Below are 70595 nucleotides of genomic sequence, written 5' to 3'. Positions count from 1 at the left end.
GCGCCGTCGCCCGCCGCGGACGGTCCGGGATGGGCCCGAAACGGCGGCGGAAGGGGAAAACGCAAGTGGGTGCCGCGGCGCGGGACGAGGAGCCCTCCGTCGTCGTGGACGCAGACGACGCGGACGGGGGGGCGCGGAGCCACGTCGTCGCCGGAGAAGCGGCCGGTGGCGGCGGCGCCGATGGTGGGAGCCCAGCATCACGCGCCGCGTCGCCGCCGCCGCCGACCGCGGCGGGTGGCCAAGGCGGAGTAGGAGGAGGGCCCGTCTCGGGAGGAGGAGGAAGCGCGCCAGGCGGGGCGGCGACAGCGCAGAGGGAGGGCGCGCCACCAGCGGCAGCGACGTCGGTGCAGGGCGCGCCGCGCGCACCAGCGACGGCGGAGACTGTGCCGCAGGGCTCGCCACGAGGTCCAGGAGTGAGGACGGTGGGCCCGGTGCCTTCGACGGCGCAGAGCGCGCCGGGTGGGTCAGCGACGGGGCAGACGGCGACGGCGCAGAGCTCGCCACGCGCCGCGACGACCACCAAGGTGAACTTTTATTCCGCTGATTTTGGGAGCTTGATTTTGAGGCACTGAATGAGGGATATTGCATTGCAGCTGGACATAGAGGAGAAAGGTCCTGCTTTTGGAGATGCTCGGTGGCGTAACAAGGCAACTGGGGTTGACATTGACGACAGTAGTCGAGATGACGCTGATGGAGGTTTATCAAAAACTGTTTTGTCATGGACAATCCAGGATATATTATTGGATAATGAGGTACACATTTACCTATGTATTTTGAATGAGAGATCTTTTCTATCATTGGAATTTAGCTCATGTATTGTACCTTACTTTGCACATTTCCTGTTGAATAACACAAACGTGGCTAGCTCATCTTAATCTTTTTTGTTTGCTCCCTGTACATTTCTTAAATGGCAACAATTGATCAATTAACTTAATCCTTGTTATTTAGTTCCTCATGTAAACGTAAATGTTTGTGTTGCTTAAGCTTGAAATGTCTCTGTGAATTAGGTTCAGAAAGTACCAACCAAGTTTAAAGGGCTTCAGCATTATTTGGATGTACACTCAAATCTGCTAAGGGAAGAAGTTCGTATAACCATCAAGTCTAGCTTGTTGAAAGTTGAGACTACTCAATGCTTTCGTGATTTTGTTGTGTCGTTTGCTGGGCCACCTTCCATCTATTACATTGATATTGATCTTTATGGAATTGATAACTGTCAGCATGTTGTGAAAGATGGGGATCTGTTTTTTCTCAGTAGTCAACCATTAAGGGGTCAGTTATCAGGTTGTTTTGGTATTGCCACAGATGTTGGCTGTGATAATCAGTTTCAAAGAAGCTTCAAGATGTTAGTTTCAGAAAATCAGAAAAAAACTGATTTAGAATCAATCAGATATATTTGTTTTCTTACTAACATTGTGGATAATTTGAACATATCAAAGGCAATGGTCACAATGTCATCTGGCAGATGTGGTATTATCAATTCCATTATAAGACGCAATGAGAAGGTAAAAAGATAGTAAATTGTTCTCTTCCTGAAGTATCATTGTTGTTTGCTTTAACACTGATATATTTTTGAAATTTTTGTTTGCAGTGCAAAAAAACATGCGCATGTGCTGAGTTATGTGCATTTGGAATTGAAGATTCCAGTTATCTCGACAAATACAACGAAGAGCAGCAATGTGCAATGACATGCATTATGTCGAAAGCAGGTTGTCACCACAACCATTCAGTTGATCTTGTATGGGGGCCTCCAGGTACGGGAAAGACCCGATTAGCTGCTGGTTTAGCTATTTGTATGCTGAATTTGAGATTAAGAATATTAGTATGTGTTCCATTGAAAAGAGATATTCATATATTTCTTAAGAGTTTACAAGAAAATTACCCCTCCTTCAATATTGGGAAAGCTCTTGTTCTCAATAATTTACTTGACAAGGATATGTGCAATATAATCTCTGAAACCACTTTAGCAAATAGAGCATCAGAGCTTTATGTTGCCCTGTTTGTATGGAAAGCTTGGGTGAAGGAGATGGCTGCCCTTTTGGGATTGGATATGTACTGTCGCAAAAAATGCGTGCATCACGATGAAGATCTCACCTGCAACAAATGTGAGCCAATTGAATTCTCTTTGATGTCTTTTAAGAAGAAATTTGGAAATACTGCTGTGGAACTGAGGAAGTGTTCAACTTGCCTGATCAAGAGTCTTTCGGCAACATCATTATCTGATCTTGATGTTACGAATGTAAATAATCTGCTGATTGCCTTGTCACAGTTTGAAAATCTTATGCAAAAGAGTGAGATAAGTGATTATTCAGTGAAAAGAGCATTTGGGATAACAATTGCAGTTGATTATGATTTCGAGGATTGTTGCACTGCAAAGTCATTGGATCAAATAAGAAGAACTTGCCTTGCGTTGACAGAAACTGTGCTAAGCTCAATCGAATTACCTCAACTAGAGGGTTGGAGTGATCTTGAGGATTTTTGCATTAGACACTCCCATATCATAATCTCTACTCCTGGTTGTTTCGCTCGACTACAAAGTCTGAAGATGGACCAAGTTGATGTCTTGATAGTTGACAAGGCTGCGCAAATAAAGGAGAATGATTTGTTAGTTCCTCTGTCCATTCCACCAAGGCACGTTGTGCTGTTAGGAGACCATCAACATTTACAACCTATAGTGAAAACCGAGGTAAACCTTGTCTTCAAACAGTATCGTAGTTCAAATCAATATTATCTTTAATGAATAGATATCGTAGTTGCAACTAGACATTTATATTAAGTAATGCTCTCTTCTTGCATATTCACTTGTATGAGTTATGCAAAGCAATGTTATGTTTCCTCATCCAAATGACTATATATTTGATAAAGCAAGGACTGTTCGGCATTTTGTCTTTGCTGGCACATGTACTAGAGTAGTGGTGCTGGTATTTTGTTCTTACTTATTTACTTCGAGCATTTATACAACTCTGAATTTTTCAAGTGAAAATGGGTTGCTTTTCCACATTTGAATCCCTTCATGAATTGCCAGGGCTGCAAAGAGGCTGGCTGTACCAGAAGCCTTTTTCAACGGTTGCTGCACTTATCATTTACAAGGCATAAGCTCATCAAGCAATATATGATGCATCCTCTTATTCGTCAATTCCCAAGTGAACATTTCTACAAGGATAAGATCGTGGATGGCCAGAGTGTCGAGTCCATAAACCTTCAGTTCCCTGCTTACACATTCTTTGACGTTGTTGATATGGAGGATTTCAGCTGCATGGGAAAAAAGTCTATGGAGGCAGCAGTAGTTCTATTCTTGCTTCAGAAACTCTGTGAAGGTATATTGTATTTGTTCTGTTCAAACAATACTTTCTTTAATTGAAAAAAGAACATTTATGCTAGCTTCTATTAAAAAAGAATGCAAATGAACCAGATGTTTATATATATGTGTACAGATTTTATACAGCAGTTTGTTATTCTATTACAGGACTAACAAATGCCGCAGGAAGGCTCAATGTGGGGATTGTTTGTTTCTGTAGCAATCAAGTCAATGCAATTATAACTCAATTGGGTAGAAAATATCAGAACCATGACAGAGTCAATCTAGAAGTCAATTCACTAGAAAATATGCATGAAGATTGGTATGATGTGATCATTCTATCATCACTTTTTGATGATAAATCTGAGCTTCCTACGGATAACAGAATTAATGTGGCCCTTACTAAATCAAGGTATGCTCTGGAATCGTGGTCAGCACTTGATTCTGGATTTTTACTACCAGTAAAAGTATGTACTAATGAATGGTTTATTTCTCCAGACACTGTCTATGGATCATAGGTCAAGCTGACATTTTATTGCAAATTCCTGGGACTTGGAAAAGCCTAATTCACCATTCTATGCAACAAAATTGTGTTGTGGTATTGGACAGCAAAAGTCTAACTATGGATATGGAGCCACTGTCAGAAACAACAGATCAGGACGGTCTTGTTTCTACTCAGTCAACAACTCCAAACAAAGATTTGGTAAGTTTCCAAATCAAAGACATGATGCTATGTTCTCTTAATTATCCATGATGCTAGAGTCCTTTTATATCAGTAACTTCTAATTTTCTCAAATGAAATGGGAAATAGAAACAGCAAGTGTTCCTGCATTTTTCATGGAGAAAAGGGGGAGAAACGCGTCAATGCTGTACTTCAAATGTCATGAACAGTCGCTGAAAAATTTAATAGAACTTGGCTCTAGTTTGGGGTACATGCTAGCCATTTGGACAGGAATCATGCAGGAATGTTGGTCCTTTGGTATTCTGGAAAGGATCCAATCCAAACAACCGAGTTGTTTCTATGAAAATATAACATCTTGAATAATACATTAGTACTGTTGTATTAGGATCAACAGCCATGTATGTAGCACAATCTTGAAATTTTGAAGGTGAAGCACATCCATAGTTTAGAATCACTAGTAAATTAAGTGCCTTTCATCCCTTTCAGGCAATGCTTTTTTTGTTTTTGTCTTTCTCCCTGGCCAAAGCTGTGTCTTTGGAAGTGCGTTTGCAAAATTGGTCAGTTTTTGAGCTTATTGTGCTCAACTATCTAAGCTTCTAAACCAGTCCAGACAAAACAATCTAATTATATTTCTTAAGAAAAGATCGTAGGAACCCCTCAAGTTATAAAAAAAACCCCCTGTTTTATGGATAATTCTAGATATATGGCTGCTTTCAGTATATTTGTTATTATGTTTCCATTATATTTTGATAAAAAAAGATGGGTCTCAACTTTTGTAGCCAGCTCATGAATTTACATGGGTAGGAAGACCACATAACACTAAATACATTTTGGCACGTCTTCGAGACCAAAAAGGTGCTGCAGGTACTACAATGATGTATAATTTAATCTGTTAAATACGCTATTTCCATGTGCTAAATCAATCCCAGATAAATAAGTTCCAAATTTTCTTGTTTACATGTAGATACTTGCACATTCCAAGCAAGTTTGGGGGCTCTTGAATCATTAAATAAATTTCAGTATGCATGCCTGGATCCTCCACAGGATTTTCAGTGGAACCTATCTGTGGATAATTTAAAGAGTCAATATGAGCATCATGAATCTACAGAATTTGGATCAGAGGAAAAAAACAAGAGGGGCAAGCACAGATTGGAATCTGCATTGGATATATTAAAAGTTCATGGTGTTATCGGCAGTAATGAAGTCAACTCTGAGGTACTTTTAGTTACTTTAGCATCAATCTGACTCATTGTTCATCGATCTGGTCGTCTGGATGGGTTTAATTAATGGCTTGCAAAGCATATACCAATATTTCCATGCATGTATCATCTGGTAATGATAAGTCTCTACCCTCTGGAAAGTAGTCATCATATGCAGCGTGTGTGTTTGTTTGCACCATATCCAGGTTTTCTCTCTACTCTCTAGATGGACTTCATGCATTTTCTTGTTGACCTCTCGGTCTTTCGTCACTGGCTAATTGCAAGGCCTTCCTAGCTATTCCCTCCATACTCATAAAGGAAGTCGTTTATGACAATGTTTAAGTCAAACCTTGGGAATATAAATCATGAATAACTCTAAAATTGTTGAGTTTGGAAATATAAAAATTATATGAATAGATTTGTCTTGAAAAATACTTTCATAAAAGTATACATATATCACTTTTCAATAAATATTTTTATAGAAAAAAGAAGTCAAAGTTGTGTTTTGGAGACCGTGTCGCTGTCCTAAACGACTTCCTTTACGAGTACGGAGGGAGTATATATATAGACCTATCTGGATCTCCCTTTTTTTCTTTCGCACCAGCTACTATAAGTGCTAGATGACCTCAGTGTTACTGTAGTGCAAATACTGGTTGCATTTTAAATCCATTTCTTGGGAGTTGAGTTGTTCAAAGTGGTGCTATTTGTGATGGGCAGTGCTTTGAAAAATTAACAATAGGTCAGGCCGTGCAGCTGGGATACATGCTGGGGTGGCTTGTCTACCTATATGGTACATATTGGCTCCAGAGGGAATCTTTTGAGAAATTTTTGGGAAGGATTCTAAAAAAGGAATTTTTGAATTTTGAAATAGATTTAAACCGGGCCTTTGAAGTCTGATATTTTGATTTTGGGAGAGGAAAATATTGCATCTCATGAAGTGACTGCCTGTTCATATCAAAATTAAGTTTACAGCTACATGTATGAGGAGGCTCACCAAAAATCATTGATTATTTCTTCTTCTTACAGGAGGCCCTGTTCAGAATCTCGGCACACAACCGTGTGGATGCCGCTGAGCCAGAAAATCTAAGATCTATTGAGGATGGAAATGTCATGGTCGGCTGTTTCCGCTTGTCCTACAACTACTTCTATCTCAAGCCTGGAGAAGTCTACTGGTATGATAAGAGCAAGCCATATGTCCACTCCAGGTCCAACCTTCCAGCTGCTCATGCAGTGATGGTCATTGGACACGGCAAGAGAATGATGGACCGCGGCGAGGGCACAAGCAACAACGTCGTGCGCCGACATGTCGTCATCCAGAACAGCGAAGGCAAGAGGTTTGGATTTGATGGCACTAGGAGAGTTTTGAGACGTTCATTGACCCACCTATATCAGATGAAGATATGAGTGTGCCAGCCAGTTCGATCAGTCCTTTTTTTGGGGGTTTTTTGGGGTGGGGGTAGATTAATACTACATAATATATAATTGTGTTGATTCTTACCATTCCTAAATGATCTTTTTTTTTTTGTCATGAACAAGTCATTTCGTTTTTTTTTTGTGTCGATTCTCCACTCCTCATTTTTCTCACGATTTCCCCTTTCATTTCGTCTTTAAATATCTAGTCTAGATTTAATCTCAATTGCCAATTATGACCTACCGACCTTTTTATCCCAATTTTGTTAATTCGTTCCTATTTCGGGATAACTGAAAGAGGAGATCGAGTGGATCAAAAATTCTCAACCAATTTTAAGAGATAAAAAAAAATTCTGGGGAGAAGCGGAGAGAGGTACAATTATAATGAATAGTGGTCACATTGCTCGTTCCTAATAGCGGTTGTACCACCTTATCCCGGTGCAACGCACTAGAATTTTTCATCTAATTTAAACTTGATAATTTTTTACTAATATTTCCATCGTTTTAGGTTATAAGATGTTTTGACTATGGTTAAAGTCAAACTGCCTTAAGTTTAACTTAAGTTTATAGACAAATATAATAATATTTACATTACCAAATTAGTTTTATTAAATTAATAATAAAATATATTTTTATAATAAATTTATTTTGTGTTGAAAATATTATTTTTTTATAAACTTGGTCAAACTTGAAGCTTAGGGCTGGTTTGGTTTGAGGCCTAAATTAGACTTATCAATATTTGACAATTTCAATAGTGTTTAGTGTCTATTTGGTTTGAAGCCAAATTTTGGCATGCCTAAGAAAATATGCCATTTCAATAGTGAACTTAGGTTATTTTGGCTTCAATCCAAACACAACTTTGCCTTACCAAAATTAGTTATGCTAAAATTTGGCATTGGAAAAATTTGGTAAAGCCTATTTAGGCCACAAACCAAACCAACCCTTAATATGAAACTTAAGTTCTTTTTTTTCTCAAAAAATCCTTCTGGAAAAAAAAAAGAAAGAAGAATTTTGCACATGAAGCTAAGTTAGCTGTGGAGACGTGAAAGGCAACAAGACGGCTCCAAGTCCAACGAGCCAAACCCTAAAAAACTAAAATTCCCCAAACTCTGTCGCCGTCGCCATGGACCGCGATGCGGGCGGCGGCGGCGACCCTGCTACCGGAGGACCAGCTGAATTCCCTGGCGAGGCCAAGATAACCCTGCGACCTGATTTCCTCCTCTTACAAGCGGCCCCCTTACAAGCAGCTGCCAGAAAATCTAAGTGAGCTCCTCCCTCCCTTTGTCCTTCCCCCTTTCTTCGTTCCCTTCCCACACAAGCTCACACACACGCGCGCGGGGGGTGGGGGGCAATTTCTGTGTAATATTAGCGGCTCTTGATCGACCACAGCATACTTCTGCTGTGCCCTTCTGCCTGCCACAGGGGAGGGGAAAAGCTGTAGTTTTTTAGGGCAATATTTTGCTCTGCACAACTATCTAGTGGAACAAATTTCCTGTATGTTGCTTTCGTATCTAGTGGCGAATTGTGATCCCTGAGAGTTTTTCTGACTCCACTTGGCTAGCAAGGTGTTGTAATACGTGGCCATAAAAAAATGAATTTCTTTTGTGTTTTTGCCTTCTTCACCTTATTATGTACTGATACTCTGATAGCACGCATTATGTTGCCACCGTGAAAAGTAATCCTTTACAGAGAACACAACCTCTCTTTCTCTATATGTGTGTGCATTAATAATTAAAATTTTACCTCAAAATCTTACAATCTTTGCAGAAGATATGCTATTCAGCAAAGTATTCTCTACAAAGAGCACAAAAGGCAATCTAGACATCAACTAAGAGGAGCACAGCCATCAACCTCCCAGTAAGCTGCACTTGTTATTGTTGTTTTTCCCTTTTTTTCGTTTTAGTTGTCTCAAAGCAAATCAAAGGTTAGAAATCCACCCGACACATGCACAAGAGGGAGAAATGAGCTAATATGTCAAACCTATTAGATGAATCCTGCTGTATGATGGTGGTTTTCAAGTTATTTTATTTCTGTAAAACAATCAATTTTTCGGGCTATTGATCTACTACAATATATACTTCTGCTATGCTCTCCTGCCACGGGAGGGGAAAAGTTAGTTTTTAGGGTAATTTCGCTCTACACTTATTTCTCACTGGACAAATTTTATCTGTTGCATTCATGCCTAATGGCGGTTTATGGGCGCTATGAGCTTTTGATTACATTTTAGGGGAGTTTTTAGTAGTCTAGTGAGTATCTTCCTGACCTGGCTGATGTGTGGCATAAAAAGATGTATTTCTGCTGCATTTTTGCCACATTCACCTTATTATGTTAATAGAAAGAATTATGTTGGCCCTGTGAAACTAATCCTTTCTTATTAGGAAAGGGATGTACAGAGAACACAAATTTCTCTTTCTTTCTCTATATGGGCGTGCATTTGTAAATTTACCTCAAAATCTTACACTTCACGCAGAAAACCTAGGCATGCAGAAGCTGGAAGTAAGACTCATGTTCGTCAAAGTGTTCTCTATTCAGAGCGTAAAAGGCAACCTAGACATGAACGAGGAGGAACACAACCACCAACCTTACTGTAAGTTCCACAATTATTGTTTTCCTTTTTTTGTTTTAGTTATCTCAATACATATCAAAGGTTAGAAATCTGAGTTATTTTAGTGAAAAAATAATCCATATGAGTATATAACTAATTTTTGTAGTTCCAAATAGATCTATCTTGGTGTAGCCCAAGTGTCCAGCCTATTAAATGTAGTCGAACATCTAAATAAGTAATCCAAATTGACTAACCAGACTGCTGGAGGAGTTGAGTCAAGGGTGATCATGGTGGTTAGATACCCTAAATTTCCAGAATGATGTTGCTTTTGCATTGCTATATCTCTACTAGTCAGTGTCTATGCTTTTACTTCTGCTTTTGTAATTGCCTAACATTGGGTCTTTTCGTCTCCACATTTACGCCACGGAAGACCACTTTTTTGCTGCTTATGCCACCACCTAACGTTTTGGGACTTAAACTTCATCTACATCTAGTAGTGTTGAACTTGCCCCTTGCTGCCAAAAGCCACCATTGTGAACCCAGTTATCCAGGGCCTACTCTTCACTATTTCCATGCTTCTGAGTTAGCTCCTGTTTTGCATCTGTGTTTATTTCCTAAAGGGAGCATTTGAAAGTTCCTAGATGGATTGGCTGCTTATGTGTCTTGTGAACACTCATTACCAATTGAGGGTTTGCTTGATGGTATGAAATGCGTTTGAGAGAGCAATATGCTGATTTTGTTCATTATATTTAAACTTTCAAGTGATTTTCTAGATGGCTTCTATCAATCATTCCACATATTCTTGCCAAATCACACACAAAAATCTCACCAAGTCTTTTTCTTCTAATCTTTAATAGAGTAATTTCTTTTTCCAAGAAGATTAGAATGCATGTTAACTGAAATTATGAGTTTAAATTGTTCTGAGAACTTTATCACCAATGTCAGCATCTCCTGGCTCCTGTCTTCTTTTTGCATGATTATTATATAATCATTTATTTTGTCCCATTGTTGGTTTGTCTGTTGTTTTCCTAAGACTCCAATGCTTGTTGTTCTGTTATTCTTATTAGATGATTGATTGACTGCATGACTATAATTGTTGTTCTGACTTAGGACTGCGAGTGAGCATGATTCTACAACTGTGGAGCCATCAAGACTTAAGGAAGCTTCACCATCACTGTAAGCATCTATTGAGAATGCTTCACTTGTGTTTGGTCGTTGTTGAGCTTGACTGTTTTTGTTTTCTGTAGACTTTTGTGGCTTTAATTCTATTACTCATTATTTAAGTAGGAATAATATTAAAACCAAAACCACTGTTGTCTACTGTAGTATGCCTACTGCACACCAAATTTTGTTTTGTTAACAAAAAAGTAACAAGATTTTGTCAGTGTTTGCTTTGATATAATTTGAACAAACTGTGTTTTGGTGACTATATATGGTGATTTTATTTAGGTCAGATGAACTACGTGAACTTGAGGAATACCGCAAGACGCATACCTTTAGCAGCTTTGAAGATGCGATTCATTATGTTCTTTCTGTTCATCCTCGTACTTTGTCTGGGCTTCCAGTAACTGAGGATGACCACCATGATGGTGAAGGTGAATTAATGCTGGCACAAAAACAAACTTTTGTTTTAGCTTTTTGAGTATGCAACACCACCTAACAGACATCTCTTTTAGCTTTTGAGCTTACAACACCAGCTCAATCAGTCCCAGTACAAGTACCAACTTCTGAAGCTTCCGTGGACGTAGTTCAGAACGGAAATAAATGGATGGGCGAGGAAGTTATGACGGCATTCGAGAAATATGTAGAGGAAAGGGATTATCTTAAGGTCTGGTCAGTTTTGTGTTTTTTTAATTAAGTTTGAATTTCATAATTGATAAAACTATTACTAACACTTGGTGTTTTAGGGCATTGAGTACAAATTGGATGAACTTTGTCATCAATGCCTCAATGTGAAAAACTACAATCATATCTTTCACCACTTCAACTTCAGTGTGAAGACTAAGACCCCAGGTTCTACTGATTGGACATCGGAGTTATATTTTGCTGAGGTTAAAACAATGTTCAGACAGAAAGTTTATTTCTGCTGGCCCTTGGAGCCGAATGAAAACGGTATGAAAATTTTCAGTTATGTTACATATTGATCACTGACAACTTGATGAAAGCTTTTGCACTGGTTTTATAAATATTCTGTTTTTTCTTGTAAGGTCATTGCAATGCATGCAAGAATCAAGGGATGGATGACCTGAAACATCCTGTGATAGGTGCATTTGATAGAGGTGACAACGATACAATGTTTCCCTATATGTACATCGGTGATGATACAGCATGTCCTTATTTCTGGTTGAGTGAGTCTGATGATGAGTTTCCAAATAGAGTTTTGGATGATTCAGATGACGATGATATAATTTAGTGATTATTAGTTTTGATGAAATTAATGGGTCATAAAACTTGTAACTTGTGACTCTATGTTATGGTTGTGAACAGGGTTAGATTCTAGTGCTCTTAAAGTATTATTTTATAATGCATTATGTAACACTGGATTGAATTTTTAGTATCTTTATGTTTCTCTCTGTTATTGATCGACACAAAGCTTCATGTTTATTGTGGTTGTGGGTTGTCATATTTATGTAATGTTTCTCGATCGGTTTGATCTGTATCAAAATTTACACGGTTACTTCCTATATGTTCGGAATTAATGTTAATTTGTTTACCTAGAATTTATTACTGTCGTGGCGAAGCAAATGATATAAGATTAATGCATCGATCTCCTGATCATCATGCGTGGCGTGCGGTGTGGTCAATGCAATAGGTTTTTAGAACAATTGATGAAAAACTTCATGATGTTATTTGTCGAAACTTTTGGGCTCCATCCAAGACAATGCATGCATTTCTTGTATGGAATAAGTTCACTTTAGGTCCCTCAATATGTAGTTTGAAATTCGTTACTAAACCAAAATACTAGGTATAGCCCATCTTCCAAGTCTTACAATACCATGTCATTTTTGGGTCTCTTGGCAGTATAGTGGTCGGTTTTGGCTGATGTGGTGAGTAGGACCTACTTGGGTCCCACATGTTAGTGCCCTGCTATGGGAACGCTGCAATGGTACTCAAGTGCCTTATCGTCCTCAGGATCCTACTCGCATGTGTCCCATTCATCCTACGCGATCAACTCATCGTTGGCCTTGTCCCGCACCCCGCCTCCAGCCTCAACCCTCTCGCACCTCATGCGTGTTGCGCCCGTGCCGGCACTCACCAAGTAAAGCCCCACCGGTGCCTGCTCGAGCATGCCACATGCTCACATGAGTGGTGCACGAACAACCGCCGCGACCAATACACCAGCAACACCTCCTACTTCCCGCCACCATATATCTTCCATCCTTTCACTAGAAGACTCAAGACCGAAGGCAAAAAAACCGCATTATTCTTCCCCTTCCACTCTCACCAATCCACACCCATCTCCACCAACTCAATCTCCGTCTCCGGAGGAAAACCCTAATCCGGCTGCCACTTGCCGAGCTCCAAAATGTGTTACACACATCGACAATCCTCCGAAATTTAAGGTAAAAATGGATTCTCTATGCAAAGTACTTCGTTTTCGCTCTCTTTCCCCAGCGATTCCACTATCGGAATGCCACCAACACTACCTTCCACCACTGCCAAACTGCACGGCGCGCCGCCGCCCTACACCTTCCTGTGCCTAGACGTTTCCACCTCGAGGTCTACAGTGGTCCCCTCAAGCTCCTAGGCCGCCGCGCCCCAACCTAAACACACCAGAGCGCCGTCTACTTCTGCTCGCTGCCACCTCGAGGTCCACCGTGGTCCCCTCTAGCTCTCAGGTTGTCGCACCCCACCTGAACTCGCTGGAATGCTGCCGCTTGCTTTTCCCCTCCGCCACGAGGCCTTGCACAGACAGAGGGAAGAGGTAGAGGAGGGAAAAGAGTTGACCATGGCATGTGGGGCACCACGTGGGTCCCACTCGCCACGTGGAGGGGGCGCTGATCCATGGCTTGTCGCGTGGCCACGCACGATCAACTGCCCCCCTCTAGTCCTTGGCCGCCACCGCTGCCGCCGCCCTCGGATGGCTGTGCGTGACTGCCGACGCCGTCGCTCACGCGTGGCTGCTGATGCCGCCACCGCCGGCACCGTCGCCTGTACCTGTCCACCGACACCGTCACTCGCGCCTAGCCACCGGTGGAGATGGTGGCAGGGTGGGATGAGTAATTGGGGATAGGGTGGGGTGGGGAAATTAAGGTTTGGATTTATATAATAGGCTAGATGGGCCTTTTGGGCTTACAACATACTAGGAGTCTAATATATATCGTCGGGGCTCTGCGGGTCACCTGCGGGTGACTGTCCTCCCCCGCCCCTGCCCCGGCCCATTGTCGGGGCCCTGACCCCGACTCCCCGCGGGTTAAGCACCCGGCGGGTCCCACGGCCCCACGGGGAAATTGCCACCCCTAGGAGAGGCCATCCTGAGCGGTGGCCGGTGACAGGGCGACCTGGTAGGGTAGAGCAGCGGCGGCGTGGTGGTCATCGGCAGGGACGCCGTTGGATCATCAACCTTGCCGAATACGGCGTTCTGATATGGCGAGTCGCTGACCTTGCCGGATACGGTAATGCTATCTTCAACCTTGGCAGACACCGTGGACGAGGTGGCGCCAGTGTGCTTCTCCGTCTTCCCGTCATCGGCCTTGGAGGAAGTGGCGATGTTGTCTTCAATCACAGTGGTGATGGTGGCAGCCTTGGCAAGAGCGTCACTGTTTGGACCATCCAAGGCGGCAGCTCGTCAAGATGGAGGATTCATTCCCCTGTACTTTGGCTTGCGTTGAAATCCACCTCTTCCTCAACCTCCTTTGTCGATCCAACAAGACGGAACTCCTGTGATCTCAGTTGATTGATGTAGAGATTATGGGTACCACATATCCACACGACATGGTTATCCCACTGGTTATAGGGGATAACTTATATCTACGGAATATGTAACGGATCATGACTTGGGTATTACGTTTCCTTTATATTATGGAACGGCCTAAAGTCCTGGTTTGATTATGTTGTAAAGTAGATTTAGGAAACCGATACTGTATTGGTTAAGGTTTCTATCTTGTAATCATGTCCCCCATCCTATATAAGGTGGGCAGGAGGCCCTCTAGGGGCATGACACAACTAGATCGTCAGATCTATACTACACCCGGCGGATTCAAATCTCCAAACAGGAGTAGGGTATTACCTCTCATTGAGAGAGCCTGAACCTGTCTAAATCCTTGTCTCCGTATCCATCCACTTTTAGGTCTCGTGCGCTACCCCTTTTATTATTGCTGAATTCTTGTTTCGACAATTGAGTAGTGCAACTGTGTTTCTTCTGGTTTTCAGGTAGCAGTAACCTTGTAGGGCTTGCCGTTCGAGTTGAGCTTCAATCGCGGGTTCAACCCTGGTTGGCAGGATTACAGTCAGAGCTCCTCAGATTTAATGGTGAGCTTCGAGGAACTCTTTTGCTGAGTCCGGTGATGCTTTACACCCATAGTAAAAATCCTTGGTCCGTTACTGCTGGCCGGTCCCACCGAGGCTGGCACCCACCGATTAGATCTGGACCACCGCCACCTCCATAGCCCTAGACGCATCAGCTCAGGAGCACCTCCTTCATCTTGCTCTTGACCAAAACCCCAGGAGGAAAAGCTCCATCCATGGAGTCCAAATCAAAGGAGAAGGACACAAACTAGAGAGAGAAAAAAAGGGAAAAACCTGACCTAACGAGACTGACCCGACACAGATCTACACAAGGGGAAGGAGGATGACCCCTCTCCCTCCTACCACCAGCGACAAGGCCGCCGGGAGGGAGAAGGAAGAGGGGTCAGTGGTGAGGGAGAGGGAACTATTGTAGCAGAAAGAGAGGGTTGAGAGAGAGCCCAACCGACAAGGGAAGATACTGCTAGTTGAGTAGATGTATATACAATATATGTATACAAAGTTTATATACGTATGTATATAATATATATACATATATATAGCATATAAGTATACTTTTCTAATATGTACACACTTTTGATGTATAAAAAGTATATATACATATACAAAGTTCGTATACGATGTATATAAACTTTGTATACGACGTATACAAACTTTATATATGTACATATTTAAAAAATTAAAAAAAATCAGAAAAAACATCATGTATAATACAAAGTTTATATACGTGTATACAAAATTTGTATATAAACTTTGTATACGTATGTATCTCTATCTCTACTCTCTACTACTTAAAAAATAAGAGGTGCTTCCATCGTCCGTCAAAAAAACCGGGCGAAAAAAAACCAAATTTGTCCGATCCAAAAAAAACCGGGCGAAAAAAACTTGCAAAAAAAAGAAAAGAATCTGACGCAGTAAAAGAAAAATCGGGGGAAAAAATGAATCTGTCTGATTCCCCAAAAATAATTGTCCGATCAAAGAAAACCGGGCGAAAGAAAACGTCAAGAAAAAAGAGGAGAAAAAAATAATATTAAAAAAAAAATAAAAGAATATAATAAAAGAATTAAGTGATCAAGGTTATGTCTTATTGATTTTCAAAAGGTCTAAAACGATATTTTTTAGGTTGGAGGGAGTATTCGATATCAAAAAAATTTGTTCTCCAATCTTACTCATATTGGTCTTACGTATAGGACTGGTTCCTCACAAAAATAAAATTCCATCACTGGCTACTAAACTAAAAAAACCGGGCGAAAAAAGAAAAAAAAGACCGATCCAAAAAAAACGGGGCGAAAAAAAACCAGACGAAAAAAACAAATCTCTACTAAAAACAGGGCGAAAAAACCGGACGAAAAAAAGAAAAAAACCGATCCAAAAAAGGGGCGAAAAAAAACCAAACGAGAAAAAAAATAAATATGTCCGAAAAAAAGGGGGCAAAAAAAGGAAAAAAATCAGAACGAATCCGACTCTGTCAACGCCCGTAAAAAAAGGGCGAAACAAATTTAAAAAAAACTGTCCGATTCCAAAGAAAAAGGAATTATATGTGAGACGGTAAAAAAAATCGACCGGTTGAAAAAAACCGAGTGAAAAAACCGGGTGAAAAAAGAAAAAAAAGTCCAGTAAAAAAAACTGGGCGAAAAAAAAACAAATCTGTCCAATAAAAAAGAGAAAGAAGATCGAAACGAATCCAACTCCGTTGTCGCGGTAAAAAAAGGCGAAAAAAATAAAAAAATGTACGATTCCAAAGAAAAAGGAATTATATGTGACGCGGTAAAAAAAATCGAGTCCTATTATATCTAGAAAGGTCCGACCCTATAAGAAAGTGGTGAAAAAAACCATTTGTAAAAAAAATGCACGAGAAAAAAAAGGCGAAAAAAAGTCTAATTTCTATTGGCGGTATGGCATGAAGCCCTTCGACCAAACCTGCTGAAACCATGCGACCAGTGAGGATTCAAGCTTGAGACGTCAAGATTAGTTGGGACGAAGCCCCCATGGCAAAGACTATAGAGCAAACACGGCGAAGGGCGGAGAATCGCGCGGGTACCTCGCAAAGCCAAAGGCTTCTTGGGCGAAGGATGTAAGGCGAAGGGTGTATGTCGAAGGGAGACGACTTCGCCATAGCAAGTTCGGCCTCACGAAGGCTCATGAGGCCATCCTAGCCTATCAAGCCTAGTGGCCATTGGGCTAGCGACCGCCTGACGGCCATTAGGAGCCCATGTGCCTCAATTACACTATATACCCATGTAAATGTTCCTTTCATAAGGGCAACCATGTAAATTCCCCTGTATAACCTAAACCCTTAGTAAGAACCTGTAATGAGGCTATAAATAGCCTCCTAGGGCCATGTAACAGGGGATCCCAAGAAAAAATTCTCAATACAATACACTTTACTTCTTTTCCAACCACTATTGAGTAACCACGTCTTTCGACGTATGCAGTTATCGTTTCGACAACAATTTCTATTCGTCGTTTTAATAGTCCGTTTATAGCTCTTCTTTATCTCTAATCTAATCTAATCTAACTATTTAAAAAGAGAAGTTTCTACTGTATATTAAAAAGGAAAAAATACGCGAGAAAATAAAAACGGTTTAAAAAACGCGTGGGGAAAAAATATCAGAAAAAGCGCAAAAGAAAACGCGCTAGAAAAAAAAGTTCTATAGTCCGTTAAAAAAACACGCGAGAAAAAATTATTTCCACTGTATGTAAAAAAAGCAAAAAAAAACATACGAGGAAAAAACTGTTAAAAGAAAAGCTAAATTGATGGACATTTGATCGGATAGGATCCATCGATTTTTTTTTCCATCTCCTACACGACTTTTGTTTCATCATCTATTCTCCTGTATTGGAGACTCTGTACATCTTTGTAGGCAATTATTAGACTATTTTTGTGAAGTATAGCTATTATTCTTGTTAACATATTATATGAAAATAATATTAGAAAATAAACAAATTTTAATTGTTATTTAGAGAAGAGTGCACATTGACTCTATTCTGTGTAGACTTAACCATACGAGATAGTGTATGATTTAATTGGTTGCAAGAACGAGATTAAAAGAATATTTTAGATTATATGCATGTTGTCATATGAATAATCCAATTATTTTAGGTAAAACAAACATCGTAAGGTCACCATCATCGAGGTTAGTGCATTACATTTTAAGATGTTCCAATTTTCTGATTGTCATCAACATGGTTATGCATGAAAAACGTATATTATCATTACGTTTTTTCACCCGTTGCAACGCACGGGCATGTTTGCTATTAAAAATGCAAAAAAAAAGGGACAAGAAAAATCGAGAGGAAAAATACCGGAAAAACCATCGCACGTGTCGCTCTCCCCCGCCCTTGCTGCCCCTCCCGGCCTCCCCCAACCCCGCGCGCGCCACGTGTCCATCCGCGCCAAGGGAGGGGCGCGCAGGCGTCCGCCAAATAGTGGTCCCGTGCACACGGCCACGACGCGGGCTGAGCACATGTGTTGGTTCTGGGCCGGGGACACAGCCCATACTTTTGGTCCTCTCTACTGCTGATCGCTGTGCCGTACGATGCAGGAGGTAGTCTTTGCTACTGTCGAGCCCATGGGCTGTACGACCGCACGAATATCTGCCACGACTATTTTTGTTTCCGTTTCTGACTAGATCTCTCCGTTTTCTACGCACTTGTATACGTACTACTACTACTCCCTAGTCCCTAGTATATTATGGCCATATTTTGCCTATGAAGGAATTAGTCACTAAATTAATTGAACTGCTATTTAAATTGGTTCTACCTGATCAACCTCTCCATGGGAGGTGATGCCAGGCGCCGCCGCAGACATCGTGCTGCCCTTGCAAACCCCTTGTCGAAGTCGCTGCCGCCGCTGCTTGAGTTAGTGAATCGCCGGTACGCAGATAATCGATCGATCTATACTAGTCCTTCATATGGAATGATCATTGCGCACGAATTCAACTTATACCCTCAAATAAATTAGCATGATACATTGGGTGCGTTTTTTTCTTGGGAAATTATAAACTTATTATAAAATAACGAGATTTGGAGGGAAAGACGTCCCTCCTCCAAACATCTTTCAAAAAGTGGTTGTGAGCGTGTTGTGAAATTATAAACTTTAAAGGGTTGTAAAATTAAAACGAGTTTGTAACATGTTTCTAAGCACTATATTGGATGTTTGTTTGGTTCTTAGCCATATTATTTTTTGAGTTTATTAACCGGATTATTTAAATAGGTTATTTGTGCCACACTTCAAAAAGAAATACTCCTTTTGTCCCAAAATATATATAGGAAATTAGTAATGGACTAGACATCATTTGGTACTAAGAATCTGGATAGACATCCTGAATAGATTAACAGTACTATGTTGTATCTAATCTAAACCAAAGGGAGCCAAATTTGCTTTTTCGAATTTTTGTCGTCCGACGAAATTGATAGGCTGATCCGGTATTTGGTGTGTACAGTTCTCCGTTTATTCGATTGGTGCATGGTACGTTTATATATTTTATTATTTTTGTTGGTGAAATTTACCGAAATTGCAGGAGACGACTAGGTCATGGAGTCGCTGGAAATAAACCTCGTGTTCGGCAGTGTTCTTTGTTCAGATCGCCCCAAGCAATCGCAAGGCAAACGAGGACAAGTACAATCACAAAACAAATCATCGTATGTTTTCAATTAGAAAACTAAACATTTTTCCCTTTTAGCCATTTGCAATATATACCTCCATGATATTTACCAGACATGATCTGTTTAGGGTTGACAAGGATGCTAGTGAGGTGAGCAGTAATGAACAACCAAATGACTCGCCTGTTTACACCCAAATTTGGCATCTATGATCGAAATAGGGGAAAATTGCCAAAGTTTGAAAAGTGCTGGGCAGTCTGACCGGCTAGTAGGGCCAGTCTGACCGCAGGTATGTGGGCGGTCAGACCGTCAAGGTCCGAGTCCGAGTCTGTTTTCATCGGGTCTCGGGTTTCCTTGCTCGGGAAGGCAGGTTTCGTGTTTGCTTTGGTTTCTATCCCGAGTTGGACGTGGAGAAGGGCCTGTAGAGGGCAAGACCAACCCCTATTTAAGAGACAAGGCTGGTTCATTGTAAAACCCCCCAATACAATCTACTTGAATCGTTCTTTTACCATGTTTTTTTATTTTACCCTAGTTTAGTCCATGTTTATCGGTTTGCGCCGTAAACCGTCCGCCGCCGCTGCGAAAGTGCGACACCTTTTTGTAGGTTTGTCTTGAAAACCTTCCGTTTTGCCTACGAGATGGGTAGTTATCCTCATATTGATCTTAATCGGCTCCGCTAGCCGGTTTAGCTGTTTTTCTACAAAAACCCATCTTGATTTGGCCGTTTGGCTAGATTGAGGTGGTTGGCGACTCCATACCACCGCAAAGCGTTTAGGTGTTGCGATCGTGCTTGTCGACTTGTCAAAAAAATTGCCAACACGATTTTATGATCTCTAAATCGGCTCCGCTAGTCGGTTTAGCTGTTTTTCTACAAAACCCATCTTGATTTGGCCGTTTGGCTAGATCGAGGTGGTTGGTGACTCCATATCACCGCAAGGTGTTTAGGTGTTGCGATCGTGCTTGTCGACTTGTCACAAAAAGTTACTAACACGATTTTTGGTGACTCCACTGGGAAACGATCTAATCGGCCATATCATGACCGAATTTTGTTTAATCTAATAATTATTGTTTCGTCGAAATCAAGAATTTCGGCTAAACAGCCGAAATTAATCTACGTTGCTGCCGTCACCCGATCGTGCTATTCGGCGTCTTTCAGCCAGCCGAAACCGAGCCGATCTACTACTGCATACACGTGCAAGCAAAAACAGCAGGAGCAGTAGCTAGTGCAGTCACGGTGATTGTAGGCAAGCAGCAACAGTACTCAAATTGTTTGGTGATTAATTGCTTGTGCACAGGAACCGTGAGAAAAAAAAAATCAAAGCCGATTCATATTCGGCTGTTCTGCGGAAAATTCCAAATTTCCGCTAGGCTTACCCGGTTGCTTACAAAATAGATCAAATATGTCTGCCGAGTACAGCAGCACACAGCAACAGAGAAAAAGATCAGGCTATCCAAGCCGATCTACTACTGTCAACATATATATATATATATATATATATATATATATATATATATATATATATATATATATATATATATATATATAAATCAAAGCCATTGCATTGCATTGGCTATTACCTTGAAGATTCTGTTTTCGGAATTGGTTAGGTACAGTGACATATATACACAAGAAAAATTAAGACCGTATATTAATCTATTCGGTCAAATATTTCGACTATGAGTTATATGGCTGAAATTAATCAAGGAATTTCTTCATCAACCATGATGAGCGGGAACAAGATCGACGAGGTCACATGAGAGGATCTTGATGAAGAGCAACGTCAAGTTATGGAAGAGCTGATCGAGGCGATCACGCAGGAGGTGTTGATGAAATCGTGCATTAGGACACATCAAGGTGTGGTTCTCAAGCCTGGTCCTCTTCCCAAATTCGTCTTTGATGATGAGGTAACCACCAATTCGCCTGATTCATATCTTGCCATTCGAAAACATATTGATCGTTGTGTAGATGCATCTTTTAGTGCTTATTTTGACAAAAATATGGTAGAAGATGCTTGTGAAGCTTATTTTAATAAGAAAATTGGCTCTAAAATAGACAATTGTCAACAATATCATGCTACTTCTACTTTTGCATCTACACAACATATTCATAATACTATGGATGGATCAACGGGTGTTCACGCAGCCGATTCCACGGGAATCGGTTATACGAAAAGTTTAGCTAACGGTCAGACCGCGCCCACCATAGCCGGTCAGACTGTGTCCTATCTCGGCCAGATCGTGCCTCCTGTGGCCGGTCTGACCGCATCATTGACCACCGGTCAGACCGGGCCATTGGCTAGTCAGACCGGATTATCCATAGCCGGTCAGATCGGCACCCTGGAACCTCTTCAAGAATTTTGTCCCATGACTAATAGCACTGATTTAAATTGTTATTTGCCTCATGTTAGTACTGTTAGTCATGCTATTCCACATACACATGCTATTTGCACGGATAACATAGCATGTATAGCCGAACCAAGTATTGGTTCGGATTGTCTTACTAGCTTGGATGATAATGCAACAACCATTATAGCCGAACCAAGTGTTGGTTCGGATTGTGTTACTAGTTTAGACAACGATGGAATAGCCGAACCAAGTGGTGGTTCGGATTGTGTTGCTTGCTTAGACAATAGCACCATTGAAAATATAGCCGAACTAAATGGCGGTTCAGATTGCATCACAAATGAAAGTGAAATAGTGTTGTCACCTAAGACCGAATCACAGATCGGCCATGTGGATGTTGGAAAAGATGATGACAATGTCTTGCGGGATGGTAGTGAAATAGAATCCAAAGTAGCCATGCATACATATCAAAGGCCGTATCCTGAACACGTAGATTCGGTCCCATACCCGCAAGGATTTGAGGTGCCCAACTTCACAAAATTCACAGGTGAGGATGCTAGAACAACAATGGAGCATATCGGCCAATTTATTGAACAATGTGGTAAGGCCGGTAGTAATAATTTGCTTAAGTTAAAATTGTTTCCTCTTTCTTTGTCAAACTTTGCACCAACATGGTATAGTTTACTTACTCCTAGTTCAATTTCTACATGGTCACAAATGGAGCGTGAGTTTCATGCTTATTTTAAAGATGCAAGCTTGATGGAGAAAAGACCGGTTGATGATTCATCGGTCACTTGTGAAACTATTTCGGTTACATCTATGCCTAAGACCGGAATTGTTAGTGATCCTCTCCCTGTTAGTTCTATTGATGTTGACAAAAAGAAAGTGAAAAGTGTTATTATTGGGGATCCTCGGCCCAAGAATAGGATCAAAAATGCGAAGGCCGAAGATCATAAAGTTGCAAAGGATGAGTCATTTAGTTTCCAAAGGACCAAAAAGCCGAAGCTTACTTTTGAGATGCTTATGGCTAAGTACAAGAAAGGATTAGCCGGTCAACGATTTGATAACCAAACTAGTGATTCGAAAAGACCAAGATCATCTCGTAGGAAGAGATTTGGTCAAACATCAAAGCAATCGGAGCCATCAACCATACCAACTCCATATAAACCTCCGGTTGTGATGCCGTGGTATCCATATCCAATGTCACTATATGGTTATTCTTTTTTGTATTATATGCCATGGATGCATCAACCGCGTATGCCGTTTCATGAAGAGTGGAAGGAATCACCTAGGACAGTGCCAAATCATTCATCTAATTCAAAACAAGACCGTTTCTCACAAAAGAATCGGTCCGGTGGATCAAAGGTGAAAAAAGTGAAAAAGGTGAAGAAAGTGTGGGTGAGGAAAGAAGCCAAAGCTCCGGAGGTCGTTGCTATCAAAGAGGAGTCTCAAGATGTTCATGTACCTACTGGAGATGCGGTGGAAACCACGCAAGCAAAGGAGATCGAAGCCGACGCCGTGACTATCAACATTGGTGATCTAACCGAGACAGCTGGCCGGTCTAACCGCAAGTCTATGGCCAGTCTGACTGACCTTGCTGGCCGGTCTGACCGACGGCTTGTGGCCAGTCTGACCGGGCCTAGAGGCCGATCTGACCAGGGGGCATTAGAGAAGAGTGGGAAAAATTGAGAGCAACACAGGAGCTTCTATTTCGACCAAAAATATCCAGAATCGTTGCTTAGCTCCTAGAAAACAACCAAAGCCGAAGTGGATACCTTCCGGCTTATCTCGCTCTCAAAAGAGGAGGCTACAGCGTCTTCGGGTCATAGGACAAAAAGAAAAGGAGGCCGAAGATGTAAAGAACAAAACATGTAATAATTTAGAGCCTCGAACGACACCTAAGCGAGTGTGAAGACCTAAAGAAGTAAAAGTTAAAAGATCAGTGATTTTACGTAGTAGTGATGGATTCAATTTGATGAGAGAGGAATCATCGGTCATTAGAGATAAATCTCCTTCACATGATGCTATGGATGTTGGTGCGGTGTTTGTCTTGCCTTCGAAATCGTGCAATGAAGAAAGCCGATTTTGCTCGAGGGGCAAGACATCAATATGCTTATGAAGAAATCAAGAGAGATGAACGGCGATGGATACGATATCACATCTTTGAGCCGCCGTTTGTTGGATGCTAAGGCAAGGTATGAGTTTATTGTGTTCATCATCATATTATTTGCCTATGCCATGTTAGAACATTGCTTATTATCTAGCACATGTGTGTTTTTGTTTATCAAATTGATATTATACATACATGTTGCAAATGCCAGTTCTAAGTAGTGGAATTGGTAGGTTGGCATATAATTTGTTTGAAGTATGATTTGGCTTATGAGTCTTTGATGTTTATTTAAAACCAAATCATGTGTGTTTTTATGGATCACCATATTTATTGCACCATGAAAGTTTTGCTTGTTAGTAATTCGGCTAATATCAATGGTCAATGTGATGATTTGTTCTAGAGTCGTTTTATTTAGGAACATTGGGATTGTTAATATTTTGTATACATGCTCAAGCCGATTACTTAATTTGTAGTTTATTGGAATCTATGCATGTCACACATATGACTTTGGTGATTCATTATTGATCATACTTGAATTAGTATTCATCTAGACGTATTAGTTGGATATTATAATTTTTCAGATGTCTAGAGAGAAGGAATTTTGGTCCAATAATTTGATACACCAAGCATCTGGCTATTATGTAAAGAAAAATTTATATACTAAAGCCGATGCTTGATTTCAAAAGTTTGGACGAAATTGGTAGGATCACAAACCATGGGTGGTCTGACCGGCATTGCATGGCCGGTCTGACCGGTGGTAGCCTGTGGTCTGACCGGCTTTGCATTACCGGTCTGACCGGGCAGACAGGGCGGTCTGACCGGCATTGCGTGGCCGGTCTGACCAATCCCAGACAGGAGGCTGGGGGGCACGTTACAATTGATTAAAATGCCGAATTAATTATTAATTCAAACATTTATGCCCATGAGTTAGAAATAGCTTGGAGAATTCCTTTGATTAGATATTTGAAAAATCCTATATTTAAGGTTGATCGGAAGATTCGGCGGCAAGCGTTCAAATATTATATCGCCGAAAAATAGATGGAGTATTGTTGAAGTACTTAGATAATGATCAATCTAAAGTTGTTAGGAGAGTAGTACATGAAGGGATTTGTGAAATTCATCAATCGGCCCGTAAGATAAATTGGTTGCTTAAGAGTGGGGTTTCATTGGCCGAAAATAATTGATATTGTTTCAAATGTTATAGAGGGAGTGAAGCTTGTTAACGGATCGGCAATGTTCAATTAGCGCCTACCGCTATGTTGAATCCTATCATTAAACCATGGCCGTTCCGAGGTTGGGCTTTGGATTTCATTGGTCAAATTTATCCTTCGTCATCAAAGGGGCATCGGTTCGTGCTAATTGCGACGAATACTTCTCCAAGTGGGCCGAAGCAGTGCCGTTCATGAATACTTACACGGAGGTAATTGACTTTATTTTGAAGCATATTATTCATAGATTTGGTATTCCTTAAATTTTGATCAAGGATCTTCTTTTGTGTTCAAACAGGTGAGAAGTTTTGCTGAAACTTATGATATTAAGTTGTTGAGTTCTTCTCTTTACTACGCTCAGGCAAATGGATAAGCCGAGTCGAGTAATAAAACATTGTTGAAATTGCCGTTTTGCCAATTGAGGTAAATCTTGGCTCTCTTCGATATTTCAAGCAAGACGACTTGTCGGTTGAAGATTACAATACCTTGATGGGAAACAATTTTGAAGATGCCATCGACAAGCATTTGAAGACTTTGAAGGAGATGGAGACACTTCAAGACGGTGTTTTCATAGAGCAATTAATGGGAAATACTTAAAGAAATACTTCCAGAGCATTTGGCAAGATGCTTAGGAAGTCCTATGGCCGGTAATTGGATTATCGCCCTGAGATAACATGTTCTATGCTTTTAGGTTCACGTATGTTCACCAAAAAGGCAGGGGGGCATGTGTTTACACCCAAATTTGGCACCTATGGTCAAAATAGGGGAAAATTGCCAAAGTTTGGAAAGTGCTGGGTTACCTTCACAGGGCTGGTCAGGCCACAGGTATGTGGGTGGTCTGATAGGCTAGTAGGGCCGGTCTGACCGCAGGTATGTGGGCGGTCAGACCGTCAGGGTCCGAGTCCGAGTCTGTTTTCGTCGGGTCTCGGGTTTCCTTGCTCGGGAAGGCAGGTTTTGTGTTTCCTTTGGTTTTTATCCCGAATTGGATGTGGAGAAAAGCCTGTAGAGGGCAAGACCAACCCCTATTTAAGGGACAAGGCCGGTTCATTGTAAAACCCCCCAATACAATCTACTTGAATCGTTCTTTTACCATGTTTTCTATTTTACCCTAGTTTAGTCCTTCTTTGTCGGTTTGCGCCGTAAACCGTCCGCCGCCGCTGCGAGAGTGCGACACCTCTTTGTAAGTTTGTCTTGAAAACTTTCCGTTTTGCCCATGAGACGGGTAGTTATCCTCATATCGATCTAAATCGGCTCCGCTAGCCGGTTTAGCTGTTTTTCTACAAAACCCATCTTGATTTGGCCGTTTGGCTAGATTGAGGTGGTTGACGACTCCATACCACCGCAAAGCGTTTAGGTGTTACGATCGTGCTTGTCGACTTGTCAAAAAAGTTGCCAACACGATTTTATGATCTCTAAATTGGCTCCGCTAGCCGGTTTAGCTGTTTTTCTATGAAACCCATCTTGATTTGGCTGTTTGGCTAGTTCAAAATGGTTGGCGACTCCATATCACCGCAAGGTGTTTAGGTGATTCGATCGTGCTTGTCGACTTGTCACAAAAAGTTGCCAACACGATTTTTGGCGACTGCGCTAGGGAACGATGTAATCGGCCATATCACGGCCGAATTTTGTTTAATCTAGTAATTATTGTTTCGTCGAAATCAAGAATTTCGGCTAAACAGAGAGATAAGTGATCAAGGTTATGTCTTATTGACTTTCAAAAGGTCTAAAACGATATTTTTTAGGCTGGAGGGAGTATTCGATATCAAAATTTTTTGTTTTCCAATCTTACTCATATTGATCTGACGTATAGGACTGGTTCCTCACAAAAATAAAATTCCATCACTGGCTACTGAACTAAAAATACCGGGCGAAAAAAAGAAAAAAAAAAAGACCGATCCAAAAAAAAAACGGGGCGGAAAAAAAAACCAGACGAGAAAAACAAATCCCTACTAAAAACAGGGCGAAAAAACCGAGCAAAAAAAACCGGACGAAAAAAAAGAAAATAAGCCGATCCAAAAAAGGGGCGGAAAAAAACCAAACGAGAAAAAAACAAATATGTCCGAAAAAAAGTGGGCATAAAAAAGGAAAAAAAATCGAAACGAATCTGACTTTGTCAACGCCGGTAAAAAAAGGGCGAAACAAATTTAAAAAAAACTGTCCGAATCCAAAGAAAAAGGAATTATATGTGATGCGGTAAAAAAATCGACCGGGTGAAAAAAACTGAGAACCAGGCGAAAAAAGAAAAAAAAGTCCGATAAAAAAACGGGGCGAAAAAAAATAAATCTGTCCGATAAAAAAGAGAAAGAAGATCGAAACGAATCCGACTCCGTTGACATGGTAACCCGTTTGTAAAAAAAATGCACGAGAAAAAAAAGGCGAAAAAAGGTCTAATTTCTATTGGCGGTATTGCATGAAGCCCTTCGACCAAACCTGCTGAAACCATGCAACCTGTGAGGATTCAAGCCTGAGACGTCAAGATTGGTTGGGACGAAGCCCCCATGGCGAAGACTATGGAGCAAAGACGGCGAAGGGCGGAGAATCGCGCGGGTACCTCGCAAAGCCAAAGGCTTCTTGGGCGAAGGATGTAAGGCGAAGAGTGTATGTCGAAGGGAGATGACTTCGCCATAGCAAGTTCGGCCTCACGAAGGGCCATGAGGACATCCTAGCCTATCAAGCCCAGTGGCCATTGGGCCAGCGACCGCCTGGCCCATTAGGAGCCCATGTGCCTCAATTATACTGTATACCCATGTAAATATCCCTTTCACAAGGGCAACCATGTAAATTCCCCTGTATAACTTAAACCCTAGTAGTAAGAACCTGTAATGAGGCTATAAATAGCCTCCTAGGGCCATGTAACAGGGGATTCCAAGAAAAAATTCTCAATACAATATACTTTACTTCTTTTCCAACCACTGTTGAGTAACCACGTCTTTCGACGTATGCAGTTGTCGTTTCGACAACAATTTCTATTCGTCGTTTTAGTAGTCCGTTTATATCTCTTCTTGAGCTCTAATCTAATCTAATCTAACTATTTAAAAAAAAGAAGTTTCTACCGTATATTAAAAAAGAAAAAATATGCGAGAAAATAAAAACGGTTTAAAAAACACGTGAGGAAAAAATATCAGAAAATCACAAAAGAAAACACGCTAGAAAAAAAGTTCTGTAGTCCGTTAAAAAAACACGCGAGAAAAAAGTATTTCCATCGTATGTAAAAAAAAGCAAAAAAAAAAAAGCATAGGAGGAAAAAACTGTTAAAAAAAAGGCTAAATTGATGGACACTTTGTCGGATAGGATCCATCGATTTTTTTCCATCTCCTACACGACTTTTGTTTCATCATCTATTCTCCTATATTGGAGACTCTGTACATCTTTGTAGACAATTATCAGACTATTTTTGTGAAGTATATCTATATTCTTGTTAACATATTATATGAAAATAATATTAGAAAATAAACAAATTTTAATTGTTATTTAGAGAAGAGTGCACAGTGACTCTATTTTGTGTAGACTTAACCGTACGACGCAGGAGGTAGGCTTTGCTACTGTCGAGCCCATGGGCCGTATGACTGCACGAATATCTGCCACGACTATTTTTGTTTCCGTTTCTAACTGGATCTCTCCGTTTTCTACACACTTGTATACATACTACTACTACTCCCTAGTCTCTAGTATATTATACTATGGCCATATTTTGCCCATGAAGGAATTAGTCACTAAATTAATTGAACTGCTATTTAAATTGGGTCTACCTGATCAACCTCTCCATGGGAGGTGATGCCAGGTGCCACCGCAGACATCGTGCTGCCCCTGCAAACCCCTCGCCGGAGTCGCCGCCGCTGCTTGAGTCAGTGGATCGCCGGTACGCAGATAATCGATCGATCTATACTAGTCCTTCTTCATATGGATTGATCATTGCGCACGAATTCAACTTATACCCTCAAAGAAATTAGCGTGATACATTGGGTGCGTTTTTTTCTTGGAGAATTATAAACTTATTAAAAAATAACGAGATTTAGAGGGAAAGACGTCCCTCCTCCAAACATCTTTCAAAAAGTGGTTGTGAGCGTGTTGTGAAATTATAAACTTTAAAGGGTTGTAAAATTAAAACGAGTTTGTAACATGTTTCTAACACTATATTGGATGTTTGTTTGGTTCTTAGCCATATTCTTTTTTGAGTTTATTAACCGGATTATTTAAATAGGTTATTTGTGCCACACTTCAAATAGAAATACTCCCTTTGTCCCAAAATATATATAGGAAATTAGTAATGGACTAGACATCATTTGGTACTAAGAATCTGGATAGACATCCTGAATAGATTAACAGTACTAGGTTGTATCTAATCTAATACTTATATTACTATATTTTAGGACAAATGTAAGTTTCCTGATGTATTAATCTAGACCAAAGGGAGCCAAATTTTGCTTTTTCGAATTTTTGTCGTCGGACGAAATTGATAGGCTGATCCGGTATTTGGTGTGTACAGTTCTCCGTTTATTCGATGGGTGCATGGTACGTTTATATATTTTATTATTTTTGTTGGTGAAATTTACCGAAATTGCAGGAGACGACTAGGTCATGGAGTCGCTGGAAATAAACCTCGTGTTCGGCAGAGTGTTCTTTATTCAGATCGCCCCAAGCAATCGCAAGGCAAACGAGGACAAGTACAATCACAAAACAAATCATCGTATGTTTTCAATTAGAAAACTAAACATTTTTCCCTTTTAGCCATTTGCAATATATACCTCCATGATATTTACCAGACATGATCTGTTCAGGGTTGACAAGGATGTTAGTGAGGTGAGCAGTAGTGAACAGCCAAATGACTCGGTCTCTGCACTTTATTATTCAACTGATAGGTACTATGAGTGAGACCCATTTCTTTTACTTCTGTTTTGGCTAATTGACTGTTAATTTGATCTTGATTCATATCAGTAACTTTTTTGTTAGCAGTGTTCATCACTAACATCGCAAAAGTAGTTGAAGAAGAGTTTATGTCAAATAAACTAGTAATCAGTACTCACAATTAACTAGCACTTTGATTGAGTGGTTTTGTGATATTGATTTAGGTTGAACAAGCCTACTTATGATGCTGGCAGCAAGCAGGGCAGCTCAAAAATTGGTGAGGACAAGACCAGAGATGATTCAGATGATGTGTAAGCACGCTTTTATCATTTCTTGGTCTCCATTAGGACCCCTTTGGCTTCTTAATTAAAGTTAAATGTAAATCTTAAGCGCATTAAAAATGTTAACAAGCCTCAGATTAAGCACTAAAAACTTACATGCACCTACATGGATAAATATTGAAAAGCAAGCAAGAGTCGCGCATAAAGTCCTATTGTCATTTTATTGAACACTGATGGATCACTGCTGGCTGTTACTGCTCACGTAGCTTACACGTATATCTTTGCATTATTTTCGCGCTAGAGAAATGAATTCACATTCTCAGTATTGATACCCTATAGTTGTTGCTTTAGGATTTAAATTTTTTATCAATACTTATCACTTTGGACCACCTTTTTGTCACATCTATCATTTCCAATTCAAAATTTTCTTCATCCTACCCCCAACTACCTTCTCACTTCCATTCATGTACAATTCAATAGGGGGTACTATGGTCATTTTTTCTAAACCTTAAACTTTACCAAACAACCTAAAACGATAATAATTTTGGGACGGAGTTAATACTCCCTAATAAATTTTCCATTTGCCTTCGTAACCTAGGTATTATTCCCTTTGATTTTTAATAGGTAACACCGTTAACTTTTAGACATCCGTTTGTTATTATAAAAAGACGCAGTTATCATTTATTTTGTTGTTGACTTGTATTTTTTTTACATATTTACATACAAATTTTCAACAAGACAAATGATCAAACGTGTACCCCGAGGGAGTACTAACTAATGGGTTGCTTTTAAGTTTTAACCATATGAGCTTGGTTTTATTATATTCAGGGAGGAGTGTCTGCGGAAGCTAAAGGAATACTACTCAAAGGGCCATATCCATAGCAGCATCGATGATGCTTGTAATGAAGTTTTAGCTTATGAGCATGCTACTTTAACCGCCCTAGCTCTTGAATGGGGCATGGAACCCCCAGAGGATCCCTTCCGGCAGCAGAATTCATCGGTGGATGATCAAGAAGAACTACATCAACAGGCTCTGTCTCAGCAAAATTTGCAAATTCATCGACTTCCAAGGTAAATCAAGTTTCTAATCTTGATACCGAAAGTGTCCTAATTAATAATAACCTAATCTCTGATAGTTAAATTCATTTGTAAATGAAGGCATGAAGTTTCCTTGGAAGAAATTGCTGATAATGGGAAAAAATGGATGGGTGAGGAGGTGATGGTGGCTTTCAAAAATTATATTGAAGGAAAACCTGACCTTGCGGTTCGTATAACTGTGTATTTCCTCATGCATAATGTTCAAATTCCAAATATGGTTATTTACTTACTGAGTATTGTTTTCTTCCAGGGACATGAATATCGCCTTGAACTTCAACACCAGTGTTTCAATGTAGAGAACTATTACGAAAATTTCCACCATTATAACTTTAATGTCAAGATGAAGAAGTATGATTCAGATGATTGGAACGAGACAATATATTTTGCTGAAGTAAAGATGATATTCAGGAGGAAGTATTATTTTTGCTGTCCACTGGAGGCACCAGAGAACGGTATTGATTATTGTCAAATAAATCAACATATTACAGCATGCACTCCCTCTATTTCACATTATAAGACATTATTTTTTCTAAATCCAAACATTGATAAGTTTGACAATGTTAATATAAAAACATAGCAACATCTACAATATCAAATTAGTTTAATCTAGCATTGAATATATTTTGATATTGTATTTGTTTTGTGCTGAAAATATTGCTACCATTTTTCTATAATAAACTTAAAAAGTTAAAAGAAGTTTGACGTAGAAATTGAAACGGAGGGAGTATCAATATATGAGGTTCTCTCATGCAATTTGCCTGGTTATTTTTCTATCAGGTCACTGTTATGCATGCAGAAACCAAGGAATGGATGAACTGAGGCATCCGGCTACAGGTGGATTTGAGATAGGCTCACCTGACACTGCATTTCCTTACATGTATACCAGTGATTGAGCTGTTGTTAATCCAAAGATGTGTGTATCAATGATGATTGGGAGGTTATCAATTACTTCCTCCGTTTCACAATATAAGACCTTTTTGCATTGCCCACATTCATATAGATGCTAACGAATATATATATATATATATATATATATATATATATATATATATATATATATATATATATATATATATATATATATATATATATATATATATATATGTGTGTGTGTGTGTGTGTGTGTGTCTAGATTCGTTAGCATTTATATAAATGTGGGTAATGCTAAAAAGTCTTACATTATGAAACGGAGGGAGTAGATTATTATGGATGCTGACGTTATGAGTTTTATCAATTAATTTGTTTTGAGCAGTACAATAATTTTGTTCGTTTGTTGTAATACTGTAAGTCTGAAATATTGTGCATGGCTGAATATCCAACTATTTCCTTCAGGCTATCTTTGGGTTCAGGTTGCAAAAGCACCTGCACTGCAGATTCAACCCATGGGCCGGAATGTTTACTAGCAGCCCATCTCTACGTTGGGCTGTGTCGGAGGCCTGCTTAGCACATGAACAACGCAAATGACTGCACTAATGTTTCTCTCTTCAAGAAGCACTTCATATTTTTCGGTCACATTATTTGCAAAATAAATTGAGTTGGTATCATGGATAAATACATGGACACTTTTTCTGAATGGAAGATTTATGGATTTTGCAGATGCAATCGTTCTGTTTGATGTCATTCGATCAACGGAAAGACATGTAACACAACGGATAGTTTCCTGACCAAGCCTGAATATTATTGCAGAGGATCTTTCTCTCAATTATATGCTTAGCTTCTCTCTCGAGCACTGCTACTTAACCTATGCCCCAAAATAAGTCCATTTTTTATCCATCACATCCATACCAATACAAACATCAAAAGACTAAAATACCCATACTTTATCCATACTTTATCAAATCTCAATACTACCATTCCTCACTTTATCTACTCTCAATGTGATTATTCTCTGCTTTCCCAAATTTCAATGTAATGATTATTACTAAAAATAAATTTATTTTAGGATAAATTGGATGAGCCAAAAATAAACTTAATATGGGACAGAGGGAGTAATTAATTTGAGTATGAACTAAAGACTACAACTCAGAAAATATTTTAGATAATGGAAGCTTTTATTGAACTCTGATACAATTATTCTGAGAACACTTTTGGCCTCTGCATAACTAAAATGCACACAACCGGACATACAAAACCACACTCAAAAGGATAAAAGAATGACATGGAGTATTGAGAACCATTAATCCAATGACTAAATTGCCACCCATGAACAACTCCTTGGCCATCTCCTCCAAAATTACATAGTATTAAGAGCCACCAATTCTAAGACTAAATTGCCAACCATATCCCTGAGTAAAAAAATTCCTTGACCACCTTCTCTAAATGTTGACATGCCGCAACCACCATATTCCGCAAACCAGGCTTCTGTAGGATAGCCCATGTACTCAATCGTGCAAATATCTCACAGTTTCAGAAGTATACTTTTCAACTTAATAAGGAGCAAATTCTGAACTAAAAAAACCAATTCTTTTTTTTTCCGGTCCTCTACAAAGCTTCTAAAAGAGAGTCCTTTGTCCATCATGCATGTCCACAATGCACGCAAGCAGCAGGCAGCTGTTTAGATACCTTGCCCAATGCTGCAAGCCAGTCGTCCAACGGGAAAGCACAAGCAACTTGCAAGTACTACTACAAATGAACATGGCCTTGAAATGAAAAGGTATAGCTTGGAGCCCAAAAAGAAGTGTTTTTTCCCCTCATTGTTACTCCCCATTTCAATCTACTTATAGTTCTAGATTTATCCTAAATCAAACATTTGTATATCCAACCATCAATTTCTAAAAATCTATACAGTTTGACACCATAATATTTATGTCTTTTTAATTCACCATGGGAAATATTCTCACAAGATATAAATCACATGATGTTAAACAACATGAACTTTTAAAAATCGATGGTGTATGTTTGACTTAGAATAAAAGTAAAACAACAAAGTAATTTTAAAAGGGGGATTTGTTTATATATGTAAATGTAACATAGAGAAGTTGTTGACAACATTTTCTAAAGTTGCACAGCTGTCTCAACTTCACAGTCCCAGTGGCTGTGGGTAACTTAGTAATTGGGAATTTGAGCACATCATCTCTTCACAACTAAACCACTGTTCTGGAGAATTCCAAGGCAAATGCCTTTTGAAAAGAATATGCAGATCTCATGACCTAATGATGCAGGGTTATCCTAATCCCTGATCCAGTGGCATGGATCCCAAGGACAAATGCTGAATATAGATGACAAGATAAACTAAGCAGATCTAACCAAGTCATACACATTATTTTACTGGAGTAGTACATACTACCACACAATGGTTTGCCCCACTCCTTGCTTCCTACTGACAGTAAAAGCACTGATCAGTTCACTGAAATGTTCAGTAACAGGTTGATGGATTAAATTTTACTGAAAGACCAGTCAGATTCATATGAAAAAAAAAACCAAATTTAACCAAAGTTCGTTTTCAAAATTGCTGGACCACAACACCAGGTGTAAACTGTAAAGTGTAGGAAGATCATTATGAAGTTTGTTTGGCTTTGACTCCAAGCCTGCAGCCATACATACACAAACCCTGACATTGTGCACACACATTCAGAAACAGGTGAACTGTTCAGACTTTCAGACTGATCAACTCTACAGTAGCCATGCATGCAGATTGCAAACAGGGAGCACTGTGTTTGTTCAGTAACCCACATGGGGGGCTTCATGCCTGTTGCAAAGCTTGTCCTTAACATGTCTCCTACCAAAAACTCATATTTTTCAACCTTGTTGTATGTCATTTTGGTGGTGTTTAGATCCGGGACTTAACTTTAGTCCCTGTCTTTAAACACTAATTTAGAGTATTAAATATAGACTACTTACAAAACTAATTACATAAATAAAAGCTAATTCACGAGACAAATTTTTTAAGCCTAATTAATCTATAATTAGAGAATGTTTACTGTAGCATCACATAGGCTAATCATGGATTAATTAGGCTCATTAGATTCGTCTCGCAAATTAGTCCAAGATTATGGATGGGTTTTATTAATAGTCTACGTTTAATATTTATAATTAATTTTCAAACATCCGATGTGATAGGGACTTAAAAGTTTTAGTCACATCTAACACCATAGTACAGAAGAACTAGTAGTAGTAACAAGTAGTACTAGCAATGACAGAATACTTGGTACATTATCTCTCTATTTTCTCTCTTTCATTAATGGTGCTACCACTGCTTTTCTTCTGAAGTACCAACAGTGCAAGAAGATATATAGAAGCTGTGTCGTATCCAACGTATTCTGCACACTAATTAGTACTACCTCTATATTTTAATGTATGACGCTGTTGATTTTTTTGTCTAACATTTGACCATTCGTCTTATTCAAAAAAAATATGTAATTATCATTTATTTATTATGACTTCATTCGTCATCAAATGTTCTTTAAGCATGACATAAATATTTTTATATTTGCACAAAAAATTTGAATAAAATGAATGGTCAAACGTTGGTCGAAAAGTCAACGGCGTCATATATTAAAATACGGAGGGAGTATTTTTTTCCTCTCATCAATAAGTAATCGTCATCTAAGGCTGAGTTCGTTTGGGCAACTAGCTGCGGCAACTTTCTTGTTATTCGTGAGCACGCTTTTTAAACTATTGTACAAAAGTTCTATATGTAAAAATTTCTTTAAAAAATCAAATAAATCTATTTTTCAAGTTTATATTACTTAATACTCGACTAATCATATACTAATGGCTGCTTGTCTTGTTTCGCTTGCCGTTGCGCCCAACCGCCCTAACGAACTGCCAAGCATATAGAAAACACATGATGTTTGGCAGTTGATTCTTCTGAAAGATTAAGTCTAATCATTGTTAAAATGGCAGAATGGATTAAGGGGCTTTTCAGAAGAAATATAAATATCAACAACCGATATTGTTCTATTTTAAAATTTATATGGATGCATTAATAATTGCATGGTTAAGTAGATATACCAAAGAACAGGAAGTACGGGAGTAGCATGCACGTACTGGGTATCCAATGCAATTGGGATGATAAGATAGGGATAGTTAGTTCATGCATAGTTTGGTCTATCTAGATCAGTTGAAATCTTGTCTGTATTAGGATTCAGATTAGGGATCACACATTTTTTAATAGTTGGCATCCACTAACTTGCAAAACCCAACACAACTTTCAACAGGAGATGCAATCTAAACCTTGCTTTTATATTTTATTAGTAACATTATGACTTCTTTATTGGTTCCAATCAGATTGTTAGGTATAAGTCAGAGCAATTAACCTGCTAAACGTGGACGGCAATGGTGCAAGATGTTAAACCGAAATGCTTAAAATAAAGATGGTGTTTAAGGGTATTCTCTTTCAAAAAGAGCCAGGGGAACTGTACTTTTGGATGATTGCAACAACTATGAATACAAACATATATCCTCCTATGGATGATTGCTCTGTATGACAGGACTTGCTACCAGAACCTAGTTCTTATCCAAGAACCGATTAACAACCATGTGTTCATTATCTAAAGCTTTAAATTGCAATTGCAGAGAAGCTGAAAATTTGTGGCACTGTATTTTGGGCTCCCTTCTGTATTTTGTTTTGGTGATTGAGAAGTTGTATTTACCTACCCCAACCACCAACAATGACTTGACAAGATGATGTCTGAATCATCGGATCTTTTCTCGAAAAGGGAGAACTTTGAGGAGGAAGATTCTCTTCTCTTGTGTCTTTCTGCATTTCTCTTGTCATGCAAAATGTGCTTCCTACTAGTATGATGCACTGCATCCAAAGCTTATCAAATGACATATACATTGCAGTTGGCCTCTTGCTAACTTCTATGCAGGAAATGAATGTTTTTTTTCTTAAAAAAAAGATAAATATCAAAGACTTCCAGTGGCAATTCTGTTCAATGAGTATATTGGACTGGACTGTATCCTTCATGTAAGAAGGATGAACTCTGAAAATTGCAGTTTGGTTTTGTATGTAACATGTGTAAAAAAAAATGCTTTACTTCTATGTAAGACTTCAGTTTGGTGCTTTCATCTCATTGCTACTGCCCCTACAATTTACTGAAGTTTGGATCTATTTGCAGTTGTGCAGTGTATTCCGCAGTCAAATTCTGGGACCATCTACTCGTATCACTTGTCAATGGAGTACACAAAGCAAAGATACTTTATCCTAGAAGTATACCCGGATTTTCTATGGCACTTCAGTATGAGCTACAGCTCTAGAATAATAGAAGTATAAGTTTCTAAGACATATTTTTTTAACAAATGATAATGCTACTATGTAAAGCCATCAGGTAATAAAATCAAGCATTTCATGTTTACTGAAAAGTACAGAATGCATGTTTTGAAAAAGATACACATATATTCATGGTGGGAATAGATTCAAAATAGTTATTAACAAATATATGAAATCAATTATGAGGTTAAATAGTAGCAGCAGTAAAAAGTAGTATGGCCTACTCTCTCTCTCTCACACACACATATCACTACAGTGACACTGAATCTCTTCTTACTCTTTACTGCAAAAATCACTTTAATTTCAGAATCATGTTATTTACATTTCATTGGTGATGGCATAAGACAAAAATCATATTTTCCTAATCCCATACCGTTTCATTATTATGTACCCAATATTTCAAATACAAAATTGACCTTTTTGAACATTCACTACCAACCTTCTTTTAAACCTAAGCAAAGTCATCAATACCAACACTATCTACTCCAGCAAATCAGAAAGTTAGTACCATCTTTCTTACCCAAACTCCTGAAAATCCGTTGCAAGTGTCACCGCTTTTCATCATCAACCAAATCTAGAACAAGCAAAGAACACCTCCATAATAAAAAACAGAAAACTACCACTACCAGTGCAGTACTACTCAAATCCAGCAGACAGCACAACAAATGCAGTGCCAGAGAATTTTTCACCAAAAAGCTGGCAAAACTTCTCATTTCTCTCCCCCACCACAGACAATCCGGCCACCACCACCACCTCTCCCCCCCTCCATTTTCGCTCATACTTCGTTTTCTATCCAGTGGTGGGGTTCCTGGATTTTCTAAAGCCATCACCACCTAACTGTCTTCTTAACCTGGACTTGCCATGCAGATGCAAATTGTGCAATTGCTAGTAGTATTCTACTGCCATAGTGCCACATGCTCTGCCTCACTCTTTCTCTCTCTCTCTCTCTCTCTATCTCTTTCTCTTTCTTGGAGCTTGAGCTGTGCATTGATGGACACCTTGCTCCTCTGAATTGTTTTCCAGTGTGTGATGATCTTGGAAAGATCACTTTTTGAGGCTTTCCAGTGTGTTGTGTAGTGCTTTAGTGCTTGTGTGCTGGTGTATAGCTTTGCTTGTGTTGTGTTGTGCCAACCTTGAGTTGAATAAAGCTTGGGGCTTTAGAGTTTGCTCTTCTTTTTCACATCCAAGGTGCTGCATATATTCAGGCTCTGGGCTTTTGGACTCTAGTAATTGCTGGTTGCTACCTCAACTTTCGGCATCAAGATCCAAGAAAGATCAGTAGCCAAAAAAGAAAAGTCTTGAGCTGCAATCATTTGGATTTGGATTGTGGAGATTCTCTTGTAGCTTACTCCTTCTCCCCTTACTGTTCTTGCTCTGGCATTTGGATCAAAGGGTACACTGTTTCTCAAGGGAGAAGGACAAGCTCAGGAAGCAGCAGGTTCTCCTCAAGGTAGCATGCTGAATCCAATTGCTGAATTTTCTTGGATTTATTTCTTTCAGGTCAATGAGGTGCTAACTTATATTTTTCTCTCTCTTTGTTTGTGCAGGAGTTGTTTTGGAAGAAGAGATTAAGGTCAAAGAGGAGTTCAACAATCATAAGGTATTAATGGAGATGTTCGTTACTGTTCTTGTTAGGATTACGATTACCTGTTCAGATTCCATTTTGAAGTACACACCATTGATGTCTCCCTGCTCTGCATGTGGCTAATCATTGCAAAGTGTTTGGAATCGATTCCTTTCAGCTATGATCATTCTTTTCTTGATGTGAGTTGTTTGAGATTCCACTTCACAGCCATGCTGATACTTGGTATCTTTCTTCAGTTCAAGTGGTGAGGAAAAAAGCAGATGAAGCTCTGCACAGGCATGTTCAGAGGCTTCTTCTGCTTGAATCATCTCCTCCTCTGAAGAAGAACATCTCTTCTTTTCTTTGTGGAGGAGGCAGCAATGGAGGGACATGTTATTGTTCCACTGGAAAAGTTGAGCTTGGAGCTCAACAATGGTGGAATCATGCTCAACCATGACAAGGACATTTCAGCTCTCCAAGGTTTGCACAATACATCACTTTCTTCAATATTCAGTACTAAATGTGTCGGTGCATGCAGAAATTGAGGCAGATAGTGACATAATCTTTTGATTTGATTTTGTTTCAGAGGAGATTTCAGCTCTAAGATCAAGGCAGAGACATCTTGACCACAGAAGACAGGAGGCACTGGACAAGCTCATAGACCTGAAAGGTACTGTTCATAATACTAGATAGCATTTGGTTTTCTCCCCTCTCTAGAACTAGTTCTTGCTTGTTCATGGAGCTCAGTTTGGCCGAAATTTCAGGAAGTATCAGGGTTTTCTGCCGGGTCCGGCCATCGATTTCGGCCAACAACTTCATGACCAAATCGCCGGTTACCGTCGAAAACGAGAAGATCGTGGTTCGAGCAGTGGGGATCAAGAAAGAATTCAGTGTTGACAGGGTGTTTGATCAGGAGTCAACGCAAGGTATCTTACTCTTACTCACGAGATCTCGTCACTGAACACTGCTATTCTTTTCAGTTTTCACTGCTCTTATTCTGAGAGTGTAACTCGTTTCACTTCTTGTTCATAATTCAGAGGATGTTTTCCAAGAAGTGAAGCCAATTCTCAGATCTGCACTTGATGGGCACAATGTCTGTATTCTTGCTTATGGTCAAACTGGGACAGGAAAGACCTATACAATGGTAGGCTGGTGCAGTTCTGGTTACATTTGATATAAATTCATCAGAAATTAAATCTGTATTGGTTTTCAAAAAAGAAATTAAATCTGTACTTCATCTTACTTACTGGGAACTGCTTGCAGGAAGGAAATAATGGTAAGCTCGGTATCGTCCCCCGAGCGATTCAAGAACTGTTTTCTCATGCTTCTCAAGACAGTTCATCCACATATTCCTTCTCCATAAGCATGCTTGAGGTCTACATGGGGACTGTCAGGGACTTATTGACACCAAGGCAGCCTCTCTTCAGGTCCACAGAGTGCAACACATCGTCGTAAGATTGCAAATTCACCTGTAAATTACTAATCAATACAATCAATTCTTGAACTGAAAATGTATTCATGTTTTTACTGGGTATTTTCAGAATCATCAGCATACTAGCAACTAAAAGTGGAGCTGTAGAAGTTGAGGGTCTAACAGATGTTGCAATTCAAGACCTCAAGAAGGCCAACCAGTGGTACTGCAGAGGACGGCGTGCACGGTCGACGTCTTGGACAAATGTTAACGATGTTTCGAGTCGATCGCATTGGTGGGTTGATGAGCTGTTCAATCACAAATTTTCAGTTACTGCAGTGTGGTAGCTTGGACAGTACCCAATTTTATGTGCCTTAGCTCTGTTTGTGTGTAGCTTGACAAGAATTACCATAAAGAGAAGTAGTGGAGGTACCACTGAAGAATGCAGCAAGCTATGGCTTGTCGATCTTGGTGGAAGCGAGCGGCTGCTGAAGACCGGTGCATCTGGGTTGACAATGGATGAGGGTAAGGCCATAAACCTCTCTCTGTCAGCCCTTGGTGATGTCATCGCGGCACTTAGGCGAAAGAGAAGCCATGTTCCTTACAGGTAAACAGCCCAAGTATCTAGTTTCATTGTCAGATAAATTACGTGTTTCAAACTTTCAGTTACATTTATGGATTCAGTACTTTATGTTTACCTTGTTTCTCAATATCTGCAGAAACAGTAAGCTTACCCAGATTCTCAGTGATTCACTTGGTAAGGAACTAAGGATCTTTTTTTTTCTGAATAACTCGAAGTATCAAAAGTTCTTTTGGATAAAATTTTATACTGGTGAATTTCTGAATCAACAGGTGATGGGTCAAAGGTTCTGATGGTAGTACATATCAGCCCTTCTGATGATGATATTGGTGAAACAGTCTGTTCACTGAGCTTTGCGAAAAGAGCCCGGTCAATCGAGTCCAGCAAAGAACTTTCAGAAGTAAGTAATGGAGATTCAATGTGCAATTGTCTTCACCTCGAGGAAATGTGTTTTTCCTGATATGTAAAAGATGTACCTTTTCATAATTCAGGACATAAAGAAGCTGAAGCAGAAGCGGATCGCAGAGCTTGACAAGGAAATATGCGACGCCGAGCAAGAGCTCAAGGATCTCAATGAACAGATAAAGAGAGCTGAAACCTCACTTGAAGAGAGGAAGAAGCTCTCTTCATCTGCCTGTCAGGCTCTCAGTGATGAGAAGGGGTCACCAAGAAGCACTCTAGTGGTAGTAGGACACATTGATTCTGCAGAGAGCCCTCAAGCCACTGAGAAAACAAAGAGCAGAGCATCTCATGGATCAGTTCCTCACTTCATGTCCCCAACAGTTTGCAGCAGGCAAAGACATAGTTCAGCAAGCCACTCTGCTACTAAAACAAGGCTGACAAAATCAGTGAACAGGTATCCTGCAGCTGAGCTCAGTGGGAGCCATTCCTTCAGCTACTCAAGCTGCAAGAATGCAGCCAAGGCTAGGTCAGTGGCATTCTCATCTAGCATGCCCAAGATGAAATGTTTGCCACTCAAGTCTGATCAGATCAACATGAGCAACAACAGCATCGATTCGACGGCGGCGTCAGCGCCTCGAAGGAGGGAGAGCTTCATTTCTAGACCAGCTCAGAGAGCTCCCTTGCATCAACACAGGAGAAGGATGTCTAGCCTGACATAATATTACAGAAATACTGATTGAACAGTTATGTTTTTAACACCCTGTTTAGTGGTGATGAAATGTTTATGAAATATGTTTTTGGTTTTGTGGGTGCTTGATGGTTTGCTTGTTACCGGAGTAGTTCTTAACTTCTGTAACTAATTCAGGGCCTTCCTTCGTTGTTTTTGGTTTGGAATGGAAGGGCAAAAGGGTGTGGGGGGTTCATGTTAAGTATAACTGTAATGGGTTTAACTGATGCTTTTGATTGCTCTCTGACTATGTAATCTTGACAAAAGAAAAGAAAAACTATACACATCAAGAATTAACAAGGTATTGTGGCATTACTTTCATCAATTTGATCTACAAATACATGCTAAGACAGAATCTTGCATTGTTTCTCTTTAAAATGGAATTGTTTAACCACATGTACATGGCTGCTGTAAGAAAATAGATTTTCGTACTTACCATGGAAGACATATTCTGGAGATCATGCCTGAAATTTTCTTAATTGTTGGCATCATGGTGTACTGTATATGACTATTTGTTCGATACTTCGATAAGTAACTTCAAGTTTCTGAAACTGAAATAAGGAGTTAAATTAACTGCCATAAGCAGATGAAATGAGGTAAAATGGAATATATGGTAACAAGTTTGAATGTAAGAAACGGGGACCAAAGTGACTTTTTGTTTGGAGCTTCCAAGTCAATCATAAAATTCATCCTGACCATGAAGGCTCAACCTATTCTCTCTCTCTTTTTCTTGACCAGAAACGCTCAACCTGCTGTTAACAGAAAATACATAACCTTAGTAGTAGTTAGCAACATGCACAATCAATTAGCTGATGTTTATGTTGAACTTTCAGAATCTAGAAAATACATGAAGCTTAGAATTAGAATTACTAAAACAAAGACAGATAACCCACTAAGCCAATTTCATTAGCATATTGTTTTGTGCGCTCATATCACTGGATTAAGAGATAGAAGTTTTTATATGTCACTTATCCCATTGTCCTAATAAGGAAGATCATGTTTGTTGCTGTCATGGGCATTGGGCCGTAGGCCAAGGCCTATAGGTAGCCCATATCAATTAAGTTAGAGATAAGATTATTAGCTAAGTTAGAGATAAGATTAGATTGAATCCTTACTTATTTTTTTCGCCGGGCTGGCAAAACTTGCCGGCCAAAGTATATTAAGAAAGAAAGCGAGAATGTACATTATTTCCTAACACCCCAGGAACAGAACTTCGGGAGCAGAAAAGCAGAGAAAAAGCTACTAAAAACCCCTCCTTAAACAGGGCCGCCCCAACCACAGATCACTCTGTTGGAATCAATCCCGCAGCTGTTGGAATCCTTACTTAGAGGTCAAGCTATACCATCTATATAAGGATGGGATTGTATCTATTATCGTTAAGCGATGAATATCAATTAGTCTAATCTCTCCCTCCTAATAATGTTCTTTTCCCTAGTCTAAATCTACATCCCTTCTCCAGGAGCCGACGCCGCCCGGCTATCTTCCCGGTGGTGTTTATCCCGTCATGGCCTCGGGTCATGACAGTTGCTCTTACTGCATCATGCAAGATTCTAACAGAGGCTTTGAACATTGACAGAGTGGTAGTATAGTAACAAGATACATGTGTTCTAATGATGTTGCTGAACAGCTAACAGTGATGTCTTAATACTTTAACTAACTGAATACAAAACAAAAAAAAAAAATCATGCCAGTTCTTTTTCTCTAAACTGCAAACTGAGAACTCAACCTACTTTTTTTGTTCAGATCTGAATATTCTGAAAGGAAATAAAAGTTTTGTTGTATCTGCTTTCTGTTACCATTTTTTCTTACCATTTCTTTTCTGAAAATTTGGCTGCATGTAGTTGTTCTAGAATATTTCCTGAAAGCACTTGAGTGACAACATACTGGGACAATTCTGAGTTCTCTCCAGAATTGTACACATGCTGCAGTAAGCTTGGCTGGCTGTGTACATCCAAACGGATGTAGAGGCCGGTTTAATCCATTATCTAAAAAAAAATGCTGCACAGTAAGCTTTGTTCTCAGGTGTGCAGAACTGTTGGCTAAAGAATATATTCCCACTTAATCTGGAGGACTTATGTATATAATCACTAAAATTTTAAGTGTTGCCTTTGCTTGTCACAGAAGTCATCTTCCACAGGTAGGGGCATGTAACTTCAGTTCAGCATCTCAAATAGAAACGGAGAAATGTAACACTTAAATCTACTAGAAGAGCAATGGAAAAAGCAGAACTCCAAAACAGTAGTCTGATCATATGTAACTATCATGCTGACTGCTGAGAGAGAAAGAACAAGTGAATAACAGAGACATAAAGTTACAAATATCTACTCGTTCTTTTATTTAAGCTAAAAATGCTACATATATCTTCCCTTTTGTCTGAAAGAGAAGTACACAAATATCTGTGGCCTAAAGGAAACATGCCCCCATCCCCTTTGATCCCAAAGTGATGGGCATTCAATTTTTGCTGCAGCTTGCCTATATTAATTGTGATCCAACCAATAGTATTAGTATAGGATAAAGACCATTACCTGCTTGTCCGGCATGTCAGATTGTCCAACAACTCCAGAATTCAGAGAATTCACAGTTTTTGTATCTTCCCCTGCATCAATGTACAGGCATCTGGCAAGAAGAAGCCAAGAACATGTTACATGTCGAGTGGCAACTGGCGAGGGAGATCTCAAGAACTTCCAATGCAGAATCTAATGTATATAACTGAAGAAACGTCAAGTTCATGGATGGATTCATCAGTACTCTAGGATCCAGATGGTTTCCAAGAACACACAGACTGAAGCTACGCAAATCAGATTCAGAGTTCAAAGTTCAAACTGAGATTGACAGTGGAATCCCTGAGCAGCAAATCTTTCATGTTCCCTGGATCTCAGGGCGAATCAGGTGGTGTTTGGATCCAGGGACTTAACTTTAGTCCCTGTCTTTAGACACTAATTTAGAGTATTAAATATAGACTACTTACAAAACTAATTACATAAATGAAAGCTAATTCACGAGACAAATTTTTTAAGCCTAATTAATCCATAATTAGAGAATGTTTACTGTAGCATCACATAGGCTAATCATGGATTAGTTAGGCTCAATAGATTCGTCTCACGAATTAGTCCAGGATTATGGATGGGTTTTATTAATAGTCTACGTTTAATATTTATAATTAATATTCAAACATCCGATGTGATAGGGACTTAAAAGTTTTAGTCCCATCTAAACAGGGCCTCAAACTGTATCCAAAATCTTTCGCTTTCCCCCTCTCCCAGATTCAGATTGAATTCACATCACCAATAATAATAATAATAATAATAATAATAATAATAATAATAATAATAATAATAATAATAACACAATAGTAATTTCCAGAAGGAAACCTATTAAACACAAGAAGAAGAATCCCAGTGGTTGGTTGACACGTGGAGGCGGACATATGGACCCACGTGGATAGGGAGCAGCACGGCCACGTGGCCCACAGGTGGGTCCCACGGTCCGACTGGGTGGTGGGCCCAGCCGCACCAGATCCCATCCCTTCTCTTCTTCTTCTCCCTCCTGTCACATACAAAAATATCGAATTTTTATACTATCTCGAAACGATAAAAAAGAGCACAAATTCTTCTCCTGTTAGTAATTCTGTTCGAATTCCTCTCCTTCCCCAAAAAAGAGTGGAGTTCATCTCCGCCACGCGGGGTTACCGATAAAAATCCCCCAAATTTCCGCTCCCACCCCGTCGGATTCTCCCCCGAATCCGAGAGTTCATCGTTTTCCGCCGATTTATTTTATCTGGTTTTGTAAACCAGCAGCCCAATTGCTCTCTGCCTTCGTCTACCTCGTGGAAGATTCCGGGTCAAATTCTAGACTTTTTGGTGGGTTGCGTGCGAGGGGTGGAGGTTGCTTCGAAGGCAAGCGTTGGGGGGGGGGGGGGGGGATTGGATTTTGAGGAGGGAGGGAGGGAGTAGGGTTTGGTAATTGGAGGAGGTGGAGTAATGGAGCTCGGGTTGGGGATGGGGATGGGGCTGGGCGACCCGCCTGCGGACTACGGCTCGATCGCGGCGGTGGGGATGTTCGTGGCGCTCATCTGCGTCTGCATCGTCGTCGGCCACCTCCTCGAGGAGAGCCGATGGATGAACGAGTCCATCACCGCGCTAATCATCGTGAGTCGATGAGTTCTTGTTGAGTTGTGCTGTTTATTATGTGAGATTTTGGGAGATGATGGTGGTTTTCGTTTGGTGTTTGATTGTTTGTGGTGTGTGTGTCTGGGGTTTCTTGCAGGGGTTGGGTACTGGAGGAGTGATTTTGATGGTGTCGAGCTGGAAGCACTCGCGCATACTGGTGTTCAGCGAGGATCTCTTCTTCATTTACCTGCTCCCGCCGATCATATTCAATGCGGGGTAAGCTGTTTCATGTGAATTAAGATTGTGCTATCATGGTGATGATTTTCTTTATAATTAGAGTCGTCTTTGCAAAAGTAGTGAGTGATAAGGAAGAAAATATGCAGGGGCAATTAGTTGTGAGTTCCATGCTGGAACGTGATATAATTGGGTTGTTACTAAATGGAGCTGCTATTGCTTCTCTCTTTGAAATTATCATGCTAATTAAGGCAATATCACTTATGAGATGTATGCGTTTTTGTAGTACACGTAAATTGTGCCTCTTCAGTTCTGTAGTAGGAGTATTTGGAATGGGAAATTTTACTTTTCCACTTCTTTGTATCAAACTGATTTTGCTAATTAAGGTACACCTAGCTATCAAATGCATACACATAGTGCACATTATTATAGCAATTAAACTCTCTAATCTTCCAGTAGGAAATTCTGTTACATCATTTAAAGTTTAACATTAGTCAGCAAGGTGAAGCTTACTGTTCCTTTTTTTCTCTTTCTTTCCTGAGCAGGTTCCAAGTTAAGAAGAAACAATTTTTCCGCAACTTCATGACTATTACGTTGTTTGGTGCGATTGGGACCCTAATCTCTTTCAGTGTAATTTCCCTCGGTAAGTTGTTTTCCTCTTTAAATTTTACCTGGCATGTTCTTTTGTGCTCATCTCTCTCACTCGTACATTCCATCACAGGTTCTCTAGGACTAATATCAAGGCTGAACATAGGTTCCCTTGATCTTGGAGATTATCTTGGTCAGTTCTTATATGAACCTAATGCGTAAGCATTTCGATTGCATGCCTGTGGTTCTGTGTTTTGACTTGTTCCGCATGTGAACTTTTTTCAGCACTTGGGGCAATATTCTCGGCAACAGACTCTGTATGCACCTTGCAGGTTTTGAACCAAGATGAAACACCCTTCTTGTACAGCCTGGTTTTCGGGGAAGGTGTTGTCAATGATGCAACATCAGTTGTGCTATTCAACGCAATGCAGAACTTTGATCTTGCAAATTTCAGCAGTGTTAAATTCTTGCAATTCATTGGCAATTTTCTTTATCTGTTTGCCACGAGCACCTTTCTTGGAGTTGCTGTAAGTTCTTTCCTGCTCACTCCAATCTTTATCTTTGTCAATGTTTCTTTTTCCTAAAGCATGATATGACTGCAGGCTGGACTTCTCAGTGCTTATATCATAAAAAAGCTGTACTTCGGCAGGTTTGTACAACACACCACATTATGTGGTTGATATTTGTATGATCAATCACCAGACATTTTATAATAATTCTCTAATCCATGAATTATACCTTCAATCCAGGCATTCCACTGATCGTGAAGTTTCTATTATGATGCTCATGGCTTACTTGTCTTACATGCTTGCTGAAGTAAGCACCCTGTACTATTAGCATCATATAGATCCTGCAGATTTGAGCAATGTCAGCTAAATTTAATTGTAATGGATAATCTGATATTAACCTGTTTCTTTTTGTGGCAGTTGCTTGATTTGAGTGGTATTCTTACGGTGTTCTTCTGTGGTATTGTAATGTCGCACTATACCTGGCATAATGTAACAGAGAGTTCCAGGGTCACAACCAAGTAAGTATCTTTATGGTTTGTTTCAGCAAACTTATTATTCCATTTTCATTTTTTTAACTTGATGATTTCAAATATGTATTTCCTGAAATTGTGTATCACACTGATGCTTCTCTAATTGTATACTCTATAGGCACGCCTTCGCCACATTGTCATTTATCGCCGAGACATTTCTATTTCTTTATGTTGGTATGGATGCATTGGATATGGAGAAGTGGAAGATTGTCGGTGAAACATTCAGGTATGCTCTCTGTGGGTGTGGGAAGTAACCATATATGTTGTTCAGTTGCCCAATTAATAGATAATAATTGTAATATGTGTAACATATTTCTTATCCTGTGCAGCCCAATGAAATCTATTGCTTTGAGCTCCACTATTTTGTTCTTGGTGCTGGTCGCAAGAGCTGCTTTTGTTTTCCCACTATCTTTTTTGGCAAATTTGACCAAAAAAACTGAAGAGGGAAAGATCTCTATTAAGCAGCAAGTGAGTGTTTTATTTAGCAGCATCTTAGGCTTGCTATCTTCTCTTATAAGGGGACTTTCAGGTTACTTATGATGTGGGTTATTCAGGTTATTATTTGGTGGGCGGGTCTGATGAGAGGTGCTGTGTCCATTGCATTGGCCTACAACAAGGTAACATTTGATCTGTTCGACCTGTGCTTTAGCTTGTACAAGTTTGTGTGATCTTGAAATTTCATATTTGACTGGCTGCTTGATAAAGACACGTGCAGCTTGCCTGTTTATAAACTAACTTGTTTGAGGCTGGATTTTTTTTGTTTGCTTTCGTGTATTAACTATTGTTCGTAATTCATGCTTTGATCTGAAACTTGTCACTTCGACACTTGCAGTTCACAAGGTCAGGCCACACTCAACTCCCTAGTAATGCTATCATGATCACTAGTACAATCACTGTTGTTCTTTTCAGCACGATGGTAAGTTCTCTCTCAAACAAACACAACCCTGTGCAATACATCCTTCGGTTCAAAGGGAGACAGTATGAAAGCTGATCCCTGAACAATTCCACAAGTTGGTTCTGATAAAATCATCTCTCTTATGTTCCCTCAGGTCTTTGGGCTCCTGACTAAGCCATTAATCAGACTCCTAATTCCAGCAAGACACCTCAACCGGGAATCGAGTGCGCTTTCGGATCCACCTAGCCCGAAATCCTTCCTTGATCCACTGATCCTGAACGGTTCCGATGTCGATCCTGAGATTGGTGTGGGCATTCGCCGACCGACAAGCCTCCGACTTCTCCTAGCAAGCCCGACACAGTCGGTCCACCATTACTGGCGCAAGTTCGACAACGCCTTCATGAGGCCGGTGTTTGGGGGCCGAGGATTCGTCCCCTTCGTCCCCGGCTCACCAACTGAAAGGAGTGTGCCATTACTCCAGGGAAATGAGAACTAGAAAACTTTTTCAAAGGAGCGTGCCATTACTCCAGGGAAATGAGAGCTAGAAAACATAAACAAAGGTTGTGTAAATCTGAGGTAGAAGAACAATCAGCAAACACAGTTTCTGTAAATTTATCTGAGGTAGTAACAGCGTTCTTGGTAGCTGTGGTACATGCTGATGTGTTATGTACCTAATATTGTAGATAGCATGGATGTATATATATAAAGCCTCTGTAGTTTAGCAAGAAATGGTGCTGAAAATTTTGCCACGATTTATACAATATGGTATGATTTTTGCATTCAAGAGTGAAAATGTTGCTGAAATTTTTGTAGTGTCTTTTTTTTTTTTGTTTCTGAAATTTTATTTTTGGAGGTGAACACGTGGGTTTATTGATAGGCTACTCGAAGCTATAGATGGCCATAAGGCCCGAAGGCCCAGCCCATGACACGGCATTTTGGCCTGGCCCAAGCACGGCACGGCCCGACTTGGGTCGGGCTTGTGCCGGCCCGGCTCGACCGCTGGGCCATGCTTGGGCCTCCCCACTGGCACGCTGGGCTGGCCCGACACGATGGGCCGGCAGGCCAGGCTCGGCAAACAAAGTATAAGGACTAAAAATAGACATATTAATATCACAGTCCAAAGAATAGGGATCTAAAATAGATTTATTTTTAACTATTTATATGTCACAGAACAAAGAAGAGGGAGAAAAAATAGACTTTTTAGCTATGTATATGCCACAGCCCAAGAGGAGGGAGGAAAATTAGACTTAATCTGTGAAAAAGCACGATGGGCCGTCGTGCCTTCGGGCCGGCCCGGCACGGCCCGTGTCGTGTTGGGCCGTGCCTGGGCCGTGTGTGCGGCCCGTGGGCTGGCACGGCACGGCCCGGTGCGTCGGTCGGGCCGTGCCGGCCCGACAAGCCTCGGCCCAGGCACAGCCGGGCCTGGGCCGTGCCGTGCCGGGCGGCCCAGATGGCCATCTATACTCGAAGCCTCTATTCCCAAATATAGCGCGGTGAAGGAAGGGCGGCGACCTCACCGGCGGCGGCTATAGACAGCCAGGTGGGCCGGCCGGGCTGGCACGGCCCACGGCACGAATCGGCACGGCCCGTTACGGCACGGCCCGTTACGGCACGTGTCCTGTAGCGGGCCGTGCCGTGCCGGACCGCGTGCCGCGTGCGCGGCCCAGGCACGGCCCACCACGCTGCCGTGCCGTGCCGGGCCGGCACGGGCACGAATCAGCACGCGGGCCGGCGGGGGCACGTGGGCCGGCCGCAGCCCGGGAATCCGGAAAATAGAGAAAAAAAAGGGGAAAAAAAGGAGGAAAAGAGGGAAAAATAGGGAAAAAATAAAAAAATGAAAAAACAGTGAGGAAAATAGGGAAAAAATTAAAAAAAAGGGAAAATAGGGGGAAAATTAAAAAAAAGGAAAAAAGGGAAAATAAAAAATATGATTATAATTTAGAAAAAAATAGGAAATTAGGTACATAAATATAAAAAAGATGATTATAAAAAATAGGAAAAAGCTAAATAAATATAAAGAATATGAGAAAAATGGAATAATGATATTTATTAATTTTGATATTACATGGCTGCCTCGTTAAAAACTTTGTCATGTAAAAACTCATATTTGAGAAAACCATGACAAAGAAAAAAGAGTACAGCCTATAAGTCGAAAATTATTAAAAAAAACTAGCTAATCTTGTGCATCTGTATCGATGTAGAGATCTTCGAACTGAGCAACCAATTCCAAGTTCTCTGCGGAGTGTTGAGCACGTTCAGCAGCTAGCTCCCAGTCTTTGACGATGAGCAGCATTTCCACCATATCGCTGCTTAGATTTCTTCGTCGGTCCTCAATAATTCTTCCGCATGTACTGAAGGCCGATTCAGAGGATACGGTAGAAACGGGCACCGTGAACACATCCCGTGCTAGTTTTGAGAGCACGGGATATTGGGTCTTGTGATCATTCCACCATCCAAGGACGTTGAGATCTTCAGTGCTGGTACAGTCACTGTCTAAGTAGGAGGACAATTCTTGGGTGCCTTGAAAAGTACCAGTTGTTCCTGAAGCGGAACTCCCAGCAGGAGTGGAAGAGGAACTACCACCCCAAATCCGTCCCCATTGTATTTTCTTCTTACCAGCGACAGAGACAGTTGGGGGTCTTTGTAGGCGAAGTCCCTGAAACTTATTCTCATACTTGGCAAATGTCTCATATAATTTAGTCTTAACATCAGAATAATAGTTAGTATAATCTATGTTCATTATCTCTCCAATAATATTCAACATATTAACCAATCCCCGTAATTTACCCCTAGGATCAAGAATAAATGCAAAAGCATACAGTACAGGGATTTCCTTCCAATATTTAAGATATTTTTGTTTCATATGAAAGACTGCAGCAGATAGTAGGTGGTCATTCTCATTTTCTTGTAATAAAGTAGCAATTTCAAGGATTTTGTGCAACATTAAATTAGCAGTTGGATAATAAACTCCAGATAAAGCAACAGTGGCATCGTGAAATATCTCAAGAAATGCAGCAAACTTTTCTACTACATACCAAGTTGGCTCGGACATTATTAGTTGCCCATCACTGTTCGTAGCATTATTAGACTGCAAAAAAACGGTTAGTAAATCCTTATAAGGCAACACATGCCTCAACATTAGGTACGTGGTATTCCATCGATGATCTGTATCCGTGCGGAACTTACGGGGCTTCATACCCGATGCATCGCAAAATCTTTTCCATTTTGCAACCCGTGGGTTTGAGGCAAATAACCATGAGATTGCCTCACGCACAGAATCAATATGTGTAGATACCCTCTTAAAACCAGTTTTAACTATCAGATTAATGATATGACATGCACAACGTTGATGTAAAAGAAATGATTGACCATAGACAGAGAATACAGGTTGTAGAATTTCCATGGCCCTAGAGTTAGCAGCTGCATTATCTAGTGTTATAGCGAAAATTTTATTTGTAAGGTCAAACTCTTGAACAACCATGGAAATTCTTTCCGCGATATTATCAGCGGTATGTGCAACATCTATTAATTTTAAAGCAATGATTCTTTTCTGAATTTCCCAATTATCATCAACAAAGTGAGCAACTACACTTATGTAGTCTTCCTTGGCCTTACCACTCCAAATATCAGATGTGATACTAACAGAAAATGTGCAAGTGTTAAATAATTCTTTCAGTGTATCACGACCTTGTTTATAGAACTTTCTTAAATCACGGGTCGTGGTTTGAGAACTAACAGATTTAAACCTAGGGTTATGAGCAGTTTGAATATATTTTTCAAATGCAGTTGACTCACCAAAATTTAGGGGTAAATCTTGTCTAGCAATTAATCGAGTAAGAGATTCTCGTGCAACCTGAGGATCGTACTCCCACGAACGTACCGTACCATCAGGATTCAATATCAGTTGTTGTTGTCGCAGTTGGATGCCTTGCTTCTTAGCACACGACGCCGCATGCCGACTCAAATGTCCTGTTCCACTTGAAGATTTTCCAGATAATTTAGTTCTGCATATTTTACATCTAGCCAACGTTACCTCTTTACCATCAGGGCCGGTCTCCTTGATCTCATCAAAATTTTGCCATACGGTGGAAGTTCTCGATCTTTTAGAGGACGAGGCCGTTGACCCACTCGCGGCCACAGTTCCTGATCCTTCTGAAGCCACCTGTGTGGTTGCAGGTTCTTCCGGCATCGGTGCAGGGATGCTGCCACCTTGCTCCATGCCGAAATTTGGGTCGTACTCGCTCATGTCAAATATTGGGTAATTCGGATCGTCCATGCTGAAATTTCAAAATTAACATATACGTAAATAATAACACTAATAATAATAATAATAATAATTTCTTACCTTCTTCAACTCTTTGTTTGCAGCTTACAAATAGGAATATATGTCTTCCCCTAGTTATTTTTATTTTTGGCAATATTTAGAGAAATTTTGCCAAAAATTCGGAAGACCGTAAAGTCGTAACCTACAACACACAAAATACCACAAGAGAGCACAAGATTGAATGTTTGGATGAGCCAGAATGTTTGGGTTGGCTACCCTATTTATAGGAAAAAATTTCCTAATTTTTGAGTTTTTTTTCATATTTTTTTGAATTTTTTTCGACCTCCAACGGTTATTTTCAAATTTTAGCCGTTGAAGTAGCCGTTGCGGGGTAACCGTTGCAAAATTTCAACCCCACCACCATCCAACGCGCGCCACGTGGGCGCCCCCCCCCCACCGATGCGCCCGGGCGAGCCACGTGCCCGGCAGCCCGGCCGGCCCCCCCTCCCCCCGCGCCCGCGCGCGCCACGTGCCCGGCAGCCCGGCCGGCCCCCCTCCCCCCGCGCCCGCGCGCGCCACGTGCCAGCAGCCCGCCCGCCCGGCCCCCCCTCCCCGCGCGCGCGCCGCGCGTTCAAAATTCGAACGGCATGCTACAGTTGCGGGCCGTGCCGCGCCGGGCCGTGCCGTGCCGGCCCGCTACCGGAGTCGTGCCGGGCCGTGCCGGCACGCCGGGCCGAGGCGTCGGGCCCAGGCACGGCCGGCCACGTCGGGCCGTGCCGGCTCGGCACGACGGCTAACGGGCCGTGCCGTGCCTGGGCCGGCCACAGTACCGCCGTGCCCGGGCCGGCCCACGTGCCTCCGGCCCATTTGGTTGTCTATAGCGGCGGCCTCGCCGTCGTTCGTCCCCTGCTGTCCACGGCGGCGCGGATGCGGGGCATCGGCGTCCCCGGCGGTGGCGGGAGAGGGTGCATATCGGCCTCCTCCTCCTCCTCCTCCTCCCCCCTTACTAATGGCTTCCCCCAACTTCTCCGGCGGCGCGGTTGGGCGGCTCGCCGGCGACCCTTTCCGGCGGCGCAGCGCCTCCCCATCTGCCGCGGCGGCGGCGGCGGCAAGGCGTCCTCGTCGGTGGTGCGCGTGGCTGGTTTCCTTGGTTAGGCTCTTCCCCCTCGAATCTGAGCGTAATTTCTCCTTTTTTTTTTTTTGGTTCAACTTCAAATTTAGTTCAAAATCTGAGATAGAAACCGGAAATTTTTGTTTTTCTGTTACCCTGAAAAATCCTCCCGTTCAGATAGCTTAAACCCTGCGCGAAACACAATCAGAGCACAAATTGGCTAACAAATTAACGAGAGCGAAATGCTGTCGCACACTTATTAGAGAATGAAGCCACACACTGATGGTTCGACAGAGATGAATTACATACATATATGCACAAATCACGCACACTGATTAGTGATTACCTCAAGGTGTGGCAGATGGTTAATTTCAGATGAAACCCACACTTTTCCCAACTCGATATACGAGCGCAGCTAGCTGCATCGGTCCGCGCAGCTGCAATGCTCAAGCTATCCAGCTGCATCTGTGCACTGATCAGACGGCACAGATCATGCATGCGGCTAGCAGCTGGTAGCTAGCTAGGAACTTGATGAATAAACACACACACACACACACACACAAGTATTACAGATTTACAGAAGGACAACACATGCTTAGCATGCAAGTGATTCCCGGAGCAGGCGGTCATGAATTAGATGGAAGGATGGAGGATGCTGGCATGGAAACATTTTGTTTCGTCAGTTACAGGACCAATACTTGTTCTTCAACGACAACCAGGAGCATGCTGGAAACTTTAGATCCTCCTCTTCTCCTTGTTCACTTCCATTTTCTTGGTCTTGGGGCTGTGGCTGCTTGTGGTTAAGAACAGGATGCTTTCTATGTGTGTTAATATCTATCCTCACCTGGTCAGGGACAAGGTCACCAATCAACTCGAGCTCCTTCAGTTTGGAGAGATTGTTGATGCCTGAGAGAGAATTCATCTTGGTGAAGGACCAGATGATCTTCTCAAGCATAGGAGCTGCCCCTTCGGTGAAGCTGATGTTGGTGATGGTAGGGCACTCAACAATAAGAAGGTCGAGCTTGGGAAACTCTCCTTTGTTGAAGGTAAGCAGGGTATCATCGTAAGAATTGCCCAAGAGAATTAGACAGCATATGCTTGGTATTTTTGCGAGAATTTGTAGATCAGCATTCTTCAGCAAGGTAGAGTGAAGAGTCACCTTGGAAATTTTATTGGCATTTCCAAATGATGAAAGAAGTGGCTTGTTGCACTTCAACTCGAGCTCCTTAAATTTTGGAAGGCTACTAACCCCAGGATGAGACATTATGTTGGCGAAGGAGTTCAAGATGATCTTCTCAAGCTTTGGAGTTGCTCCATCTTCAAAGGTTATGTTTGTCTCAAAGCTCTTGCTGAAACCCTCAGCAAGTAAGTACTTGAGATGTTGGAATTCATCCTTCTTGAAGGTGAGCATGTATTTCTCGAGAGTTTCTCCCACTTCAGATAATGAAAGAAGGAACCTGTTTCTCTTCAACTCGAGCTCTTCCAGTCTTGGAAGGTCCCCGACTCCATCAAGAGACTCTATGTTGGTGAAGGACAATACAATCTTCTCGAGCCTTGGAGCTGCTCCTTTCTGAAATTTGATGCCTCTCATGTTTTTGCCCTCGACAAGAAAGTACTTGAGATTTTTGAATTTTTGCTGAATGAAGGTGAGCTTGCCATCTGTGTATCCCTTGTTTCTGAACCTAACATAGCATAAGTTGGGCAGATCACCAAGACCCTCCAGATTTTTCTGTTTCAATGAGGTCCAACTCAATGTTACCTTGACAAGCTTAGTAAAACGTTCAGCCAATAATGTAAGAAGCTCGCCCTTTTGCGTGGTACCCTGGAGGCACAGGCTCTCAAGAAGCTTGGGACGGTATTTCAGGCAACGGGAAATATACTCTGGTAAGTCTCCAATGGATGGAGTGCCCTCTCTTTTGGTACTGCAGGGAACAATAGTGATGGACAGAGACCGGAGGCACTCACATAAGTCACTAATTGCTGTAAGCAAATTCTTGAGTAGATTGTCCTTGTCGTCGATAACCACACCGAGCTTCCTCAGTTGCCATAGCTTCCCAATGTCTTTCAACTCTTGGCCAGTCCAGACCTTGACATTGAATAATACCTCCACGTTTGCCATTTTTTTTATCCCAAGAGGAATTCGGACATAGGAGGATAATGGCTCCTTGTCCCTGATAGACATGGTGGTCTCACTAATACTTGAACCAGCCAGCAGACGTTTTAGCTTCAGGAGCAGGACATGCTTTGTTGCAAACGCAGGCACCTTAGTTTGCCGGATATCCAATACCTCCAGGTCATAGAGGTTGTTGATTTGATGAGGTAGCTTGGTAATATCCGTTCCCCTTAGGTTCAGATACTTGAGTAGTAATATATTGCTGCAAATGTCCTTGAGGTAGTGCTCCTTCCCCTTGAAGCAACAACAGCCTTCTAGATCTAGCACTTTAAGCATTGACAATTGGGATGATTTAGAGAGATTCTTGAAGAACCTGTCGATTCTATCCGAGCCGCGGAGTTGGAGCTCATTGAAGATGGAGAAATGACGAGCCAAATGATGTGACAGGCGTGGTTCCACAATATGTTGTTTCTTTGCAATCTTGGTGATGAACTCATGAACAAGATTACCTACAATGCAACTCTTTATCTTTCCTGCAGCTCCAATATCATTGGGATAGATAAGCCATCGATCAATGAGTGTGTCGAAACATCGCTCAGCATGATGGATTGCACTAGGCCAGTCTTCCTTAGTTATGAGCCCTTCTACAACCCAACATTCTACTAAGGTTGACCGCCTAATGGAGTAACCATGAGGGAAGATTGATAGGTACAGCAAGCAAGACTTGTATTCTTTACGGAGATCATCGTAGGAGAACTTGATCATCTTCTCAGCATTGATGCCCGATGATTGCTGTGAATGAAGGGAGCCAAGCAACTTGCACATATCTTCATTGCTCCTATTGGGATTAGTGTACAGGGCATGAGCAAAGGTCTTCATGCAGAACTCACTTGGACAACACTTGTTCAGGATGTCACGGAAAATCTGACTGGCATCTCCATTCACTCGCTGGCTTGTAACCTTGAGCAAAATATCATGGTACATGCCAACAATAGAATTGGTTATAGGCTCCCTTGGTGGATAGCAAATTTCTTTGGCCCTTTGAGTGTCCTGGGTGGTCACAATCATTGCGCTGCCTGAGCATGATAGCTGCTTCAAAGAATTTCTGAGCCCATACCACTGGGATACATAGTTCTTATCATCTTCAATGATAATCAAGGTCCTTTTACCTCCCAAAAGTTCTTTAATCTCGTCAACTAAGCATTCGATAAGAAACTGTTCCCCAATCTCTGACCCGACTTGTGCGATCTTTCGCTTGGTTTCTTCGATAGCACTTGTAAATTCATGGTCGTCCTGATCGGCTGGTTTAGGTGTGGCTAGCTCGGCCTTCAACAAAGATTTGCCTGCTTCTGGCACTTGTGGAGGCTGCATATCCTGTAGCTCCTGTAGGAGCATTTACTTAACTACCATGTGGATGTATATCATTTCTTCGATTTGATCCTTGTCGAATGTAGTAGTAGTTGTAGCTGTTGCAACATCATGACTAGTACCAACGCCTGGGCTGGGAGCAGTGGTACCTTCCTGGGCCTGTAGGGTTTTGTTGCTGGCTTGGAACACTTCACGCAGGATGGATTCATATGTGGCTTGACTGAGATGAATCGGGATGTTAGTTTCAAAATGCCCTTTAAGCTTCTGGGCCGTTGCCACTAGTAATTTTTCTTCGTCCAATTGTAGCATTTTAAATTGAAATGGCATCCTCTCAACTCGAAGCTGGTGGTACTTTTCCACGTCAGAGAAATCAGCGCCGCATTCAAGGTAATCCAGCGCTTTCAAGAGTATGCACAAGGGTTTCTTGTTCGTCAATCGGAGCATAGCATCTACACTTCTTTCAAGCTCACCGTTGAGTCTAGTAACCATCCTGCCTATTTGTATAATATTTTGGACAAGTCTCTTGAAAGTGTCACCCTTACAGATGTCAGCGATCTTCAATTTGTAAATGTAACATTTCATGGCATACACCGGATTCGATGTTCGATATTCGTCCACCATGCTTAAATATTCGCGGCCCCATCGGGAGTGCCAGCTCTCCTTCTCCATGTCGCATTGATACAGGATGTAGCAGAGGATGACCCTGAGTTTGATCCGGATATGGGAGGGGTTGTGATGCACTGCCGGGAGGTAGACCAAGAGTGAGTGCTCAAAATGGGTGGCCGCCACAGAAGCCAAAGTATCATGTATTGCAACCATCTCTGCTGTATCATCAGCTTCTTGTATCGGTGGCGATACAATGGCGATGGATGGTATTGATGTCGTCGAAGCTGACGATCCCATTGTCGCCGTGCTCATCACCCAGTGGGCAAGCTCCTCGCCACAGTAGTTCTCCAGAAAGCGACCCTCCAGAACACTTGTTCGACCGAGATCAGAATTGCTGCTGCCACCAGCTAACTTGTCGCGTGTTGCATCGTAGTCTTCAGCTTCTGACGACGATGCCGGGGGCATGGCTTCCAGCTTGGGGGCGACCACCACGCCGTACCTCTTGCGACGCTGAGCAACGTCGTACGCCCGCTCTTTGAGCTCGCTCAGCTCGATGCCAGCGTAGTGCTGGTGCACCATGCTCTGCACAAACCAAGGGGCCCAGCAGAGGTATCGCCGGAGGGTGCCGCCGCTGGGTTCCCGCGCTGCAGGTAGATGTCGACGCAGCTCCTGCAGTCGCGGGCGAGCTCCCGAACCTGCTCCATCCACGTCCGGACCTGCGGGTCGTGGTGGCCGCCGGTCTCGGCCAGGTGCTCCAGGAAGGTCCTCATGCTCTCCATCTCATGCTTGATGAACCGGACGTCGCTCTTCACGCGCCCCAGAAATAGTCCCTCGTTGCGGATCTGCCCCAGCAGCGAGGTAACGGCAGCCACCGCAACCTCAGCCATCCCCGCCCCACCCTAGCCGTCGCCGGCGATCAACAAGCTTGCTGGCTGGCCGGCTGGATCGATCAAGCTAGCTAGGCTAGGCTAAGGCTTGAATTCTTCATTACTTCTGTGGCCGCAAGCTAGCTAGGGCATGCATTCATGAATTGGATGTCGTGGATGCTTGTTTGGCTAATCGATCAATGGACAACGGTTGAGTAATTTCTGCTGCAGAAACCCATACTTGATTCCATGCTGCTTGTTGCTGCATGACAAGATAACTAAGGGAATATTTCCCTTGTCCTAGCCTTGAGGAAACTGATGGCATTGGATCCCAATGCTTTATTTGGCCTGCAATGCACGCACATTATATTTAATTCTCTTTACTTCTTTCTTTCAAGGAATGATATTCCTTTGATTACTTCTCTCTTTGGAGCACTGTCATCCGGCTCTTTACTTCTTTATTTTTTATCCTTTTATTGCTTTGGTTGTCTGCAGATCAATTCTTGCTTGCAACTTTGTCTTATGAAGGACAGTATTCTTTTTCCTTACATTACCCATATTACTGAGAGGTAGCTGGAGCTAGCTGAGTCTAGGAGGTACTGCTACTTCATTAATTTTTGACAGCTTATTACAAGAACCAATGCGGATTGAGATCCTCTAACTTTATGTCAAAGGGGCATGGTCGCTGACCATGTGGGCCCCACCGCTCATTGGCCCACGTGTGAGTGATGTCAGGGGCAAGTTCACATCAGAGGATCTACTTCCATCGAATGCACCGGTGTATAACTGTAACACCCGTTCCGTCGTGGCGTTAGCGAGAAAACCGATTTATTAAAAACCCTAATTATGAAATTTGTTCTTCGGTCATGCTTCGTGTGTGCTAAGGTCTTGTCTCTCTCTCACTGCTCCTTGCTCAAATCCCGCTGAAAAAGTTCCAACTCAAAATTCAAATTCAAACTCCAAGTCCTTCCAAATCAAATTCTCAGAAAAAGTCTAGTTTTCCTCCCTCTGTTTTTCTCGAGCCGCCTCTTCTCGGCTGGCCCATCTTCGCCGCCTCTCCCCTCAGCCTTTCCCTCCCTTTTGGGCCGCGCTGGCCCGATCCGCGTTGGCCTGCTCTCGGGCACGTGCGCCGCACTTGCCGCGGTAGAGCGCCGACCCAGCCCGTGCGCGTCTCCTTCTCTCTCCCTCACGCACCGCATTCTCTTCTCCCTCTCTCTCCAGTGCCACCGCTGCCATGGGACCTTATGCTCACGCCACTCCAAGCCGCTAGCGTCCAAGCTGGAGAGGCGGAGCTTGCCCTCTCTCTCCCGCTCCGCCCAAGATGACAAAGTCCACTCCCTCTTTCTCCCTCTCTTCTCTCCTTTTTCCTTTCTCAGCTACTTAGCCAACTTTAATAATTAAATGCCATCACTGTATGGATAACTCTTATTGTGAAAAGAGCTATTTACTCTATAATGGATAGGTAGAGCCAAAGAATGTGACCGGCGCCACTGCCGCCGCTCGAGCGTAGCGCCGGCGACCGCGTGTTTCCTCGCGAGACCGCGCCCGAGTCCCTACTCCTCGAAGCCAAGCCGGAGCCCCTTTAAATTCCATCGTCACCCCCCCTTTTCGGCCTCCTCCTCCTCCACTGCCATAAGCACCCGATCCACCGCTACACCATTGCCATTGCTGTCATCATTCATCGCCAGCGCCTGTGGACGCGAGACGTGGACTCCGGGCGCCATCTTCCTCCTCTCCCTCAGCCCGAGGCCGAGATGATCACGTCCTGCGCCATCGGCCGCTCTTCACGGCGCCTCCCCGTCGCAGTACTCCCTCCGTCCCTCTCCCTTCGTCGCTTTCCTCCCCTAGGCCGTAGACTAGCTCGCCGCCGTTTACCCGTGCTCGTAGAAGACATTAACACCGCCGTTTGCTCGCCTTCGCTTGCTGCTTCGCCGCCGTTCGGTGCCGAACTTCGCGCGCCGCCGCCCTCGCTCTCCGGTGTGGCGCCGCCCGTCCCATCGCTCAGAACGAGACCGTGGACTCGTGTAGATGATCCCCCATCGCTGAATCGGCCTCTAACCACTCCGGCGAGGATCCCTTCTTCTGCTGCCAGCGACGTGCGCCGCGATTTGTCGTCGTCGATCATCCTCCAGCAAATCCGAGCAGTTGGCTCGCTTCCTCTTGTGTCGCCCTTCGCTCCAGTGCCCTCCCCCTCGTCAGACTCACGCCACGTCGTCCCGGAGCTTGCTGCTGCCGCACGCCGTTGTATGTCGTCGCCATCGTCTTCTTCCTCTCGCCCTCCACCGTGGCGGCCACGTTGGCGCCACGTCGCCTCCCTCTCCCTTACTCAGTGCGCGTGGTCCACGGGAGCCGAGAGGCTGTGCGTGGACCCACCATCCCCTATCCACCCGGTGCACCAACTCCGGACCGAGTCCACCTAGCCCTAGCGTTACCCCCTCCGTGCTCCCGGTTCTCGTGAACCCACGTCGTTGATAGGTGGGCCCCAACTCAGGACCCCGCGCGATAGACCGTGGTCCACCAATCCACCTCGTGTGCGCCACGCCCGCGTGGGTAGCGCCACGATCCGGCCCACTCAGCCTCATCTCCCCTCCGGCCCGTTCGGCCTCTCTCTGCGCCGCGTCGTCCACGAGCTGCCTTCCTCGCGCGTTGGCCCGCTTCGCTTGGGCGCGTTTGTGCTTTGCAGTGGGCCACGCCTTGTGCCCGGCTGAAAAGTCCAAATTGCGTCCCTCTTTCTTTTCCTTTTTCCAAGGGATTTAATAATTTCTTTTCCTTTAGATAGAAAATAATTTAATCTTAGGAAATTCATATCTTTTCAACTGTCCATCCGATTGATTCCTTTCAACTTTCAAAATCCCTAAAAAATCAAGATCTAGCTAATGGCACGCTTAGTGGTCATTAATAGGGCTTTCTTTAACTGTTTTGTTGAGTCGCCCTGTTTAGCGTGTAGCTTCAAAGCCCGAAGACTCGCAGTGCATGGATTTCGAGGAGGAAGCTCAAGATCTCGAGCAAGGCAAGTCACCTTTGATCAAGTGAGCCCATAATTTAAAATTAAGTAAGTCATTTCTCAAATTATGCATCTTTAGGTTACACTTGACTTATTGGCCACGGTTTGCGATATAGCCGGCAGGCCTTACCTACTTATTGGAATTGACCTCCTTGGTTATTGAATGACCTAAACTTCCCTTGTCGCCTATTATGTTAAGCCTCAGTATTCCTACCCTCAGGTATGAGTGTCGTTGGCTCTCCTCAAATTTAAAATGATCAACTGGGTAAAACCTGGGTTTGCAAAATCTTTGGAAATCCCAACACCTGGGTCAATGCCTTGAAAATAAAATGTGTTTCCAAAACTCGCGGTGTGGGAGACATACTGGAGGTATGGTTTTCCCGTTCTCGCCTTAAGGACCGATTCCTTCAGAACTTCATCCAAACATAACATGTGCGACCACATGGGTAAAATGGGACACCCCTGGCTGAGTAATTAGCTAGGCCATGGAAATCTTGATGCCAAGCGACAAGTGGATTCGTCGGGGAGGACCCCTGGGCTTCGTGGCACAGTATGATCTAGGACCTAACCTGGTGTTGGTCCGTGGGACCCTTCTCGTTGGCATAAAGTGACCCTAAGTCAGCTTTCGAAATGCCTTGTCGTGAAAACCTCAAAGTCACCAGCCGTGGCTGCGCTGCCCAGGCTGGATGACCCGTGTTAGTAACGTCATGTGGTAAAGTGTACCCCTTCTGCAGAGGTTAAAAAACTGTTCGAACAGCCATGCCCACGATCATGGGCGAATGTGAGGTGATTCCTTAGCGTAGTTTTGCTTGACTACTGCTTTGTGAACTGATGTTGGTGTAAGGGAATCCTTTCAATGCTTGTCTTGTGGCTGTCGAGAACAGCAAGACTCGGAAAGTCTGTGTACTTGTTGGCAGGGAGCCACTCATTGTAACACCCCGGCCCAAGGCATAATAGGATTGATAGGATACTCATGCTAACAAGTTGCAACTTCTTTTCCGGAAGCCCATCTCCAAAGAACTCTAAAGTTAAGCGTGTCTGGCCTGGAGAAATCTAGGGAAGTGCGCAGAAAAGACTGGTGTTGGTTTGTGAGGGCAGTCTATGTCCTATGTAAGCTGCTAGATGTAAGCGGGCCCGGCCTCGTGGAGGCAGGACGTTACAGTATGGTATCAGAGCCGACTCTCGCGGTTTCACGGGCGCGTGTGTCGCAGTTGCGCAGGCATGGTGCGCATGGCTGGTGTGGACCCGGTGTGGTCACACAGCATGGCACATGCGCTGGCACTGGACACACTGACGTGGCCAAGAGAGGGAGTTCCTGGCTTGGGGTTGATCGACGAGGACGTCGATCTCTTAAGGGGGTGAGTATGTAACACCCCGGCCCAAGGCATAATAAGATTGATAGGATACTCATGTTAACAAGTTGCAACTTCTTTTCTGGAAGCCCATCTCCAAAGAACTCTAAAGTTAAGCGTGCTTGGCCTGGAGAAATCTAGGGATGGGTGGTGTTGGTTTGTGAGGGCAGTTTATGTCCTATGTAAGCTGCTAGATGTAAGCGGGCCCGGCCTCGTGGAGGCGGGACGTTACACTCATGCAGATGAAAGCAACAAATATATTTCACTACTCCGGCCGGATGAGACGCACTTTCTCATTCGTGTCATTGAGAAGCACTCACTGAATGCCAAAATAACCAGCCTTCCTTTGAAACTTGCATTTAATACATAAGTTCCCCTGGCTTTATGAGTACCCTCGTACTCACCCTTTTTCTATATAAATAACCCCTCCCCCAGTACTCAAAGAACAGGAGATGGATCCAGCTGATGAGGAGTTTTTCCAGGAGCAAGCAGACTTCGAGCTGTAGTAGGGTTTCGGCTTAGTTCCCAAGTCATGCTTGTGGTTTTGGGCTAGTTTCTGCTTCTGCCTTTTTGTAATGTAGTTGCGAACTCAGGGTCTGTCCGAGGTTCCAACAATGACTGTATCTCTACTCTTAATAAAAAGACCTCTGACGCTGTGATATTCATTCTTCCAGTTGTACCAGCACTATTTCCTGGGACTGGTACAGGTTTACAGGTTAATTTGGATCATCTCAATCTGGTTTCTGTCCGGGGCAAGTTTGGGGCGTGACAATAACTCCTTGGAAATTAAGATTTAATTATAGCTTTTTATTGTTCGGAGGAGATATCTATAAAAGATACGATAAACTAACATTAAAACTTGTGATGGTCTTTACCTCAAGAACCATAAGAAAGGTCTACTATAATAAAATTTTGTCTAGGTCATGTTCTGTCGCTGGACTATCATATTAAAATATTAATCTAGGACAAATTATGATAATCCACATATATAGGATTTAATTTGATGCAGAATTTTGCTATACTATGACTAATGAACATGACGTACATATGCATGATGATTTTTTTGTACTGTCTTATTTGGGAGGTATCAGAAAATCATGAATACAAGGGAGGCATGTAATAAATAAATGTACTAATTTGAGTCTGAAAAGTACAACTACTGTTATATACTAGATTTGCATATTTTTTGTCTGACATGTGAGTTTATTTGTTACTTGAAATCTTGTGGTATGGTATATGTACGTGCTATGGTATATGTACGGCGCTATATGAATGTTGTCAAATAGTTTTTTGTTCATAACTATTTGAATGTGATGCATCGGATGAACCTGAAGGGATCAAAATGTTTTCGACACCTCCTTTTCTTTTATTCTCTTTATTACTATATATCTCCGCCTATCTCTCCATCCTCTCACACCATGCATGCAAGTAAAGGAACAACCAAGCAACCAAACCCATGGACAAAGGGCTTGTTTGGTTGTTGCCCAAACCAACCCAACTAAATTTTGGCATGTCCAATTTTGAGTGTTGAGTTTTGTTTGAAGTCCTTACCATAATTTGATTTGAGTTTTAAGTTTGGTAAGGTAAGTTTGGTTTGTGAATTGAATTGTAACACCCCGATTTTCGTGTGGCGTTAAAAAGTTAATTTAAGATAATCCTATATGTGAAAATTTTGTTCTTTGAGTGTCGAGTCTAACTTGTGCCGTAGATCTCAATTTAAATCCCTCTTTTGTCTCCATTCCCTGTTGTCAAAATTGCCTCCTTAAATTTTTCGTTCCAAAATAATTTGAGAATTTGAATCTTCGTATGAAAATCTCCTTCCTAAACCTCTATCAAGAAATCTCCCTTCAAATAATTCCAATTCATATTTGAGTCCACGCTCAAATCATTCCCGATTTGTACTTGCGAATGTTCCATGATTGCAAATCTCAAATTTGACAAATCCGAACTTCTAACCCGACCTCTCAAAGTTTTCATTCAAAACTAGTCTCGAATTTCGAACCTTTGTATTCGGATTTCGCTCCTGAAACTTGAACTGCAAGTTCCGTTGAATATCCTTGAATTCAATATAGTCCAAGCATCAACCTCGTAAATCCTAAACTCTTCCCTTGGTTCACTAAAAATGATTCTCGAATTCGAATCTCTGCAATTGAATTTCTCTCTTAAATCTCATTTGACATTTTTTCCAAAATCATCCAAGTTCAATAATCTCTCCGAATATTTGAACCGATGTTCAAGTCATCTTCAAATCCTTGCTACAAAATAAACATCTCTAAAATCAATTCTCGAGTTTGAATCCAAACTCTTAAGTTTCATCTTTCTCTCTCTCACTCTCTATCTATCTATCTATTTATCTATCTTAAATTCCTTCTCGAATATTATTTTCCCTTTGAAACCTATCCGAATATTTGATCCAATTCGAATATTGCTCCACCATTGAACCCACCTTCCCAAGGTCCCCTTTTTCATCTCCCCTTTGAATCCCTTCCCAGATATTCGTTCCAACTCCAAGATGTCAATCCTCCCTATTCCTCCTGAGTTCAAATATGAAATTTAAATTCAAATCCCACTTCAATTACCCCTCAAATTCCTTAAAGAAAACTTTCAGCAAAAGTCTATATCATCTCCTTCCTCTTGGGCCGCCGTTCTCTCCTCGGCTAGCCCATTCCCTCTATTCCTCCTTTTTCCCGCCTGGCTCGCCTTCACTCTCTCGGCCCAATCAAACCGCGTCGTCCTCGACCCATCACCCCGCCCGCCCATCTCCCTCGCGCCGCTCTCCTTCTCCATCAAGCCGCGCTGTCCCCAGCCTAGTCCGCTCCGGTCCATCTCCCCAGCCACGTGCACCACATGTGCCAAGAGCAGGAGCGCCTCCTCCCTCACGCCGCCGCACGCTCACTTTTCTCTCTCTTTTTCTCTCGCCAAAACAACTGCGCCGCCGCCATTTGATTTTGGTTGTGCCGCTCGCCGTTTCCCGTGTCCGTGCCTCTCCTTCCTTCCAAAGCGGCAAGGACCGAGCTCCCTTTATCCTTCACCTTTTTCCTTGTTCTTCTTCCAGCGGAGCACCCTTTCCCTGTCGTCGCTTGGCTTCTTGCGCCGTGGACACAAAGCTGCTGACGCCGCCTTTGCCACCCAGCGCCCCACCTTGACCAAGCGCCAGCTTGCCGCGCTACTCCTCCCGCCTCCCACGTTCAATTTCGGCTGCTTGATCCACCGACCCCCACCGTCCCTCACATCCGCGCTGTCGCCCGTTTTTGCGCCGCTCGCGAAAACGCCGACACCGTCCACCATCGCCAGCCGAGCAAAAGCTCGCGTGCGCCCTCCTCGCCTATAAATACGACCCGGGGACTTCTTTCTCCTCCTCTTGCTTCGTGCTTCAAAGAGGCGAAGCCCTGCCGCCTTCTTCCTCGCAACCAGTCATCGCCACTCATCAACCTCGGTGCTGGTGACCATGATCCATCCCGTGTGCCATCACCTTTGTCTCCGGCGCGCCGTCTTGGCGTCGTGCCACCCCCACCGTCGCGACAGCCTCTCCACGATTCCGTCCAGTGCCACTGTCACGTCTCGATTTTCGATCGGGAGTAAAAATTGCCTAATAATACATTTTCCAGAAATTAAATAGAAATTAAAAGCAATTTAAACAAGTGAAATTAGCAAGGAAATCAAAATTTTCCTTTAAAAATTATGGCCGGAAATATTTTTGTAATATTCCCTGTGGCCTAAAGTACTCTCCAAAATTTTTCGTGAATTTTTGGAGCTAAAGAAATAATTTTAAAGTCACAAAGTTCATTTAATTGATTAAATTAATTGAAAAACAAATTAAAAAGGGTCCCTTTTGTTTTAGGCCATTTTCGGCCCAAAATTCTCTCTCTCTCTCCTGCGACCCACGCGGCCTTCTCCCCTCTCCCTCCCGCGCGGCCCACGGGCCATGTCCCTCCCTCCTTCCTCTCTCCCTCGGCCCAAGGCCGCCTTGGCCCGTTCGGCTCCCCTCTCCCCCTTTCCGGCCCAGCCCACGCGAAGTCTGGATATACTCCCTTCTTCAACCTCCGCCGGGTCAACCGCGCCATTTCCGATGACCGCCGTGCCCGCGCCGCCGCGTTTTCCGGCGGGTTTTCCGCCCGCGCGGTCAACCCTAATCGGCCCCCCTATTTATTTTCCCCAAGCGCCACCGCCTCTCTCGTTTCCCCCTTGCGCCGCCTTCTCCCAAACCCTAGCGCCGCCTCGAGCCGCCGCCTTGGAGCGCCGCCCTGCCCCGTGCGCCGCCGCCGCACACCGCCGTCCCGAGGCGTCGCCGCCGACACTCTTTCCCGGCCGCCACCGACGCTTCCGTGTCACCGCGCCCTCGCTGAGCACCCCGTTCCCCCTCTCTTCCCCTCCTCCTTCCGCCGCATCCCGCACAGGGTTCGGTCGAACCCTAGCCGCCCGCCTCGGCCGTAGAGGCCGCACCCGGGACAGCCCACCACTCCCTCCGGCCCAGCAGCCGTTGGGCCCATTGACCTTACTCCTGGCGAAAGTCTATTTTGCGTCCCTCCTCCTTTTGGGTCACCGGCCCGATTGGCGCCGCCCATCGCGAGAAGTCCATTTCACGTCCCTCGTCCATTTCCTCGTTGGACCATCGGCCCATTATCTTTTCCCGAGGAAGTCCAGTTCACCTCCTCGGCCTCTTCCCAAGTCCAAATTACCTCCCTTGGCTCATTTCCATTTCCCTTTTTGCACAAGTCTAGTTTACCTCCCTCTCAACCCAATTTTTCCCCTTTCCCCTGCAAAGTCCTTTTCACCTCCTTTTTCTCTTCGGTTCGCCGATGCTCGTGTCGCCGACGCGTGGGCCCCCTTTTGTTTAATCCGGTCCACGCCCAGACCACGTGGCCGCCCGCTGCTTCGCCGCGTTGGCGTCCACGTCGGCGCTACCTTCTGCCGTCCATCCGCTGTGGCCGCCACGTCAGTGCCACGTGGTGCGTCCGCACCTGTGCGTGCGTGGACTTGGTCCACCGTGGATCAGCCGCCCCTTGACCCATTGACACGTGGGACCCACCGTTCCGGCGCCGATTCCCTTTGATGATGTCAGCGTAGTCCTTTCCTTCATAAAATTAATTAATAATTGCGCAATAAATCGATTTAATTTCTAGAAATTCATTTAAATGGCTCAAAACTTCTAAAATTCATATCTAATTCATACGAACTCCAAATTGAGCCATTCAACTTGCAACATTCATCTAAAATTGAGATCTACATGTTTGTTTACTTTTTATGTACTGTTTATTTGGTTTTTATTAGAGTTTTTCCTCTTTGTGCGTGTCAGCGTGTAGATTCCGCCGTTTCGAAGTTCGCGCTCGCGAGGAAAGAGGTCCGGAAGATTGTTTGGAGAAGCAAGGCAAGTCACACATTTCCCTCTTGAGCATGTTGTACCTATTTTACGAAATGTTTTACGTTTGCAAATAAAGTGCATGTTTTGCTAATTACATGGGAATAGGGTTTACCTATCCATCCGCTTGTGCTATGTTTACTTGTTAAACCGTCCTTTGTTAACTGTGGGTGATAATTTGACTAGCGTAAGTCACTTATGTTGACTTTGCTAGAATTATATATGCTTAGCTATGCTTAATTACCACTAGCTCATTTAATGGAACAATTACACTGTTCACCTTAGCCTCTAACGAGCTGTTCGCTCGAGACACCCGACCATGTTTTATTGGTCGTAATTATCCAACTAAAATATGACTTAATGGTGGGCTGTGGGTGCATGGTTTTGCTGGTCGCACCCATGGCAATTAAGGACCGGTTCATGGGAAACCCTGGAAGAATAACAGTGCTTACCACAAGCAAGAATGGGCAACTGCTGGATTTGTAACATAGCTCTTTCCTAGCTGACGCTCCCCGGCAAGGGTGTGCGTGATGGAGTTGGGTCAGCTGGGGATATACCGGTTGATCGGCTGCCGGATTCACCATGGCACAAGGGGGGGCTGCCCGCTGCTGGTAAAGGAGCGGGGGCGAAACCTACGGTCTGGTGCGCTTGGTTAGGAGGAGTTATGCGAAAGGTCTTGTCACGATTTCCCCCTTTGCAGTATCGTGGTGATACTTCGGGGCATGGTAACATGTGTGGAATCGTGTCTTGTGGGTACAGTTGCGCATCTCTGATCAGAGTAAAACTATTCAAATAGCCGTGCCCGCGGTTATGGGCGATCAACCAGATTCACCGTGATTAGTCCCACATGCTTAATTAATTTGACTTAATAAACTGTTGTAGTTTAGGTGGAATGGTTGGGCCTGTGCAACGTGGTTGTAGCATTGTCTAGTGGAGATTTAATCCTATCATAATTAAACAACTGTTTACTGTTTTAAAACATAAAGATTTGCAACCGCTTTTCTGCAAAAAGCCACAAGCCTCCCTCTGTCTCCCCTTTGCACGTTTGCATCTTTGGTGTGGCTTGTTGAGTACGGTGGTTGTACTCAATCTTGCTATTTTTCCCCCTTTTCAGAAGTTTAGTACTTCTGAGTTGAAGTTGAAGTTAGAGGACCAAGGCTCAGACCCCAGTTGAGTTTGCCTGTGGAGTGTAGCTGAAGCCCCGCTAGGATCGCCTCTTTCCACTACTGTTTTCTTTTCGGTGTGAGGACTAAGTGCCTCTCCCATATGTATTTATCACTTTATTTACATATGGGTCTGTTTATTGATTTGTCGTTTTGTGTACCCTGGTTGATGCCTGGACAGGGACTTAATACACAATATGGTCTGGAAATTTGGGAAAATTTCCGAGCCTGACAAGTTGGTATCAGAGCCATCTTGACTGTAGGTCAAGCCAAACGGTCAAACCCCTAAGGACAAGTTTTGCGAAAACCTTATCTGCGAAAATGTCTCTTCCCTCCCTCAGGAGTCTTTGCAAAACAGTTTATCAAATTTCTGTTCTTTCCCCTCCAGCTCTCTAGCTTCTAAAGCCCGGAGCACAAACTGAAAACCCCATAAAGGACAAGCTAAGAGCCAAGCTTCAAGCAAGGATCAAGATGAGCAGTCCAGAGTCAGCGTTCTTGAGGTTCGAGCGAAGTTTTTCTAGGGCTTACCTAAACCCAAT

At 42.4% G+C, this 70595-nt stretch overlaps 5 protein-coding genes and 1 pseudogene across 7 annotated transcripts; 4 read left to right on the top strand and 2 right to left on the bottom strand.

The window, feature by feature from the left end:
* Positions 1–29: 29 nt before the first annotated feature.
* Positions 30–6580, top strand: LOC112936941 (uncharacterized). The gene is made up of 8 exons (XM_066305918.1): positions 30–248; positions 594–752; positions 1008–1342; positions 1463–1502; positions 1589–2683; positions 3023–3314; positions 4942–5192; positions 6203–6580. Exons 1-8 carry the CDS (start codon positions 30–32, stop codon positions 6578–6580), a joined length of 2769 nt encoding a protein of 922 aa, XP_066162015.1.
* A 1080-nt stretch (positions 6581–7660) lies between these two features.
* LOC4351029 (uncharacterized) lies at positions 7661–11735 on the top strand. Of its 2 annotated transcripts, XM_015760259.3 has the most exons (8): positions 7661–7849; positions 8354–8443; positions 9057–9173; positions 10242–10307; positions 10581–10726; positions 10808–10959; positions 11039–11243; positions 11339–11735. In XM_015760259.3, exons 1-8 carry the CDS (start codon positions 7710–7712, stop codon positions 11542–11544), a joined length of 1122 nt encoding a protein of 373 aa, XP_015615745.1. In that variant the 5' UTR covers positions 7661–7709; the 3' UTR covers positions 11545–11735. The 2 variants fall into 2 exon arrangements, with proteins under 2 accessions (XP_015615745.1, XP_015615746.1); XM_015760260.3 differs by lacking the exon at positions 8354–8443.
* Positions 11736–38177: 26442 nt separating this feature from the next.
* LOC9267314 (kinesin-like protein KIN-14O) lies at positions 38178–42280 on the top strand. Of its 2 annotated transcripts, none has more exons than NR_188161.1 (12): positions 38178–38751; positions 38849–38901; positions 39123–39345; positions 39452–39535; positions 39630–39791; positions 39903–40009; positions 40129–40316; positions 40407–40571; positions 40655–40883; positions 40996–41033; positions 41129–41256; positions 41348–42280. NR_188161.1 is itself a non-coding variant. In NM_001424209.1 (12 exons), exons 3-12 carry the CDS (start codon positions 39246–39248, stop codon positions 41975–41977), a joined length of 1815 nt encoding a protein of 604 aa, NP_001411138.1. In that variant the 5' UTR covers positions 38178–38751; positions 38849–38901; positions 39123–39245; the 3' UTR covers positions 41978–42280. The 2 variants fall into 2 exon arrangements, 1 of the variants encoding a protein (NP_001411138.1); NM_001424209.1 differs by having other exon boundaries at positions 40671–40883.
* Positions 42281–45548: 3268 nt separating this feature from the next.
* Positions 45549–49634, top strand: LOC4351027 (sodium/hydrogen exchanger 1-like). The gene is made up of 13 exons (XM_015762552.3): positions 45549–46133; positions 46252–46370; positions 46874–46971; positions 47050–47109; positions 47202–47443; positions 47519–47565; positions 47666–47732; positions 47843–47943; positions 48074–48181; positions 48285–48423; positions 48510–48572; positions 48788–48871; positions 49005–49634. The coding sequence occupies exons 1-13, from the start codon at positions 45966–45968 to the stop codon at positions 49344–49346; spliced, it is 1638 nt and encodes a 545-aa protein (XP_015618038.1). The 5' UTR covers positions 45549–45965; the 3' UTR covers positions 49347–49634.
* A 1143-nt stretch (positions 49635–50777) lies between these two features.
* Positions 50778–53091, bottom strand: LOC136354054 (zinc finger BED domain-containing protein RICESLEEPER 1-like). The gene has a single exon (XM_066305646.1). The coding sequence runs from the start codon at positions 53067–53069 to the stop codon at positions 51024–51026; it is 2046 nt and encodes a 681-aa protein (XP_066161743.1). The 5' UTR covers positions 53070–53091; the 3' UTR covers positions 50778–51023.
* Positions 53092–54904: 1813 nt separating this feature from the next.
* Positions 54905–59331, bottom strand: LOC107277616 (disease resistance protein PIK6-NP-like; annotated as a pseudogene).
* Between the last annotated feature and the right edge of the window lie 11264 nt (positions 59332–70595).

This window comes from Oryza sativa, chromosome 11 (assembly GCF_034140825.1).
Source record: "Oryza sativa Japonica Group chromosome 11, ASM3414082v1".
Lineage (NCBI taxonomy): Eukaryota > Viridiplantae > Streptophyta > Magnoliopsida > Poales > Poaceae > Oryza > Oryza sativa.
Note: the sequence above shows the minus strand (reverse complement) of the source record. Positions and strands in the feature narration are given on the sequence as shown.

Bases quoted from the DNA above. Each gene is read 5' to 3' on its own strand.
- LOC112936941 (XM_066305918.1), top strand. From the start codon at position 30: ATGGGCCCGAAACGGCGGCGGAAGGGGAAAACGCAAGTGGGTGCCGCG. The intron at 753-1,007 runs GTACACATTTAC...TCTGTGAATTAG, and splicing joins ATATATTATTGGATAATGAG to GTTCAGAAAGTACCAACCAA. The intron at 3,315-4,941 runs GTATATTGTATT...GTTTACATGTAG, and splicing joins GCTTCAGAAACTCTGTGAAG to ATACTTGCACATTCCAAGCA.
- LOC4351029 (XM_015760259.3), top strand. From the start codon at position 7,710: ATGGACCGCGATGCGGGCGGCGGCGGCGACCCTGCTACCGGAGGACCA. The intron at 9,174-10,241 runs GTAAGTTCCACA...GTTCTGACTTAG, and splicing joins ACACAACCACCAACCTTACT to GACTGCGAGTGAGCATGATT. The intron at 10,308-10,580 runs GTAAGCATCTAT...GATTTTATTTAG, and splicing joins AAGGAAGCTTCACCATCACT to GTCAGATGAACTACGTGAAC.
- LOC9267314 (NM_001424209.1), top strand. From the start codon at position 39,246: ATGGAGGGACATGTTATTGTTCCACTGGAAAAGTTGAGCTTGGAGCTC. The intron at 40,317-40,406 runs GTAAGATTGCAA...GGGTATTTTCAG, and splicing joins ACAGAGTGCAACACATCGTC to AATCATCAGCATACTAGCAA. The intron at 41,034-41,128 runs GTAAGGAACTAA...CTGAATCAACAG, and splicing joins GATTCTCAGTGATTCACTTG to GTGATGGGTCAAAGGTTCTG.
- LOC4351027 (XM_015762552.3), top strand. From the start codon at position 45,966: ATGGAGCTCGGGTTGGGGATGGGGATGGGGCTGGGCGACCCGCCTGCG. The intron at 46,371-46,873 runs GTAAGCTGTTTC...TTTCCTGAGCAG, and splicing joins CCGATCATATTCAATGCGGG to GTTCCAAGTTAAGAAGAAAC. The intron at 46,972-47,049 runs GTAAGTTGTTTT...ATTCCATCACAG, and splicing joins TTTCAGTGTAATTTCCCTCG to GTTCTCTAGGACTAATATCA.
- LOC136354054 (XM_066305646.1), bottom strand. From the start codon at position 53,069: ATGGAGCAAGGTGGCAGCATCCCTGCACCGATGCCGGAAGAACCTGCA.